This window comes from Jaculus jaculus, chromosome 12 (genome assembly GCF_020740685.1).
Source record: "Jaculus jaculus isolate mJacJac1 chromosome 12, mJacJac1.mat.Y.cur, whole genome shotgun sequence".
NCBI lineage: Eukaryota > Metazoa > Chordata > Mammalia > Rodentia > Dipodidae > Jaculus > Jaculus jaculus.
Genome location: NC_059113.1, coordinates 34,689,404 through 34,761,021, shown reverse-complemented (window position 1 = coordinate 34,761,021; position 71,618 = coordinate 34,689,404). Strand labels below are relative to the sequence as shown.

Sequence of the window (71,618 nt, the reverse complement as noted above, 5' to 3'; positions counted from 1 at the left end):
GTTTTGAATCCACAACTACAATATTGCATACAAAGGGGAAAGTCTTAAGTACAAGACCTGGAAAATTATGTACAGTGACTATCACACTCGGCATCCGATTTTCCTTTCTGATTTGTATTTGTTGGATCTGTAGCTGGGTTATTAAATGGATGTGTTCTTCATAAAGGGGTGTGTTGTGGCCACCTTCTCATGTGCTTGGATAAACAACCTGACCAAAAGCAGCTGATGGGAGCCAAGTGTTCATTTTTGCTTACAGTCTCGAGGGGAAGCTTCATGATGGTGGGGAAAGGATGGACGTCACCTCTGCCACAGCAGGTGAAAAACAGCAGCAGGAGAGTAAACCAAATTCTGGCAAGGGGGAGCTGGCTGTAACACCCCAAGGATCATCTCCAACAACACACCTCCTCCAGCCAAGCTCTGCCTCCCAAATTTCCATCAGCTAAGGACTAAGTATTCAAAACACATGAGTTAATTGGAGGTAGGCATACCTGACTCAAACCACCACAAGGTGCAACTGTGGATATTGGTAACATGCCAGAAATACCCAAAGTTTGGCAGAAGTCACCCACTTGCTCTGGTCTGTCTGTAGCTACAGAGCTGTTCTCACTTCCATAGGTGACTAAGGACAATCTTGCCTACTGCTGTGAGCAAGTTGATGGAACTGCATGGTGTCACCATGTCACCATGAACATGGCCAATATCAAGAGCACATCTAAGAGACGTTGCAAATCTGGGAGACATGTTGAACAAAATTTAGAGGTTGCTGTGGCTCTCTTCAATGGCAAAAGCGATGCCATAAAAACTGGTAGTTCCTGACCTGAAACGTATTTGATGCTTTTGAATGTAAAGACCCAAAGTATTAGCCCAGTTATTTTACTGTCATAGGATGGAAACCTCTGTCAGGAACATTCCCATAAAGTTAAACCAAGACAATAATATCTGTTACAACAGAATTATATAATGTGCTTTTGGTTTTCCTAAGCAATTAGATATTTAATAAAATAGGCAAAAGGTAATAAAAAGAGGAACAGACAGCAGTATTTGTTCAATTCATGGTGACCTTGAAGACATAAGCAATCAATAAAAAGTACAAGGAAATAGTATACACATAATTAATTGTCAATGATCTTTAAAATTAACAGTAATAACATTAAGGATTGTGGAGACTTAAGAAACAATGGATGTAATAAAGCCATACTGATTCCTTGAAGAAAAATCACAAATTTCTATAAAGATACAAAAAATTAAAAACAATATTGCTTAGATATCAATATTCTCCAAAAGGTACTACCAAAGTTTAAAAAAATTCAAAAGTTATGGGCTGGAGAGATGGCTTAGCGGTTAAGTGCTTGCCTGTGAAGCCTAAGGACCCCGGTTCGAGGCTCGGTTCCCCAGGTCCCACGTTAGCCAGATGCACAAGGGGGTGCACGCATCTGGAGTTCGTTTGCAGAGACTGGAAGCCCTGGCGCGCCCATTCTCTCTCTCTCCCTCTATCTGTCTTTCTCTCTGTGTCTGTCGCTCTCAAATAAATAAATAAAAAAAAATTAAAAAAAAAATTAAAAAGTTATGAAAAGAATTTATTTTAAACATAATGGCATAATTGATTTAGAGGTACTCTGGTCATTAATTAGAAAATTAGCGAAAATAACTCATAATGATTAGCAATAAATATCTTTCCAGAAAATACAATTTTAATTACTAACTATAGAATTTCAAAGAATTAGATTACAAGCTATAGGTAAATTAATAGGATAAAATAGATAGATCTGGGCTGGAGAGATGGCTTAGCAGTTAAGCGCTTGCCTGTGAAGCCTAAGAACCCCGGTTCGAGGCTCGGTTCCCCAGGTCCCACGTTAGCCAGATGCACAAGGGGGTGCACGCGTCTGGAGTTCGTTTGCAGAGACTGGAAGCCCTGGCGCGCCCATTCTCTCTCTCTCCCTCTATCTGTCTTTCTCTCTGTGTCTGTCGCTCTCAAATAAATAAATAAAAATTTAAAAAAATAGATAGATCTGTGTGATTATGTGTTACATGAATTACAAGGGTAATACTAAAACAGTAGAAAAATAATGGTGAAGATAAATGATTATGCAATATAAAGCTAAATTTATATTATGTTTTATGTAAAATAAATTCCAGAGGTTCTACATATATTCTGAATAACAAGAAAATACTAGAATCATCACATATAAAGTTACCAATTTACTGACTGAAAGGCAGAAAGACTCAAATGAAAAATGATAGTATTTTTCTCTGCCTAGAATTTTGTGCTATTTCCTAACTCAAGCATGTTTAAGACAAGCTACAACCTCATGAGAGATAGGGATAGGAATTATGTTTACTAAATTCTGCAAATGCTTTAAAAAATGAAAGACATAATAAAACAGATAAAAGATCAGAGAAAAAATCTCCATAGATTAAATGTATAAATATTGTCAATACAAGTATGTTTAATAATTTTTTCTTTGACATAAGCATACAAAGTAATGGGTTTCATTATAGTATTTTCTCATTTCCATGTCATCTTACTTTGTTCTTACTCATACCCTTCCTCCCTTGCCATCTTCTATGTCCCCTATTCTCCTGTTACTGGTGTCCTGCTCTTCTGTCTCCTACTTCTGCCCATTTACTCCTGATGCTTACATCAGTAGTACCTCCCTCCCCACCTTTCAGATCTCTTCTTTCTGGCACATAGGCCCCTTTCTACTTTCATGACTTACACAGGCACACACATCTGGACACATACATGTAAATTTAAATCTGAAAGTTCACATATGAGGGAAAATTAGTGGCTATATTTCAAAGTCTTTTCTTTAGTTAATATAACCATTCCCATCTGCATCCTGGGGTGATTTAAATATAAAATGTCCTCCACAGGCTCAAGTATCTGAGCACTGGGTCCCCAGAGGATGGGGTTGCTTGGGGATGTGTTGGACCCTTTGGGAGGTAGAACCTTGCTGCAGGAGGTGCATCACAGTGGGCAGACCTTGAGATTTTCTAGCCCAACCACACTTTCTGTTTTCTTTACCTTTCTTCCTGGCTGTGGATGCTATGTGAACAGCTGACTTACTGCTCCTGCTGCTATGTATTTAGGTATTTTGTCACAGCAACAAGTAAACTAACTAATGCACATCTATTTTCCAGAAAATATCATGATTTCCTTTCTTTACACCTGAGTTTTTCATTGTGTGTATTACCACATTCTCGTGTGCATCCATCTGTTGATGGACATATAGGCTGGTTTCAGATCTGAACGAATATGAATAGTGTGGCAATAAGCATGGAGGTGAAGTATCTCTGTGGTATACTGGCTTTGTGGCTTTGGGGTAAATACTCAGAAGTAGGATAGCTGAGCCATACAGTAGTTCTTTTTAGTTTTTAGTTTTCTGAAGTGACTACTTATAGAAGTTTGCAGGTAAGGTTCCTCTTCCCAAGACCCTTGCTCCCATTTTTTTCTTAAATTTCCTTTCTTGACTATGATGAGATGGAAACTTTGAGGCCCTTTTAAAATACTTTTTGTTAATATGTGAGAAACAGCATGCAGAAGACAAACTTGGGGTGTTTCTCCTCCCACCCTGTTTTTAAGACAAGGTCTCTCTTGTTATTATTGCCACTGAGAAGGCCAGTCTAGCTGCATCACAAGATTCAGGATGCTCCTGGCTTGGCATCACACTGTATAGGTATACTGGTATTACAGATGCATCCATCACTTTTGCATCCAGCTTTATGTGGGCACCCGGGGGCGGGGGTGTCAAACTCAGGTAGGTAAGTTTGCAGAGCAAGAACCTTCAACTGCTAAGCCAGAGTCTCCACAGGCCCCTTAAGATACTTTTATTCTGTATTTCACTGATAGCTCAGGATGTTAAACATTGTTTCAAATATTTATTGGTGATTTTTCTTTTTTCTTGAGATTTATCTATTCAATTCATTAGGCCATTTATGGATTTAGGGATTTGAGTGTTTAAGTTTGATAATTACTTATATAGTCTACATATCAATACTCTGTCTAGTATGTATCAAGAAAAGATCTTTTCACATTCAGTAGGCTTGCTCTTCACTCTATTGAGTTTCTTTTTCTGTGCAGAAGCTTTCTAATTTCATGTAATCCTACGTGTTAATTCCTACATGATTTCTTGTGTAACTTGGAATCTTTTCTTTTTTCTTGAAGTACTTTGCCTGAGGTTTCCCTAAGGAGTTTTAGATTTTAGATTAAGGAGTTTGTTCTACTAATTTTGAGGTTTTAGGTGTGTAAAGTAAGATATGTGAATCTAGTTTCATTTTTGTCTGTGGGTATCCAGTTTTCCTAGTAACATTTGTTGGTGAGGTGGTATTTTGCCCCCCTCCATGCATGTTTTTGACACTTTCATCAAAAATAAGATGGCTATTGTTGTATGGGTTTGTATTTAGGTCCTTTATTCTATTCCATTGGCCTACAGTTTCTGTTTTGTGACAGTATTGTGCTGTTTGTGCTACTACAGGTTGAGAGGCTCCTGCGGCCAGCACTTAAGTGCTTGCTAGGCAGAGACCCAGTGCAAAGGGTCTCTACCTAGCAAGCACTTGGCCCCACATAGTGTTCTTGGTCCTCACAGGTTGGTGTCTCACTTAGAGCTTAGAGCTTTCCAGGAGACCTGGTTCAGAGAAGCTCAGTTGTGGGACCAGTGGGAGCCATGGAAACATTGGATAAACAGATCAAAATAACACCACTGGCCTGTGCAAATTAAATTGTTATTGGTACCACTGCCCACAAAAAATAGGCCAGAAGCTATGTGTTAAGGCTAAATAGTGAACCTTCCAACTAACATTTAAAAAAATAGCCTTATAATTTAATACCCAACATGTCCAAGATGACAATAGTAAATTTTCTGTTGTATCAACAACAAGAAAATCAGAAGACAAATGAGGAAAGTCGTCTGGCATTAACAGGAAGGTAAGTCAGAGGCTAGAGTTATAAGAGGGATTTAAAGCAGCCACTATAAGGATGTTTCAACAAGCAGTCACAAATTCTTTTGAACAAACAAAAAAAGAACGTCTCATTACATAATTACAAATACAAATAAAGAAAAGTAGAAAGCATAGCACTGAGACATACAGCATCAGAAACTAAAAAGACATTGGTGGGCTCAATAGCAAAGTAGAGAACCACTGAACTTGAAAACAGGACAATATGCATTTCCCAGTCTGAACAACATGGAGAGAACAGACTGGAAGAAACATGTAAACAGAGCCTCAGAGATTTGTGAGACAATACAAAAGTTCCGCCGGGCGTGGTAGCACACGCCTTTAATCCCAGCACTCGGGAGGCAGAGGTAGGAGGATCACTGTGAGTTCAAGGCCACCCTGAGACTACATAGTGAATTCTAGGTCAGCCTGGGCTAGAGTGAGACACTATCTCAAAAAAAAAAAAAAAAGTTCCTATCTTGGTGTTACTGGATTCTGAAAAGGAAGAGAAAGAAGAAAACTCTTCAAAGTAGGCAAAAGAAATAGGTTCAAAAATCCAAACCATACATAGAATTACCTAAAGAAATCTCTACCCACAAACACAATGCTGAAATGCTTAAAGCTAAAGAAAAGAAATCGTGAAAGCATTTAGAGCAAACAAATGCATTAGCCATAGGAGAACATCAGTGAGAATTATGACTGGTTTCCCTTCCGGGGCCATGGAAAACATAAAGAAGTGGAAACATTTTTTTCAAATGCTGAAAGACCACTTTTAACCCCAAATTCCGTGTCTGGCAAAACTTTCAGTGATATAGGGAAAACAATAAGATTCTCAAATAAAGGCTAAAAGATCTCACTACAAGATCTACCCTTATCAAATAGCTGAAAATAATTCTGCAAATATAAATGATCAAAGAAAGCATCTTGGAAACCCAAGAAGGAAGCAAAAAAGGTAAGAAATATGACCCAGATGCAAAATGTGTCAAGAGACTTTAGTGCCCATATATGCACATTTCCCATTGCAGATAAATAATTTTTTTAAAAAAAGAAGAAATATGGAGATGCATATAATAGGTTCATGGACAAAATAAAACTTATGATACTGTGGTGGTTTGATTCAGGTGTCCCCCATAAACTTAGGTGTTCTGAATCCTAGGTTCCAAGCTGATGGAGATTTGGGAATTAATGCCTCCTAGAGGCAGTGTTATTGTTGGGGATGGGCTTATGGGTATTACAGCCTTTTTGCCAGTATTTGGCACACTCTCCTGTTGCTATGGTCCACCTAATATTTGCCTTGGGGTGATGTCCACCCTCTGCTCATGCCATCATTTCCATCATTTTCCCAGCCATCATGGAGCTTCCTACTCAACCCTGTAAGACAAAATAAACCTCTTTTTTTTCCCCACAAGCTGCTCTTAGTTGGGTGATTTCTACCAGCAATGCTAACCTGACTGCAACCAAAAGATGGCATTGGACATAGCAAAGAAATATTCAACCAAAACAATATTTAAACAGGGCAACCATCAAGGTCTGTAGCTCCAAGTCCATCAACTATATAGTCAGTGAAAAGTCCCAAGTCCTATATTTTTAACCAGCAACAAGTCTCTAGAGTTCCAATTCTGCCCCTCCAACTAGGCTACTCAAGTCCTAGAAAACTTCATCCAGGGCTTGCAGCTTTCCTTAACAGCTATCTCATGGTCCTGCCATCTCCACTGGGTCTCCACTTCAACCCATGGTCCATCCTCATGGCTCCATTGGGTCTCCATGCAAGCATCCAGCAAACATGCTTCACACTGCCCATGGCCATTTCCAAAACACAAGATCATGTTGCAAATTCAATGACCCTCTCTTTTCTGCATTTCTTATGCTCCATAATACCAGGTGAGGTGCCAATTTGATAATCTAGCGGGGAATAAAGCAGACTTTGAAGAGCAGGACACTTCTTGAGCATTCAAGCCCCCTCAAAAGAGTCTACATTCGGGCTGGAGAGATGGCTTAGCGGTTAAGCGCTTGCCTGTGAAGCCTAAGGACCCTGGTTCGAGGCTCGGTTCCCCAGATCCCACGTTAGCCAGATGCACAAGGGGGCGCACGCGTCTGGAGTTCGTTTGCAGAGGCTGGAAACCCTGGCGCGCCCATTCTCTCTCTCTCCCTCTATCTGTCTCTCTGTGTCTGTCGCTCTCAAATAAATAAATAAATTTTAAAAAATATTTAAAAAAAAAATATTTAAAAAAAAAAAAGAGTCTACATTCTTTCTGTTGTCCCATTGCAGGTCAGCTGTCCCAATCTCAGTGGTTGTAATCTCTCATACAATTGCAGCTGAACAAAGATTTCTTTCTGTGCCATATCTCTCTGCAAATACTAGTTCATTTCTACACACTGCAATCCTGCACAAGTTCTCAGGACAGGGGCATAACAGCAAGCCTCTTACACAAACTGCTTCTAGCCTAGTCCAGACAAAACTCCTTTTCACCCTCATAAGCCAAACATCACAGTCCATAGTTCTTACTGCATTCAGGTCTTATAACTCTGACCGGAATAATCCATCAAGCTATACTTACAGCACTGCAAGGTGTTCTTAGGCCAAGATTTCAAATCCTTCCACATTCCTCTTGAAAATCAACTCCAAAAGGCCACACAGCCAGGTGTCTAGCAGCAATCCCACTTCTCTGGTACCAACTTCACTGTTGCAGTCAGGTTTGCATTGCTGGCAGAAAACACCCAACCAAGAGTAGCTTGTGGGGAAAATTTTTTTGTTTTGTTTTGGCTTACTGACTCAAGGGGAAGCTCCATGATGGCTGGAGAAAATGATTGCATGAGCGGATGGTGAACATCATCTCCTGACAAACATCAGATGGATAACAGTGATAGGAAAGTGTGCCAAACACTAGCAAGGGAACACTGGCTATAACACCCATAAGCCCGCTCCCAATAATACACTGCCTCCAGGAGGCATTAATGCCCAAACCTCCACAGCTGGGAACCTAGCATTCAGAAGACCTAAGTTTATGGGGAACACCTGAATCAAACCACCACACCACCATACCACAAAAAAAGATTTTTTAATTACCAAGAGAGCCTTAAATGCCAGAAAAGTGATAACAAAACATTTACTAACATAATTACAAATATGTTGAAAATGATTATAAATGTTAAAACCTATTTCTAAACTGTATGTCTGTGCTGGGGTGCAGAAAATACCATCCCTAAATGTGCCACTGTTTAAAGGTGAAAAAAATATAGAAGATTGAAGTGGCAAAATCTCTCTGATCAGAATTTCTTGAACAACCTCTAGTGACAGGTGTCCTGTCCCCACAACCAGAGAGAAAGAATGTTCCTCCAATGGCTATGACAACCCTGCCCAAACAGGCCTTGTTAATGTTCCTCATCCCTATGCCTGCTGTTTGTCAAGTTACATACCTACACTTCTACTGGCTACTCATCAAATCTCAGCATGAAAATAGCTTGCCAGTGCTTTACAGCTCCTGTACCATGTAAAACTTTGGTTAAATAAATTTATCATGGTTTTCTCCTATTAATCTTTGTTGTAGGGGGGTAAGACATAAATCTCACAATAGCTTAGGAAGACATTAATTTTTCTCCATTATATATTATCAATGATAACTTTTAAAAGCATGATTTTTAAAAGCTAAAAAATGGTTCATAGGGTAGAAGGGGAAAAGAGTGAACAGAGCAACATTACCCATAATACTCTCTAAGTAATGTCCTTCCAAACATTGTAAAAGATCACTATGGTAGCTTGAATGTATGCATCTCATACACTCAAGATGTTTTATTAAGGCTTGTAACTTGGGTCTCTGGCCACCTGACTATAGGGGAAGTTATTCCAGGCAGATCCTGGGGTGCAGCCCTGAGGTGTGTTTAAGGGGGTAGTTCTGATTTCCAGCCCAAAGGTATATGAGGTACAGTCTGAGCTCTGGCAGAGTCCCTGCTGCTGGCTGCAAATTTGTTTGCTGTTTCTTGGTGTGTGTGCTGGTGTTTTACTTGCTGCAAGGTTTCCCTCTACTTGGATGTACGGAAGCAGCTTCTTCCACCACCGATGGAACCTCCCTGTGGGTCTATGAGCTTGAAATAAATCCGTTCCTCCCATACACTGCATCTGGTTTCAATGTTCATCCCAGCAACATGAAGCCAACTACGATAATCATATAGTAAAAATTATACAGCCCATGCCAAAGAGCTAATGAAAAAGTTACTTGATGTTAAAAATAAAGGCATGGACAAAGGAGTATTGAAAAAAATATGAATGTCTGCTGGGTGTGGTGTCACATACCTTTAATCCCAGCACTTGGGAGACAGAGGTAGGAGGATCGCCGTGAGTTTGAGGCCACCCTAAGACTACATAGTGAATTTCAAGTCAGCCTGAGCTAGAGTGACACCCTACATCGAAAAAACAAAAAGAAAAAATATGAACTTTTGTGGGACAATGTCATACAAATGTAAAAATCAGTGCAAAAAGTACTGATTGTGACAAATAGAGCCACATTGCATTCAAAAGGAGATGATTCAGGCAGGTAATCATAGAAATTCTTTATGTAATGAAATCATTGTGTCAATACTAATGAAATAAAAATATAGATATAGATCAGAGGATAAATTAGTAAGCAACAATCATAAATTGAATAAAAGCAGAAAGGAAAAAGTGAGAAATATAAAGAGTACTAATAAATTGGAAAAAATGTGGAAATGATTAAAAATAACATTTTCATAAAACACAAGAAATAAAGTACTGCTAATACTAATCCAGAGAAAAACTGAAGATGAGGGAAAACCAAATATACACAATTAGGAGCAAGAAAACTGACCCAGAATTTAGAATAAGTGTTCTGTGGTGGTTCAAGTGTAAAATGCCCTCTATAGCCTCAAGTGTTTGTAATTAAACTTCTACTGCAGCTGGTAGAGCCTTTGGAAGGTGGAGCCAGGCTGGAGGAGGTGCATCTGGGTGTGGCTCTAGCTCATGAGGTGCTCAGAGACAGCTCATTCTGTTCTCTCTGCTGCTGATGGAGATGTGACAACCTAGCTGCCTGCTCTGCCATGCTTGCTTCTACCATTATGAAACTTCCTCTAGAAACTATAAGCCTGCAGTAAAAACCTTCACCACCATATGCAGCTTTGAGTTGGATGCTGTGTTCCGGCAATAAGAAGGCAACTGTTACATGTCAGAAATGCTTCATGACTTCATGAAAGCAAGCTTGAAAATAAAGATCAGGTGTAGATTTTCCAATAAAACACATTAATCATCAAAATATGTTATGAATTTGCATGCTTTTTTTATTCAATATTTTTTTTGTTCATTTTTTATTTATTTATTTGAGAGCGACAGACACAGGGAGAAAGACAGATAGAGGGAGAGAGATAGAATGGGCACGCAGGGCTTCCAGCCACTGCAAACAAACTCCAGACGCGTGCGCCCCCTTGTGCATCTGGCTAACGTGGGACCTGGGGAACCGAGTCTTGAACCGGGGTCCTTAGGCTTCACAGGCAAGCACTTAACCGCTAAGCCATCTCTCCAGCCCATGAATTTGCATGCTTTAATGGACATCAGTGATGAGGCAGGTATGTGGGAAGGGTGCCAGAGCACAATCCTCTAGTTGATGTTGGACCAGCATCAAGAGTTCATCCTCAGGGTTGGAGAGATGGCTTAGCAGCTAAGGTGCTTTCCTGTGAAGCCTACGGACATATGTTCTACTCTCCAGATCCCATGTAAGCCAGATGCACAAGGAGATGCAAGCACACAAGGTCACACATGTGCACAAGGCAGCACATGCATTTGGAGTTAACTTGCAGTGGCTGGTGCACCAACTCTCTCCCCTTCCTCTCTCTCTGGCTCTCTCTCATAAAAAAAAAAACAAAACAGTGTTGAAAAAGAGTTCATCCTCAACCAGCAGTTCCAACAACTGAGTCCTATCAAATCTTTAAGAAAACCAATAATATTTAATTTCCCTATCCCACTTATAAATTTAATGTAACTCTTCCAAAATGAAAAACTGGATTTCCTTTTTCCAAGTGATAGAGATGCTCCTATGTGACCTGTATCTGGAAGATTCATCTGGCAGAGAACTACAAAAATAAAAATGGACTAAACACAGAAAAATGAACATGACAGAAGTCTCATTTGAAAGCACTTGGAGGTTAGGGGCCATCAGGACATGAGGCTCCAGCACATCCAACAAGGAAGCCTACTTGTTATAGGCATGGGTCTGAATGTGTGAGGAGCACACACTGAAGTTTTGAGGTTCTTGTGTCCCAGGATAAGTAATTATACCCAGAGATGCATAGTAAGATAATAGAAATGAAAACAGCTTATTAAGAGAGAGAAAGGTGGGCTGGAGAGATGGCTTAGCGGTTAAGTGCTTGCCTGTGAAGCCTAAGGACCCCGGTTCGAGGCTCGGTTCCCCAGGTCCCACGTTAGCCAGATGCACAAGGGGGCGCACGCGTCTGGAGTTCGTTGGCAGAGGCTGGAAGCCCTGGCGCGCCCATTCTCTCTCTCTCCCTCTATCTGTCTTTCTCTCTGTCTGTCGCTCTCAAATAAATAAATAAAAAATAGACAAAAAAAAATTTAAAAAAAAAAAAAGAGAGAGAAAGGCACTGCTGAGAATGGACGGGCTAGCGAGCTGGGACAAGCCCAGTACTCATCAGTGCTGGACCTTGTGAGCCTCTGAAGGTCATGTACATAGTACCCCGTCCCTCATGTTCGCACATCACCGGCTTGTGTTCGCACGTCATGCTGTGTTGTATGTAGCCAGCATTAGGAACTTTTCCAGTCTTCTGGTTGTCGTCACCAACTTTTACAGGTTGAGCTCGATGTAGCCCTCTCCAAGGTCCTGCCCTCCTGCCACAACCGCCTCCTGAAAGCTGTGGTCCAAAGATATTTTGGGAGAGCAGAGGGTAGATACTCAATCAGTCTTCTATAGCTTCTGTCACGCTGATGAGAGTGCAGTCCCTGTCTGAGTGGGAGGGGCCACAAGGCTCTCTGTCCACTCTAATGGGTTGGAGAGGAGAAACTTTGGATTTACTTGTCCTAGGAGGTAGCTGGACTTTTTCTATTCCAGGGAATTTAGTTTGAAGTTGTCATACATCCTCGAAGACACAAAATTTGCAAGATTAAAAATACAAGGTCTAAGTAAGAATTATATGATGAGGGCAGAGCCGAGAATGGGAGCCGAGCGCAGCGTCTGAACCGTACATCGATCTCCTCTCCGCGCTCTCTCTCCACCTCGCTCTCGCCGCCTGCCCTCCTTCCTTCCCGCCTGCCCGCGGCCGCCCAGAACGCCTTCCACTATGGCCACCTCAGCAAGTTCCAACTTGAACAAAGGCATCAAGCAGATGTACATGGCCCTGCCTCAAGGCGAGAAAGTCCAAGCCATGTATGTCTGGATCGATGGTACCGGAGAAGGGCTGTGCTGCAAGACCCGCACCCTGGACTGTGAGCCCAAGTGTGTAGAAGAGTTGCCGGAATGGAATTTTGATGGCTCTAGCACTTTCCAGTCTGAAGGCTCCAACAGTGACATGTACCTCCTCCCAGTTGCCATGTTCCGTGACCCTTTCCGCAAGGATCCCAACAAGCTGGTGTTCTGTGAAGTTTTCAAGTATAATCGGAAGCCTGCCGAAACCAATTTAAGGCACACCTGTAAGCGGATCATGGACATGGTCAGCAACCAGCACCCCTGGTTTGGAATGGAGCAGGAATACACTCTCATGGGGATGGATGGGCACCCCTTTGGTTGGCCTTCCAATGGCTTCCCTGGGCCCCAAGGCCCGTATTACTGTGGCGTGGGAGCTGACAAAGCCTATGGCAGAGACATCGTGGAGGCTCACTACCGGGCCTGCTTATATGCTGGAGTCAAGATCACGGGAACAAATGCCGAGGTCATGCCTGCCCAGTGGGAATTCCAAATTGGACCCTGTGAAGGAATCCGCATGGGAGATCACCTGTGGGTGGCCCGCTTTATCTTACATCGTGTATGTGAAGACTTTGGCGTGACAGCAACCTTTGACCCTAAGCCCATTCCTGGGAACTGGAACGGCGCAGGCTGCCATACCAACTTCAGCACGAAGGCCATGCGGGAGGAGAATGGCCTGAAGTACATTGAGGAGGCCATTGAGAAACTCAGCAAGCGGCACCAGTACCACATCCGTGCCTACGATCCCAAGGGAGGCCTGGACAATGCCCGGCGCCTGACTGGCTTCCACGAGACCTCCAACATCAACGACTTTTCCGCCGGTGTTGCCAACCGCAGTGCCAGCATCCGCATTCCCCGGTCTGTCGGCCAGGAGAAGAGGGGTTATTTTGAAGACCGGCGCCCTTCTGCCAACTGCGACCCCTTTGCAGTGACAGAGGCCATCATCCGTACGTGTCTTCTCAACAAGACTGGCAACGAGCCCTTCCAGTACAAAAACTAAGGGAAGATGCTTCCAGCGACTGAGCCCTTCCCAGCTCTTCATCCCACTGCAACTCTCCCTCTCCCTGGTGTCTTAATTATCCTCATTACTCAAAAGTGGGATTTCAAGGTCTTTTTATTCCTCATGCCCAGTGAACCTTGCTTTTCCTTGGTCAGGATAGAGGGGTCAAGTTCTTAATCTCCCATGTACCCAGCCCCCGTTTTCTTCCTTTCTGATGTGTGGGTGGGCGCAGGGAAAGGTGGTGACTGCTTCTCTCTGGAGGTGAGCTTGTCTGGCAGATGTCACCTCCGCACAAAGCAGCGTGTGAAGGAGGGGAGAACTTCCTCTAAAGGACAGCTGGAAGGGCAGGCCTGACTACTTAGGATGGCATGTCTCCTTCAATTCTTAAGATTAAACCAACTCTCACTAGTGGAGGTTAGGAGAAGGGCAAGAACTGGGGGTTAGTTTACCTCTTGTGTTTCTCTTGCTTGGAGCCACCCACACCCTTCACAAACAGCAGCTAGCGACAAGAGATGGCCGTCCTACCTTAAGAGAAGAAAAGTTCTTTACTGCTTGGTCCTCCATTTATAACACAAAGCAAAAGTAGTATTTTTATATTTAAATGTAAAAACAAAAAATATATATAAGGGTTGTGGATATGTGTGTTTTTCTAAAGAAAACAAACATCCTGGTCACTGGGTGCCAAATGTTAGGTAAATTATTTGGGTCCCCTTTGTAAGTAAAGGAAGTAGCAGTGGGGAACATAGTACTAGAAAAATTGGTTATTTGGGACTGTTCCTCATTTTACCAGGATTTCCCTGCCCATTTTTTGCAGGCGATAGGTACACATTACTTGCAGTCTCTGAGCCCCGTGTCTAACTCTAGAAGACACACACGCACTTGTCCACACGTGGGTTTAGAAGTATGAGTTGGCTGGTCAACTTTGTTACTGACAAGGGGGTGTTGGGGTTATTTTTTGGTGGGATTTTAGCATGTCACTAAAGCAGGCCTTTTGATATATTAAATTTTTTAAAGCAAAACAAGTTTTAGATTTTAATCAGATTTGTAGGGTTTCTAAGTCTAGTTTTACAGAATTGCCTGTTTGCTTCAACTGTCTTTCCATTTGCTTCTTGGTGGAGCTGGGGACAGACCTGGAGTTAAAACACTTGTAATTTTGTATCCTAGTGTCTTGTTCTCCCAGCAAAATGTTCTTGTTTGTTAAAATTCCTAGGGAGTAGTCTTTCCTATCATAATAAACACGCGCCGCCCTGTCAAAAAAAAAAAAAAAAAAAAGAATTATATGATGAGGTCAACTGATGACCCCCAAAAGGGTGAAAGAGCCAGAAAAGCCATGGCCATGTTTGTGCCAGGAGAGCCATCCTCATGTAGCTTGCACTCAAGGGTATTAGCCCTTGAGCTGTTTAAAGAAAACATACTGATGAGGTATTGAGAACATGGCAAAATACAAAATAACAATTTTAATAAGAATTTTTTTGTTTATTTTTATTTATTATTTGTTTGAGAGTGACAGACAGAGAGAGAAAGAGGCAGAGAGAGAGAGAGAGAGAATGGGCACACCAGGGCCTCCAGCCCCTGCAAACGAACTCTAGAGGCATGTGCCACCTTGTGCATCTGGCTAACATGGGTCCTGGCGAATCGAGCCTCAAACTGGGGTCCTTAGGCCTCACAGGCAAGCACTTAACCACTAAGCCATCTCTCCAGCCCCCAAAATAACGATTTTAAAAGGAATCAAAAGGTATAATGGATTAAAAAGGAGACAGTGTGAGGTTGTAACCATCAAGTACCAACAGTGCCCAAAGAAAACCATGAAGAGAACCAAACCATGCAGTAAGATCACAACCTCGAATGGGTTTATAAATAGAACTAACTTCGTATTGTAGCTGGGATGGCAGTGGTTGGCCTGCTGGCATATCAGGAGACCATGCTCGGGATCTCATGGGAAGCTCTGTAAGGGCTAAATCATTATCCCTTTTGAAAGTCTGGCCCATTCTGTCCTGAGTCATTACCAGTCATTTCGTTCTTTGACTGCACTTTCATTTGGCTTGCTCTTTGGATTCCAGGAAAAGCGAAGCCTGGTCAAATCAAACCTGCACAGCTGCGATAACTCCACGAGGGGGAGGCTCCTGGAGCAGGGGATCTTCATGTCCTGAGAGCCAGTGCACTTTCCAAGCAGCAGGGGCATCTCCGACCACGACGCGGAACTGAGACAATGAGCAACCAAATAACGTATTGGCTAAGACTGTTTAGCTACATATGCCTTTTTTCTTCTACTTTATATTTTAGTAACACAATGAAATAAAAGAAATTTGGGTTAACTTAACTGTTTTAACTTACATGACCACTTACTTATAAGCCAATTTGGTACCATGCCAATGATATAAAAACATAAGCACATATAGAAAAAAAAAAAATATATATATATATAATCATAGATTGTTTTAACCTAAGTTCTTACAGATTTTATTTAGATCACTGGTAAGATTTAAGGTCAAACCACTTATCTGATTATTTTATTGCATATTATTGTACTAGCAATCCTTAATCCAAAATCTGTACTTTTGAAGACTTGATTTTTAACATAAAGCAAAAGACCTTATATCTCAAAGGCACAGAGCCTAACATGGCCATTGACAAGGTTTTGGGCAGGCTGGGCAGGCACCAATATCTTGGTTTTAAAATGAGTTTTATTTTTTTCTAATTCAAATTAGACAAGATAATCTTGACCTTTGTTTGAAAGAACCATGCACAGGTAGATAGGAGGTAGTCTTCATGCCTTATGCTCACAACTCTTAAGTAAAATTTATTCTATAATGTAAAATGGTCGTTATTATTTTTTAAGTTTTTTTTTTTTTTTTGAGATAGGATCTCGCTCCAGCTCAGGCTGATCTGGTATTCACTATGTAGTCTCAGGCTAGCCTCAAACACACAGTGATCCTCTTACTTCTATCTCTTGAGTGCTGGGACTAAAGGTATCACCACACATCCACTTTATTACATATACCCATTTTATTACATATAGAATAAACTAATCCAGATTTTAAATGTTATTATTCATTGGGATTGCACCTCCTGTAATTTTTATTGTGAAAAAGAAATCTAACAAGATCTTTCACAAGCATATGTATCCATTATTTTACATGGATCACAGTTTTAATAAGTCTTATATTTAACATTTGTATATTGAGGACATTCCAGAAAAATAAATCCATAGCAATTAATCTAACAAATTGATTGATTTAAGAGAGAGAGAGAGAGAGAGAGAGAGAGAGAGAGAGAGAACATGTACATAGGTTCACCAGAGCATCCTGCCACTGCAAATGAACTCCAGACACATATGCTACTTTGTGCATCTGGCTTTACTTGGGCACTGGGGACTCGAGTCAAGGCCAGCAGACTCTACAAGCAAGCATATTTACCCAATGAGCCATCTCCCAACCCAATAGAAGGATTTTTAATGTACATTGCTTAAAGATATTCTGATTAACTTCACGCATTCTTGTGTCTTATTGGGTTTCTTTGTTACCTATGACTATTTAAAAATGAGATAGAATTCATGAATATTTTTCCAGAACCTGTTATGAAAGAAATCTACATATCCAGGGTTATAACTTTATGAACCTTTGATCAAGATGCCAATGAATGGTGGTTATTTTTTTTAATAATAAGTAGCATTTTAAAGTTTCCCAAAACATTGAGTAGATCCACAGACACCATTTAAATAGGTTTTAGGAAGTTTGGAGTGCTGAAGTCTAAGTCTACAGCAAACACATCTTTTAATATATGCCCAACACCCAAATTAAGTAGGCACGCTAAGAAATTTTTTAAAATAAAATAAAAATTATTATTTCAGTGCATAATTAAAAATAAATGAAAATATTTTAGTGAACATAGGCTTTATTAGTCAGTTATTTGAAAGACTTCTAGGTGCAAACTGAGTTTAGCTCCCCAATGCCTTAATGGAGAATGAAAAACAATCACATGAGAAAAATTATGACCACATATAAACAGTTACATTGACAAGGTAAAAAGCTTCTGATTTCTCTGTTTGAAAGAAACAAGGTTTTGGCGGGAATCAGAAAAGCTGCCTTTTGCTTTTCTATTTCTTTGGGCCCCTTCAAGTAAGGCGGTCAGGAGCTGGACACTTTCTTCAAATCTTGATTATTGGACACCAACAAGACAATGTCCAACAGCTGCATATGTGGGGTCTGAGGTTCTTATATTGTTGAAAGTTCTGGGATTGGGGAGATGGCTCCGTGGTTAAAGGCACTTGCTTGCAAGGCCTGATGGCCCACGTTTGATCTCCCAGCACCCATGAAAAGTCAGATATGCAAAGTAGTACATGGATCTGGAGTTTGTCTGAAGTGGCAAGAGGGTCTGGCGCTCCCATTCTCTCCTCTACCCCCCATTTTCCATCTCTCTGCTTGCAAATAAGTACAAATATTTTTAAAAAGAAAGTTACTGGGCTAATGCTATTTGGATTAGTGAGTTCTAGGAATGGCCTTTTGCACTAAAAAGTAAACGGAGTGGTAGTTTTGGCATAAGTAAAAACTCTCACCTGTTGCGACATGAAGGAAGACAATTTATGTTGTTGGAAGTCCCCATAAGACATGAGAAAATCAAGATAGGAGACAGATTTAGTCACAGTCGGTGTTTACTAGTTGCCCAATGCTGTTCTAGAAGATTTCTAGATTTTCCTTGCTGAAAGCCCATGGCTGAGAAATGAACACGGACTGTAACTGTCCCCCGAGTGTCTAAGCAACCCCCTCAGGGGGACTGTTGCACATACAGGAGTGGACGGGGTGATGGCGAGCTTTCCTCCTCGTGTGCCTCTGAGACTTAGTTTCCTCCTTTTATCATTTGCTTTCTATTTTCTCCTACCCTGGAAGAGAGTCATGAAGTGTACACACAGAGCACTTTAAATTTTTTTTTTTGTCTATTTATTTATTTATTTATTTGAGAGCGACAGACACAGAGAGAAAGACAGATAGAGGGAGAGAGAGAGAATGGGCGCGCCAGGGCTTCCAGCCTCTGCAAACGAACTCCAGACGCGTGCGCCCCCTTGTGCATCTGGCTAACGTGGGACCTGGGGAACCGAGCCTCGAACTGGGGTCCTTAGGCTTCACAGGCAAGCGCTTAACCGCTAAGCCATCTCTCCAGCCCAACACACAGAGCACTTTAGACCATCTCCCATGAGTCTTACAAAGTAGTTCTGCCGTAGGGGGCTGTCATAGCGTAAGCTCCCATCCTTTGGCTAAACTTTCCCATCGCTCAACTGGTGCCGAGGCCAGACAGTGTCACAGTAAAATATTAATCTCCTCTTCTTAGATTCTCAGAACCAACTTTTCCAAGTCTTGAGTTTGCATTCTGCTGTGTGGTTCAAGGGAAACTAAGTGGAGAAGCAAGTGTCAGGGGCTCTGGAGTGGAGTGAAATGTCCCTATTTTATCAGTAAAGTCTGTCTGTGAAATTGCTATGTTCAGAGAAGAGGCTTGTTTGTATGAACAGCTTTGGTTTTGTTTCTTTTTGTTTCTGTTTTTGTTTTTTTGTTTTTGTTTATTTATTTATTTAAGAGAGAAAGAGGCAGATAGAGACAGAGAATGGGCGTGCCAGGGCCTCCAGCCACTGCAAAAGAACTCCAGATGTGTGCGCCCCCTTGTGTATCGGCTAAGGTCCTTAGGCTTCACAGGCAAGCGCTTAACCACTAAGCCATCTCTCCAGCCCAGGTTTTGTTGTTTTGAATTAAGTCACCTCAGGTTAAAAGTAGGGATAGGAATGGGTGAGGTTTCTTCCTTTGGATCTAATGATCAAGGTTTTTTTGTTTATTTTGTTTTGTTTTGTTTTGTTTTGTTTTGTTTTGTTTTACCTTAAGAATTACCTCCACATCCTCAGAATGGTACAGACTACCCTAAAGGGACCCAGAGAGTATGCGAACAGTAAAGGTATAATGAAGAGGTTAATGAAGCATTGCAGTAAGAAAATGAGAAAGAAAGTTAATTGGGAATTGTCAGGTGGGTGTGCACATGAGCCCAGGGCATTAGGACCCTGGTGATAGAGTCAGCCCTCTCAGTGCTCATGGGAGTTGAGCCCACTGGCCTTCATCCCCCATCATCTATGGCGAGGGAACAATCCGATGCACAGGGGAAGTCTGGTGTTCCAGGACCTCAGGACACTGAGGACATGAGTAGTGTGGGTCTTAATGGGGATGGGGGTCCTGCCTGGCGTCCAGGCTGGGCTGACTCTGCAGACCTGAGGCAGATTTAAAGGCAAAGGCACCTGGCTTAGGTCTCAGCGGGGCAAGACAGCATTGCCCATTAGCACTAGGAGAAAAAGGAAAGAAAAGGACCAGGCTGGGGAGATGGCTTCATGGTTATGGCACTTGCCTGCAAAGCCAAAGGACCAAGGTTCGATTCGCCAGGACCCACAAAAGGAGTTCATTGACAGTGGCTAGAGACCCTGGTACACCCATTCATCCTCTTTCTCTCTCTCTCTCTCTCTCCCCCTTTCCCTTTCTCAAATAAATAAAAAATAAAATATTTTTTAAAAAAAAGAAATAAAGAAAAGGACCAACATGAGGTTTCCTGTGCCCAAAAACATTAGGGTGGAGGACAGAGGGGAAGCAGTACCAACTCCTGACTGGCAGTGGGGAGATGATGAGGGCAGGGTGGGGGCAACCACTGAGTGCCCAGGTTCTCCTGTCTCAGGACAGGATAAGGAACTGGACCAGAGAGGCATAGTAAACTCAAACTAATAGTTTATTAAGAAAGAGAAAGGCAGTCCTGAGAATGGGAGCAGCCTGCTGAGCTGGGGAAAGGCACGGACTCAATAGTGTTGAGCCTTCATAGGCCACTGACACAGCACCTGCCTCTGCACATTGATGTGCCATGGGCTTTTTCATGTGTCTTTTCTGTTGCAGTACGAGGGTCACATTGGGAAGGTTTCCAGTCTCTCTTTGCTATCCCCTTCTTTTCCTACACGCTTGCCACACACTGAGACGTTTACTGAGTGGCTGCCACAGGGATCTGTCAATTAATAAACAGCAGACAAAGAAGTGGATTAGCTGTCCAGAAGGGCAGAAAGGTTAAGCAGGGAGAACCCAAAAGAAAGAGAAACGTGGAGCTCAAAGTCACTAAGATTACATGGAGAGAGGAGGAATGAAGCTAGCGGACAGCATGGGCAGCTGTGGAGAATCCACACCCAGGAGCCCAAGCACAGTGAATGACACAGCACCAAGGGCAGTCCACCCACCCGTTTCTAATCAAAATGCCACTGCTGGAACTTCCAAAGATGGAAATATTTCTCGGAAGCACTCAAGGACAGACAGTAAATGTCATCAAACAATCCCCTGGGAAAACCCAAGATCCTGTTATTAAAGAAATATGCAGGGCTGGAGAGATGGCTTAGCAGTTGAAGACACTTGCCTGCAAAGCCTAAGGACCCATGTTTGACTCTCCAGATCCCACGTAAGCCAGACACAAAAAGGTGAGGCAAGCGCAAAGCCACACATGCCCACTAGGTGGCACAAGTGTCTGGCGTTCTATTGCAGTGGCTGAGGCCCTGGTGGGCCAATTCTCTCTCTTTCCTCTCTTTCTAAAAAAATTTTTTAAAAAAGGAAATACGCAGACTGGAGAAATGGCTTAATGGTTAAGACACTTGCTTGCAAAGCCTGACAGCCCAGGTTCAAATCTCCAAGGAAGCCATCTGCACAAAGTGGTGCATGCATCTGGGGTTCATTTGCAGTGGCAAGAGTCCCTAGTGCACACATTCATATTCTCTCTCTTTGTCCTTGCAAATAAATAATAAATTAATTTACAAAAAAGGACTTTTCTTTTAAAAAGAAAGAAAATATGCTTTTTTAGTAATAAAAAAGGAAAAATTCTTTCACTTTATACTTCTCAGGAGCCAGAATTTCATCCTTTTTAGAAAATAACATGGCCACAAAAACAGAAGCTATAATGTTAAATGGAGGTTCTGATCTTGGAGAAGAATCCAGTATGTCACAAGTAATTGTATTGTTAGATTCAAGCTTTCGTGTGTGCACAGTTACTCTTTATCAAGTCCAGGTAGTTCCTAGTTTACTGAGTACTTTTTCAGAGATTATTGAAATGTGACTTTTTTTTTTTTTACTTTTTAGTCTATGAATACGTTGCATTGAATTTATTGACTTCCAGATATTGAACAGCTTTGTGTTTCTAAGACAACTCTCACTTGTTCATGCTATATAATGGTTACTATATGGAATTTAAAATTGGTTTTGGATATTTTGTTAAGAATCTTTTAGTATATAATAATAAAAGATTATCAATCTGTAGTTTTTATTTTTATTTTATTATTTTATTTTTATAGTTTGTTTTTATTTGAGACAGAGAGAAAGGGAGAGAGAGAGATAATGGGCATACCAGGGCCTCTAGCCACTGCAAATGAACTCCAGATGTGTGCACCACCATGTGCATCTGGTTTTCATGGGACCTGGAGAATTGAAACCCGGGTCCTCAGGCTTCGCAGCCAAGTGTCTTAACTGGTAAGCCATCTCTCCAGCTCATCAGTCTGCAATTTTAATTTCTTATGAAATCTTTGGTTTTGGAATTGGGCTCATAGAAGGAGTTAGAAAGTTTTCTTTGCCATTGTTGAGACAACATAACTGACCAGAAGCAGTTTGGGGAGGTAAAGGACTTACTTTCCACTTACAGTGTCAAGAGGAAGGGTCCATCATGGTGGGAAAAGCATGGCAGGTCTGGGCAGGAAACCTACATCATCTTCACACTGGCAAGAAGAGAGTAGAGAGATGAATGCTGCCAGTGAGGCTGTACTGTACAGCTCAAGTCCTGCCCCCAGTGATGTGCTTCCTCCAGCAAGGCTCCACCCACCCCCAACCCCTCCACCAAAGGTTCCACAACCTTTTCAAATAGAACAACCAACTGGGGAAACAGTATTCAAACACATGAGTATATAGGGGACATTTTCCATCAAACCACCCCATTCTCTCCCTCGCCCCCATAGACACATGTTATGTTAAATGCATTCAACCCAACTTTAAAATTGTCGAGAGGTTTTTAATCAAACCCAACAAGGTTTAAAAGTCTAAAGTCTCAAAACAAACAAAAAAGAAGAAACAAAGAGCAGGGCGTGGTGGCGCACGTCTTTAATCCATCCCAGCACTCAAGAGGCAGAGGTAGGAGGATCCCTGTGAGTTCAAGGTCACCCTGAGGCTACATAGTTAATTCCAGGTCAGCCTGGGCCAGAATGAGACCCTACCTCGAAAAACAAACAAAAAATCGAAAGTCTCACCTGAGACTCAAAGGCAGTCTCTTCACTGTGAGCCCTATAAAATGAAGACACAATTTACACACTTCTGACATATAATGGCACATAACAAAGGTTCCCATTCCTAAATGGAGAAAAGAAAGACTGGACCAATTCAAGACAAAAACGCGGCAGGGCAACGTCCAAATCTGGCAGCTCCCTGCCTGGCATCTGGGATTCATGATGAGATCACCTGGGCTCCAAAAGGCTTGGGTCGTAGCTCCGCTGCTCCAGATCTGCTGCCTGTAGCCTCTCTCATGGGCCAGACCCGCCTTATGCCCACAGCTTTCTTTGGCAGCCGTCCCATAGTTCTGGCATCTCTATAATCCTGAGGTCTCCGCTGCTGCATGGGTTCACCTTCACAGTCTTACACTATGGCTTTGAAGGAGGATAGGAGAAATTTAGCTTTTCTTAGGCAGTTTCAGTTAAGAATTGAGGCCCAGAGAAAACCAGGCAATGTCACCCCTGCATGCCACCACACCCTGGCACAAGAACGGAACTCTTGGTAGAAATGGATCTAGTGTCGATCAAGACTGATCCACAGCACACCCTGCCGCCCATAGTTTAGGGCACTCCCTGGGTGGGCTGGCCCAGGTGGGCTGACCCGAGGCTCTATTCTCCAAAGTTACCAGCCAACTGGGTCTTCTTACATGCCTGAATCTGGTGCTATAAAGGCTGCAGCCTTCCAGCCTCTCCCTCTCTTGATGTGACCCTCAGTGGTTGTGTGTGTGTGTGTGTGTGTGTGTGTGTGTGTGTGTGTGTGTGTGCACATGTGTGTCATCTCTGCTCCAACACACATGAGTTTAGCCCCTACCTCCACCCAGCCTGACTGGTGAGGGTAGGAGAGCATAATACTGTTACTTAGTCTGGATGGTTTTCTGCTTGCTTCTGCTTTATAGTTTCCGGTAACTTCCCACTTTAAAAAAAATTTGACAGAGACAAAGAGGGAGAGAGAGAGAGAAAGAACAAGCACACCAGGGCCTCCAGCCAACTGCAAGTGAACTCCAGATGCATGTACAACCTTGTGCATCTGGCTCATATGGGTCCTGGGGAATCAAACCTGGTCCTTGGCTTTGCAGGCAAATGCCTTAACCGTTAAGCCATCCCTCCAGGGCCCCCACTTTGATTACATATATGAGTTTCCTCTGGTTTCTGATCTACCATGTGGATGCTCTCACTAACTCCAGACCTGCTACCTATGTAGTTTCCTTAAACTCAGCAAAATAATGAGTGTAACTCTCTTCATTACTCATTTCTCTTCTCAATTTCCTGGTCTCTGGTTTGATATTTTTCCTCTTCTGGAAAGCACATGGTAGAAGTCATGTGTATTCTTGCTAAGTCTCACCACCCATACATCTAAGTTCTGTTCTCCACATGCTTGTGGCTTTACTTCAGTTTTTCTCCTGAAACTACACAGTGTTTCCATATGGGATCATGTTTTCTACTTCCCACCTATTTGGCCTCTCTTCCTAGACCCCATTCTCTCTCAAATAAGTCCACCACTTATGATTTCCCCCTAAATAAACTTAATAATTCATAATTTGTCCTTCTTGAGTCTATCTTTATTAAAGGTAGGACAGAACCCAAAACTTGGGGTACATATATTCTGTAGGACTTCTCCTGAACCCCCAAAATACTGTTTCAGCTTCACAGGGCCTCCTGTCAAGGACATTGACCCTACCTCACACTTAGTCTCTTAAGCTGTCTAGGATGGAATAATCCATGACCTTCACCTTACATTTCTCATTCCTCTAAAACAAGTGCCATGTACACCACACTGCCAAGTCCTGATATCAGCTCCACACGAAGCCTGGCCTTGCACTGCGGCTGTAGCAGCCTCTGCATGCTGACCTTGGGAAACAGAGACCACCATCATTCTCACTTCAGGACTTTTCTTGTCCAAAGAATTCCATTCTTAGTAGCGTGTACCTTCAATGGGTTGGGTCTTGCCTTCAAGACATGCTTCTTATTATTTCAGTGCTAAGCTGTTGGCCTGTCTTTCTGTTTTAAACTTTTTATGGACTGCTTCCATAATTATAGACAATAAGCCATAATAATTCTCTCCCCTCCACCACTTTCTCCTTTACAAATACACTCTCCATCATATCCCCTCCTCCTCTCAATTAGTCTCTCTTTTATTTTGATGTCATCCTCCTGTTATGAGGGTCTTGTGAAGGTAGTGCTAGGCACTGCGAGCTCATGGATATCGAGACTGACCTGTGTCTGAGTGATTGCATTGTAAGCAGTCCTACCCTTATTTGGCTCTTAGATTCTTTCCATCACCTCTTAGAAGATATGATAAAGATGTTTCAATGCTGAATACTCTTCTCTGTCATTTCTCAGTACTATAGTGCTTTTTGGATCATCCCAGTGGTCACATCATCTGAAAAGAGAAGCTTCTCTAACCAAAAGTGAGAGTAGCATTAACATATGGGTATGAATGTTAATTATAGTGCATACAGGGAATCTGGTGAGCATATTATACGCATTAAGCCACACAAGAGCAGGTGTTACACTCCTAGGGCTCATGACCTCCCTAGCCATAGGAATACATGCCTGGTACCAAATTGGTTTATCTTATTTTTGGGGGGGAGTGGATTTCAAGGTAGGGTCTCACTCTAGGCCAGGCCTGACCTTGAATTTGCTATGTAGTGTCAGGGTGGCCTCGAACTCACTGCAATCCTCCTACCTCTACCTCCTGAGTGCTGGAACAAAAGGCATGTGCCACCATGCCCGGCACCTTTGGCTTATCTTTAATGGAGGTAATCTAACAATTGCAGCTGATGCAGAGGCAGCCTCTGGGCCTGGGAACTAAAGCTTGCTTACATTTTTGTTTCTGTGCCAAACTTTCATATTTTTCATACTCTCTTTTACACCCAGTCCACCCCCCACCCATAGTCACACTGTGCTTCTGTTTCTTCTCATCATTTACCTGTGGCAGTTCCACAGAAGAAATAAACTCCCCCACCCTAGCAACCTGTGTCTGTCGTTAGCTCATAAAGGTGGGGGGTGGCCTCCCAAGCCCCTCCCCTATTTATAACAGAATGCTAACTGGCCCCATCATGTACAGGTCATGCACAGGTAACCACAGCTGGTGTGAGCTCACAAGTACAATTGCCTTGTCACGTCTGGATGCCAGAGTTCCACAGTGCTCCTCCGGATCCTCTGGCTTTTATATTCCTTCAATATCATCTTCCATGATGTTTCCTGATCCCAGGAGGGAACAATATATAGTATATGTCTCATTTAGGGTCAAGCACACATCACTTATTTTCAGCACTTGACTGCCTTGAAAAAAATAATGGAGAGAAAGAAAAAAATAAAGAAGGAAGGAAGGAAGGAAAGAAGGAAAGAAAGAGGGCTGAAGATACGGATTAGCAGTTAAGGCACTCACCTGTGAAGCCTAAGGACCCAGGTTCGATTCTCCAGGTCCCATATAAGCCAGGTGCACATGGTGGTGCATGTGTCTGGAGTTCATCTGCTAGAGGCCCTGGCATTCCCATTCTCTCTCTCTCTTTCTCTCCTGTGTCGAATAAATAAATCAAAAAAGAAAGAAAGAAGGAAGGAAGAAAGGAGGGGAAAGAAAGAAAGAAAGAGAGAGAGAGAGAGAAAGGAAGGAAGGAAGGAAGGAAGGAGGGAGGGAAGGAAGGAGGGAAGGAAAGAAGAAATGGAAGAAAGATAGATTGATGTTCCGACCAGGGGTGAAAGCAGAACTAATCTTTGGATATAAAGATAAATATTTAGGAATCCATTTCACAGCACACCTTGTTAGCGATCCAGCAATAGTGGTTTCTTCCCTAGGACCTATATGCTCTCTAGCTATGGGCTTTAGATGTGGTTTTCATTACCAAACATAAATTCCTTCCTGTGGAGCAGGCTTCCAATCATAGAGCTGCTGGTTACTTTCATTCCACGATTGCATCACAGGACACATCCTGCCTGGTGGAGTCAGTACTGTAGACTGTAGGATATACTGCAGATGAGCTCTCTCTTCCAGTGGCCTGCTTATAACCTTCCAGAACTATGAAAACTAGCCGGTAAAGGAAGATCCCACCTCAACTCCATCTTCATTTTTCTATGTCCTGCACCCAACAAGTGTGATATATTCAGTAATAAGGGCTTAACTTTCAGCTCTGGTGGCTAGTTACTTTCACGTTGTTGGGACAAACATCTGACCTATGGACAAAAGGGCTTATTTCAGGTCTACTACATCCAGGAGAAGCTTCATTATGGTGGAAGAAGCTGCTTCACTTCAACATCCACAGCAAAGAAGGAGAGAAAGAGAGAGAGGAAACAAGAGACAGAGAGAGAGAGAAAACAAAAACACCAGCAAGCATGAACAGCCAGAACTCAAACTGGCCTTCTGCACACCTTAGATCTGGAGTCAAGATGCGCCCCTAGTGACCTACCTCCTCCAGCAGGGCTCTGCCTACTGATGACCAAGTAGGAAGCTGAATCTTAATAGAAAATGCCTGAGTCTATGTGGGGTCATTTACATTCAAAACACCACAGCAGCCAAGAGCCATGACAATAGCCCGTATTATCTTAGTACCTGACCAACAACTCACTGGGAGAAATCCATGGCTATTAGGAGCATCATTTTCCATCTCATATTACACTTCGATTCATCCCGTTTTTTATTTATATGTTTTATTAACTTTACTAAGTAGTAAGTCTTTTATGGCTTTTTCATATCTCCTAAGTTTAGTTAACCGTACCACCTTCTCCACCCATCTCCCCACCATCACCCCTGAGGTAAGCCTTTCCAACGCTAGTATGTCCCCACCTGTTTTCATATCACCTGTGTTCCACTATCTCTTCCATCTTATAACTTCCTGGCTTCTACAGACACTGCACATTGTACTCACAGGTCTGGAGATTCGAGGCTAAGATCTAAAGAACTGAACAATTCATATATTTTAAATTAGATGGTGTAAAGTGAGAAAAATGCTATATTTATATTTATATATTTATTATATTGTTTGTTTGGGGTTTTTGTTTTTGTTTTTTGCCCAGCTCCAACATTCTTTTATTAAATTGTATCTCAACTTACATTGGCCTGGCTCTGCTCTGGCTGGCTGATACGTATTCATGATTCTTTCCTTTTTTTTTTTTTTTTTGCCATGTTGTAGCACTGGAATTGATAGAGTATATGTCATGCCCTTCAGCATCAGACCATGTGCATGTTTTCAGTTTGGAAAAATTTTAATCTTTTTATTTTTATTTATTTGAGACAGGGAGATAGGGGGAGAGAGTGAGAGAGAGAGAGAGAGAAAGGGAATGGGTGCACCAGGGCCTGTAGCCACTGCAAATGAACTCCAGATGCGTGTGCCACCCTGTGCATCTGGCTTACATGGATACTGGTGAATTGAACCTGGGTCCTTAGGCTTCTCACACAAGTGCCTTAACCACTAAGCCATCTCTCCAGCCACAAATCTTTATCTTTTTTTATTGCAGTGAGAGTCATAATCATTATTTGAATCCCTCTTCTCACCTTGGGGACCAGGGTTAGCATCTCAATACATGGTGCTGATGCCCTTCCTCTTGCTGTTTGTCATGACTGGACTTCTTGCATGACAAGTACCTGGCAACAGCCTGACAATGCTAAGTCCAGTGGACGGCAGGAGAACCACCGGCAAAAATGGAAGAAGAGCCTCGGAGGAAGCTGGGGTCCAGTTCTCTATGAGCTGAGGAGTCCACAGCCTGGGAAGGGAAGGGACAATGAGTTGAGCAGGTGACTTGCTCTCATGGCTTGGGTTAAAAGTGGGTGACATGTGTTGGAGCAGGTGACTTGCTCTGCCAGCTTATGTAGGAAGCAGAACCAGATCCAGATCTGCTGTCTCTCTAGTGCTGGGCCTTCCATTACACCAGGTATATGCTGCAGGATGGTGTCACACAGGGCTTTTAGCAGGGCAGAAGAATACAGGATATTCAGGTATGAGGTGTGTAATGTTGACACAGTCTGTTTATTGTCTAAAGATTAAGAGTTATTCATTTGTTCTGTGAATATTACTCAGGGACCAATATGGTGTCTGCTACATACAAAAGAACATAGTTAATCTGTGTTGTTGATTCTAAAAAAACTAATATTATAGACTACAACACAGAAAGGTGAGATGCATTAGTAGTAGGTAGCATCATTCATCTCTACATTTCTTTATACCTAGCTTAGAGAAAAATAGAAGTTGCTTCCTTCTAGGAGCTCATAAAAGAATGGAATGAAACACTTGCTTAAGCAGATGGGGATGGTAGATAAACAGAAGGCTCTGCTGGTCTGAAGAGCATTACCCCAGGCCTGCACTGTTGAGCAAAATCCTTAAGGGCAGATAAGCGAGACATTGGGAAACTCCCGCCCACAGGCCTACCTCATACCCCTAGGAGCTTCCTGTAACTGATTTATGGTTTAACTCCCATCCTGGTTTTGTTTTTCCCTATAAACATCATGTGATTATTTCCAATAAAAGCTGACACTCCGAACAGTTCGGGGCTGCATCCTGAGATCCTGAACTCTGGGACGCAGACCTGATATACCAGCTTTCTTCTTTTTCTTTCTTTTTACCCAACAAAACTTTGCCTCTCATTCTGTGAGTCGATGGTCTTACTTGTGTGACACTGGACCCCATGACATCTTGGGGGCTTGCCCTGAATCCACATTTCAAGACCTCCCTCTCTGACTCTGGGACTACTGAACTGGGGAAGACCCCCTAATCTTGGCCTAAGAACCATATCTCCATCTGTCTGCATGTTCCTGGTTTGGGAGTTGGTAGCAAGCCATAGACAGGGAACTTTTGCCTAGGACTGCTGCCCCCCACCTTTACTGGGTAAGAATCCTCCAGCGGTGCTTTTTCCCACTGTTCTTTATGTATTTGATTTTTTTTTTTTCTGGTTTTCTGGTTTTGCACACTTTTCTAGGTCCAAGAGCAAAGCTGTACACAGCATTAATTCCCCTGGATGAGAGACCAAGCGGCCACCCTGGACCCACTCTCTCCAGAGATTTCTAACAGAGGTCTGTTTCTCTTTCAGTTTTGGTTTGCCAGCCACGTGGCAGTGTCAGGAGAGCCATTAAGGCTAGCATGTTTGTGTTTGGTGCTGTGTTGGTTTGTTTTGTCCTCATCTTTGAAGATATAGCTCAAAATCATTCTGTTGAAAAAAGTTTCCCTTAAAACTGGTTTAAAAGCACTTTAAAGATCTTCAGGGGGAAAAAAGATAAAAGTAAAATGAGCAAGGCCTATTGTCCTAGCTACTTGGGAACCTGAGACAGGGGGATCTCCAACTCAAAGTTCCAATGTGATAGCTTGACTCCATATTTAAACCATGTGACTTTCAAATTGCTTGATAAAAATAAGTACATAATTTTAATTTGAACTGTGCCTGATATTTCCTCTTTTATTTGAGCTTTAAACAAATAAGATATTGTTTGTAGACACCTTTTGGTTTCTTTGTTAATCCACATAGTCCAACAGGTCTCTCCTACAGTTTTTGTTGATATTTGATTTATTTCAAGGTGTTTTGGTTTTTGCCGTTAAGAGTCAGATTTAATAAAGTCTATGCTGAGCTAAAATTTTTTTGTAAACAATGCCATATTTTGTTATGTGATCTTATAAATATAATTACTGAGTTTATGTTCTAGGTCAACTGCCACTTACATAGAGGATTATTAAAAACAACAAAGTTCTCTCTGAGGTGGTGACTCATAATTAGCCAGTATTTTAAAAAAATTGTAATGTCCTGTTACTTAAAAGGAGGAGGTAACTGGCCTGACTTCTAGGCCAGTCTACCTCAAGATAGAAACAAAAATTTGCTTTAGTTACTCCTAATAAAATCATTTCCAAATGTGTTAGAGGTATTGATAAAGATTGTCCCCAAAATGGTTGTCATGTTACGCCTATATTTATAGAAAGTGTATTTCATGGTGTTTGTTAGTAGGATCTATCTCAAATAAATGGTTTATATAAAATCTGAAGGTATATATGTTGGTATCATATGGCAAATCTGATTGTCAGATAGTGATTTTTTGGTGACCTAAATACTAAGGGAGGCTTTTTCTCTACAAATTTCCAATCGTAAAATGCTTAACTTTTTTTTTCAAACTTTTATTAACAACTTCCATGATTATAAAAAATATCCCATGGTAATGCCCTCCTTCCCCCCACTTTCCCCTTTGAAACTCCATGCTCCATCATATCCCCTCCCCATCTCAATCAGTCTCTCTTTGATTTTGATGTCATGATCTTTTCCTCCTCTTATGATGGTCTTGTGTAGGTAGAGTCAGGCACTGTGAGGTCATGGATATCCAGGCCATTTTGTGTCTGGAGGTGTTATGCCCAGTTCTCGGCGCCCATAGTGACCACCAAGGAGAACCAAACATGTGTGCAAAGGCAAGGAGCTTTATTTCGGGCTTAAGCTCAGACTCTTGACTTCACCAACACAGTGGATCCATACAAGAGCCCTGAGCAGCAGGAGGGCAGGTTTTTTATAGTGATTTGAATAAAGAAGTAGGGGAGTGGTTACATGATTGGTAGATTTAAGTAGTAACTGTACTTGTATTTTTATGATAGGCTTAGGATGCTGGGGGGCAGAGCTGGTGGGCAGGGGGTAGGGGAATTTCAAGCAGATTAGGTAATCTTTATTGTGATTGGCTATGTGGTTTGAGGAGCTTAAGCAACTTGTCTTATGACTATAGAAATCATTGCATAAGCAATTTGTGATCTTTTTTCAGTAACTTAAATTCTTATTTAAACCTTGCTGGGAAACAGAAACTTAGGCCTACTGGTGACTCTAAAGGCCTATGATAGCATTCCTCTGGTTCCTGAGTCCTTCAAAGGGAGCACATTGTAAGGAGTCCTACCCTTCCTTTGGCTCTTAGATTCCTTCTGCCACCTCTTCTGCATTAGGCCCTGAGCCTTGGAAGGTATGATAGAGGTATTACAGTACTGAGCACTCCAATCACTTCTTTCCAGCACCATGATACCTTCTGAGTCCTCCCAAGGTCACTGGCATCTGAAAAGAGAAGATTCTCTACCAAAAGTGAGAGTAGCATTAAAAAAGGGTATGAACATCAAGAGAAGTGCTTACTGGGCAGTTTGATAAGCATAGTATATACATTTAGCCAGACATCAGCAGACATTACACCCCTAGGGCTCATGACTAACCCTGTTTTAAGTTTTCAGTATCAGGGATGTATTCCCTCCCATGGAGTGGGCCTCCAGTCCAATTAGAGGGCAGTTGGTTTCCACTATGATAGACATGCCACTATTGCACTCACTGGCTCATTTGACCTGGCTGGCCAAATATAAGGCTTGCAGTGCCCACTGCTGAGTATCTTCAGTGGTGATTTCTCTTTCTTCCATTGAACTGCATGCAGAATGGCTTCTTCCAGCTTTCTGTCAGCTGGTCTGCATGGAGGATGTTATCAGTTCAGTTCCAGCAGGATTTCTCAGTGGCCTTGCAGCCCAAGTATGTGGAGTCTTGACAATAGTCTTGTAAAATGGTTAACTTTTTGAAGCCAGACTACTTGCTTCTTTGTCAGTGAGTAATAAAATTAATCAATTTGGTGTCATTTTTCTCAATAGTCTTATAAGGAAGATGGTTAATTATGGGTTTAGATGAGATGATCAAAGGAACTGGAATGGTATTTTTCAATGTTGGACATAGAATGCTTGTTAAAAATGCTTTGTGATTGGAACTTAGATCATAATATTAAAGTATGTAGATGAAGATGTGTATATGTAGAAAGGATGCAAACAATCTAAATAGACCAAATTTTGCCTAAAATTAATTTCTTTTAGAAGGAACAGAAAGCTAATTTGCAGGCTAACCCTAAACATCATGCCTAAAGTTAAAGATTTTTCAACTGTTTACAGACCTTCAAGGTTGCTCTAAAAGTTTTATATAGGGATATAGATTTAATGCAAATTCAGCTTATATTAGACACAGGTGATGTCCTATGCTAGGTGGGTCAGAAAGCCTTCTAAAGTAGCCATCATCCAAGAGGGAACAGACTGGCAGATCTAGCAGCAAAGAATGACCTTGAAGGAGACTTTAACTAAATTAACCCTAGAGACCAGCAAAGGATGGGTGGGACTCCTTCCCTTTGCCCGGTTAAAGGCCAGGTTTACTCCTCATGTAAAAGGAATTACTCCATTTAAAATTATGTATGGAACCTCCTCCCCCTCCTGCCCTGGATGGGTCTTGAACAGATAACTGACTTTACTAATGAAAGGCTTCTTCTGTTCTATCCAAGTCTTACAAAGAGTCCAGGAGTCCATTGTTCCAGCAATCAAGACTGATTTTCAGACACACCCTGTTTGCCCCCATCCCTTTCAGCCTGGTGACAGAGCATGGATCAAGAGATACCATATTGGGTGTATTGGGATGTTGGAAGGTCCCCTACCAGGTCATCCTAACCACTTCAACGGTTGTGAAAGTGTAGGGGACAAAATAAAAAGAGGATTAGACTTCCTTTTTATGAAACAAGGGGGCCTATGTATTGCTTTATGTAAAATTTACTGCTTTTATGCCAATCAGTAGGGGATAATCCAAAACACACTGGCTTTAGTTAGAAAAAAAAAATCTCAGAGGAAGAGAATGTCAGCGACAAGCCACTAATAATTGGTTTCAGTCTATGTATAATTGGTCTCCATGGTTAACTACTCTTATTTCTGAGGTCACCGGCATACGTTTGTTAGTATTGCTAGGCCTCAACATAGGACCCTGTATTATTAATACTTTGGTCAGATGTGTTAAAAATAAAATTAGTTCTGTTAAGCTTATGGTATTATGGACACAATATACCCCCCTATCTGAAACTGAAGAAAGACCCTAGACATTATCCCTCCCGTGTCAAATATGTAACTCAGTGCCATGTCAGAGGGGGGAATGTAAAGTGAGAAAAATGTTATATTTCTCTACATTCCTTTATACCTAGCTTAGAGAAAAATAGAAGTCACTTCCTTGTAGGAGCTCATAACACACTTGTTTAAGGGGATGGGGATGGTAGATAAACAGGAGGCTCGGCTGGTCTGAAGAGCATTACCCCAGGCCCGCATTGTGGAGCAAACTCCTTAGGGCAGGTAAGTGGGATATTGGGAAACTCCTGGTTACAGGCCTACCTCGCACCCCTCCCCCCAGGCACCTCCTGTAACTTATGTATGGTTTAACTCCCATCCTGATTTTTATTTTTTTTTTCCTGTCTATAAACATTATGTGGGTATTTCCAATAAAAGCTGACACTTCCAACAGTTCAGGGCTTCATCCTGAGATTCCCAAACTCTGGGATGCAGACCTGATGCACCAGCTTTCTTCTTTTTCTTTCTTTTTACCCAATAAAACTTTGCCTCTCATTCCATGAGTCGAAGGTCTTACTTGTGGAACATTAGACCCCATAACAACAGCATGCTGAGCAGTGTAATATAACTGAAGTGCTCTGCTCTCTCTCCTTTGCCCAGCATATCCACACTGTATATGCTACTCACTGGTTCATTCCTTACCCCTTCAGTTGCCAGTACCCCAACATCTGTGTTCAAGTAACCTTATGTGGTAGTTTAACTCTGTATCACATTCACCTTAAACTTCGCATGCCTCATGTCATCGCCTGTCATTACAGGAAACACGAGTTTGTGTACTAAGGTATATTGAGAAACTAAGTTCATATAACTTTTATAGCATATGATTGTAATTGTGTATAGCTTTAATACCATGATGTGTTATTTTATAAATTAAGTTTACCATTGGTATATATGTGTACAGAGAAGCATAGTATATGCAGTTTGATGTCTGCAGCTTCAGGTGTTGGCTAGGGGTCTTGGGACATGTTCCCTGTGGACAGCAGGGCTTACTGTGTATGTTGTCAGCTCTACTTCCCCAGCGCATGGGCCACGCTTTTCTGTTTCCCTCCATACCTCATAATTTTTGTGTGAGAAACTGGAAATTTTACAACGTGCATCATAGCAGCTATGTATAAGGAAGTCTTCAGTCTTCCTAATGAGGGCTCTCATCCTTATTTTCTTGTTTGTTTAGTGACTGGCTGGATTGTTTTAGTGAATCTATTTCTCCCTTGTTGTTTGGATATGGAGCCCCCCACCCCTTATATCCTCCTGGTTAAACAAAAGGGGGGGCTCATGTATTTAAATCTTGGTCCTCAACTAATGGTGTTATTGGGGATAGTTGGATCATACCAAGGCTGACTTCATCAACAGATAGCTGAGTCAACCGTTAGGTCCTGGTTGCAGCATGTGGAATGTAGCTTTGAAGGATATCTCTGGGCCTTGCCTCTTCCTTATTTCTTCCTCTTTGCTTCCTGGCAGCCATGAGGTGAGCAGCCTCGTTCCACATCCGCCCGCCTGCTGTAGCAACAGTGGGTCCAGACCACTACGGACTGCAACCTCTGAAACAGAACCACTGTTGCAGAAATTCTCTGGAAAGATCTCTCCGATACCCAGCATGTGTGAAAGTAGAGGAGTTTACTTACCTGAGAATCCAAGAGCTTGAGACAGCCCTCAAAAGAAGATTTGAGCCTGAGCTGAGCTTTTTATTTCCATTTTACAGTTCTCATAGCCAAGGACAGGAGTAAGTGAAGAGACCAGAAGGGGCAATTTGCATATCGATCATTTCTGTAGTCAGGTCGCCCTACAGTGAACTCCGTTTCACTTTGTTTTAGCCTAAACTGTCTTTCTTTCTTATCGTCCCTCTGGGCCCTTTCTGGATAGTTCTCTCTCTGGGATTTTTCCATCTGTTGAGAAAAAGATAACTTTAGCAACTCAGCAATTAACTCTTTAGAGTTAACTCAGTGGATCAATTCAACTTTCAGCTTTTTTTTTCTACCACACCACAATAATTCTGTCCTCTTTAAAGAGGTTTTTTGTAGATATATTCTCACGGTGACAGAAACTGGCTAACACACTCCCTACAACGTTTGGCCTGGAACACTGTTTTGCAAAAAGCCCATGGTCACGGTCACCCATGACAGTGACTTAACTGGGGCTCGCTTTCTCTCCTCCACCACATGCGACTCTTAAGCACCACAAATTGCAAAATGAATTCTCTATTGTTTCCCAACCGTATCCTGGGTTCTACATTGTTTTACAAACTAATCCAACTTAATTTTCTCTCATTTGAAGAATGGTTTGTGTTTGGTTCAGCCCCTAGAGACCTCCTCCTGGCTCCGTCCAGCAAACCAGCATGCCTGTGCTTTCACATCGTGGATCCCTCCCAGCAGTCTTTCACCATAACCTTCATTCTCCTCAGGAATGCCTTTGGCCTTGAGTTTCTTCACTCTATTGCAAAGGAGGACAGTCGCTTGGGGAAGGTTAGGAGCCTGTTTGTTGCGTGACCCGTTTCTTCTTTGCTAAGGCAAAAATCTCTGAGTCGAGGCTCTGGATCTTGGCATAGAAACAAGCTTCCTTCTGACACCTTGTTAGCTGTGTTAAGGGGTGAAGGTGCTTTTCACCGGCCAAATCCTATACTAAAGGCACCTTCAAGGTATCTTTTTTTTAACTTTCAGCTAAAGTGTTAGGATGCAAGTTGAACATAACCAACAACCAGAGGTATTCCTGCCCATGCTGTGAGTCTTTTAAACATGTGTCCCATGACCTTGAGCTAAGCATGCCCCCCCCCAAAAAATTTGTGTCTATAATTTTTCCTTCTTAACCATAGCCCTAAGATGGGCATGCTCAGATGTGTGCTTCTTAACTGAGCATGCTCAAAATGTGCCTGCCCCCAATTGTCTATGAATGTGTCTAGGCTTCCTGAGTAAAACCTCCACACGTTCTCTGTTCCAGGAAGACAGTGCTTTGGAGATGCCACCATGCTTCCCTTACCTGCCCCAGACAGCACATCTTGCCCCTCTCTTTTAGGTCTGGGTAATGTTTGCTTTGGCTTTGCTCCTTGTAAGAGGGAGTCAGGTAGCTTTGTTAGGGAACTGGCCACCTAAAGTAAATGTGGAAATGTCTTGGGCCTGCCCAAGTCTGTACTTTGCTAGAAATCAGAGAAGAATCTGGCTTCTCCTGATGTCTTGCCTAAATGTGTTCCCTAGACCTGTTTTACTACACCTGAGCCCTTCCTAGGAGGGAGGTCTCCTTTCATAAAATTCAGACTAATCCTGATATTGTGGTTGGTCAGAACTTGGCTTCATGACCGGCCTCTTCCTGAGCCAGCCCCTAGCCCGGACCAATCAGCCCTCACTCTGGCTCACATGAGCCAGAAGGTGAACCCCACCACCACAAGAGTATAAATAGCTGCCCATAGGGTATAAACAAGTCTCTCTCCTGGATAGCTCCTGCACTTCAAGGTCCTGGTAAGCTTCCCTTGTCTCCACCCAGCTGGGCCCTCCTTGCTCCCGTATGAGCTCTCAGCCCCTCCTGTCCTCCACATAGTGGGAGCTCTCTGTACTTTCTTCTCTTTCCTTCTCTTAATCTAATAAAGTCTCTCTCAACCTTACCCTCTGGATTTTAATTTTTTAAGTTCACAAGGCAAGAATCTGGGATACTCTAAATTTATTGGTACATTGGTGTGTTGGTGTATTGGCAAGGAACCCCAACATTCCCATTGCACAGCTGGAGATATGGTTCAATGGTTAAGGTGCTTGACTGAAGAACCTAACAACCCAGGTTCCGTTCCCCAGTAAGGCCAGAGGCACAAAGTGGCGCATGCATCTGAAGTCCATTTGAGGCAGCTAGAAGCCCTGGCATGCCCATTCTGAATCAGTCTCTCTTCCTCTCTCTCTTCTTGCAACAAATACTTTTTAAATTCCCATTTCAATTACATTTGATTACACCCTAATGCTAGGAGCAACCATGGCAATGCTTACATCTCAAAAATGGGCCTTAGATGAGAAAAAGAAGCTCCCCCACCCCCAACATCTTTCCACTACACTAATTTGGGGCTTGGTGGCAACAGGAGGTAGGTGGGCAGAATGAGAAACACCAATGTCTAGCTCCACCTAGGAAGGAAAGACCTTTGGAAAGAAGCTGGAGAGAGGGAACCCTGTATTTGGCCCCAGAATTTCAGTGGTGTCTCAGCCCCAGTGAACTGGGCAGGAGGGAGGAAAGAGGAGAACGTGCTATTAGTTAAACAGCACAGACTCACCATTATTACCAAAATGTCACGGGTGTCTTACAGATCTCTTCCACTTGCCATTTGCCTTTGATGCCATTTGCAGGGACTTAGTTCTCTTCTTTAACACCCACCAGTTTCACTTACGAAAGGGAGGGTGGGTCTTTTTGGGCTTTCATGCTGAAAACTCATCTCTTCCCGTCCCAAACTTAATACCACGGGTGAAGAGGAGGAGTCCTGTGCGGCTATGCTACAGCCGGACTCTGCTCAAGGAGTACTGGGCCTGTGGTGTATGGCTAGGAAAGCCGGTCAGCCTGCCAGGACTTGCCAATGGCTTGAGTGTCACCAAGGAGGTTCATGTGCTGGAGTCCCAGTGTGGCCACGCTAAGAGGTGACAGACCTTCAAGTGGTAGGACCTAGAGTGAGGTGATTATGCCACTGGGAAGTCACTCTCCCAAGTGACTGATGCCGGCCATTGACTTCATACTAAAGATGACAGCACGTACAATGCAAGGCCATCTTGTGTATTGTCCCCTTTTCTATGTAGCCATTTCCTTTTCTGCCTTTCCACCAGCACATGATACATACGGGAGGCCTGACTAGGCATCAAACCAATATGGTCACCTTATCTTAGGCTTTCAGGTCTAAAACGGATTTTTTTTTAAAAAAATTTGTGAGACAGTGAGAGAGACAGAGTGAGAGAGAATGGGTGCGTCCGGGCCTTTCAGCCACTGTGAAGGAGCTCCAGACACCTGCACCCCCTTGTGGCACGTGCGCGACATTGTGTGTTTGCATCACTTTGTGTCTGGCTTACTGGAGATTGGAACATATGTTCCTAGGCTTCGCAGGCAAGCGCCTTAACTGCTAAGCCATCTCTCCAGCCCCTAAAACCGTGAATTAAATAAACCTTTTGTTTTCTTTATAAAGTGCATGGGATGTTTTTTTATAGCAAAAGAAAACTGACTAAGACAAAGCCACATATGATGACATTTATGCTCAACATAGAATCTGAAGCATTTCTGTATCCAGTCCCTTTGTGAAATTCCCTGAAGGTCCACTGCCTATCAGGTACACTTAGAACATATGACAGGAGACAGATTCCCAAGGGCTTGAAACTGCCCTAGGACAGGAGATCAGTAACAAACACTCCCAAGGGAGCTGGTAGGAGATAAGCTGTTTATATTCAAATGTTTTTAGTATCCTTCTGCTCTTGAAGAACCCATGAGTCACAGGTGGAAATCCAGTTGCTGTAACTTTTCTGGAGACTAAGCAGGTGATATACCCTAAATTTAAATATATATATAAATACTCTTTGTTTTGGCAACATTCTTACCAAGATTTAATACTTGGGACATACTTCAAAAACTATCCATGCCAAGTACCTGTGAGTGGAGAATGGGAAGTAAAGGTTTGTGCAGCCATGTGACAAGACTATGTGGAGATTTTAAAGAATGAAGCAGAGCTCAGCAAGAGGAAGGAAGTGTATGCTGACATGAAATCATCTCACATTTCTATCAGAAAACAAAATACAAGATGGCATGAGCTATTATCACTTCATGTCAATTTCCAAAATATATCAATGGATCTATATTTATCGGACATTTTATTCTGGGAAAAAAAAACATCATAGGAAATTAATTTATTTATTTTGTTCTAGTGTGCCTCTGTTCTTGGTTTTATGGTTATTTGTGTCAGATTTTATGAGGTAGGAAAGAGGTTTTCAAGTTTTATTATTCCCTCTACACAAGCCCAGGATACTATAATCTTATATTTATTACTTGTTAAAAAATGCCAACAAAGTCACTTGGGTGGGGAGATTTGAAGTCCATTAACTTTCTTCTGTGCTTTTCTCTATATTAATTTAAATGGAATTTTCTAAGATAAATTTTATGGAATGAGAGTAGGCCCACGCTTATGAAGTAAAATCCCTCCCTCACTTCTTCTTGCGTGCGTCTTGCAGTCACTCACCTGTGTTGACCCAACCAGCATCTGAGTGAGAAGCACAAGTTACCAAAATGGAGGATTAATTCCATCACAGGTATTCAGGTGAAATAGGATCAGATGGCTTCCCTCTCAAGAGCGTGGTCTGAGAATCCACATTACTGGAAATGCACACTCTCAGGCCCCACTGAGAGCTGAATTGTTCTGCATGATCGGGGCTTCCAGGTGGCTCTGGATGGCGCTGAGGTCTGTCAAGCCCTGTCTCTAGGTTCCATCCCTGGTTACAAGCTAGATCCCCATCATGGGCACACAGAATCCAAGTATCTGGAGTGGATCCATGTGCGAGAGAATCCAACATGGAGCCTGGGACTGAGGTGAACTCAGAACCTCTTTCTTCAAAGACTCCTCTCTCATAGCTTTCATGATAACCCTTCTCATAGGGTACTTTGTAGACTCCATCCACTGTGCTGGGCACTTCACCCAGATCACCTCCTTTAAATCTCCACAACCCCAGAGCCTTGCCCCTGGAGTCCACATCTTATAGAAAGGAAACCTCTTCCCTCTGCAAAGTCACAGGCAGGCTCAATCCCAGGCCACCTGACCTCCAGGCTCTTACTGCTCTTATAATGTAGTCCCTCTTGTTTTGACTCTCTCCCTTAAAGGTAACTTTGCATCTTCATCATTCTTTCTTGGTCGCTGGCACCCAGTTCAAAACAGCAGCTCACTAAGTGTGGAAGACTACAGAGTCCACCCTCAGCCCAACACCTGTGTCGCACAAGGCTGGGTGCAGCAAGCCTGGAGCTGGGCGATACAGACGGGGCCTCTGCCCTCTCCTGGATGGTATTAGGAGCTCAGCTGGTAACTCATGTTTCATCTGAACATCTGGCCCTTGTCACTACCCTTCAGACCTTGCGCTGTCACATACCTCCGGGCTCGGGGTCTGCGCTGCTTCTGCCAGCTTTGCCGTGTGTCGGAACAGCTCATGTCATGCCTGTGTTCCACATGCATGCCACAGGACAGCGGGGCACAGGAGACAGGCAGCCAAGTTTCTTCCAATCCCTTTACGGTCTCCACCCCAGCTCAGTTCTTATCTCTGCCCAACTGGCAGACACTGCACAGACCCTTGAAGGCACCAGGCGCTTCGGGTACCTGTGAGACCTTGCTCCTTTAGCACCATACTGCAATCCAAGTCACTGACTCAGTTTTGCCTTCCACCGAAGCTCTTCACCCCACCTTTGCGCGTGCCCCGGCCCACACCCTGGCCCCACAAAAACCCAAGAGAGATCAGTGAGTTACTCTGATGTTTATTTTAATGCATCTTAGTCCACACAGTTGATATAAAATCAGGAAAAAGCAAAGCAAAAAATAAAATAAAGGCCTGGAGTCTTGGCATCCGAAGGGCACCGTATATACATCTACAGTTGGTGGCCAATACGAGTCATTGCCAGACAGTCCTTGGAAGCACAGAAACTTCTAGACCCAGTAAGTCTGGGAACTCACAGTCCCAAGGGTCTAGATCTCATCCTGATGCTCCGACCATAAAGAAAATGTGGGAGTGATGGAGGCTTTCAGATGTATTCATTATAGTAATAGCAGCAGCCTAGCTAGGTACAAAAGCAGTTATAAACCATTTATATTACACAGAATTATTCAGGTCTCCATTGTACTTTATGTCAAAAAAAAAAAAAAACTGTTAATTGTATTTCCAGTGAGTTGTTTAGATGATTAGTGATAGTAAGGAATGGTAAATCCATAGCACCATGTCACAGATTCGTCGTCACTGATTTCTCATTTAAATGTGTGACTAAGATACTCCCCCTGAAAGGGCAAGTATTCCAAAGCCATTAGCCGTGTTTCAGCAGAGGGCTCCAGTCTGCTTATTGTGCCTGTGGGTGCTTAAGGCTCCGCACAGATCAGATCCGATGGTGGATGCTCCTGCTCAATGCACCAGGTCACCCACAGAGTGAGGGTTTTCGGGCATTCCAGGTTTTTACCCCCACACTTTGGTTTTCTATGAAGCGGAGTGGGAGGGAGGTACGCATCTTCTTTCAGATGAAAGGGAAGGGGCCAGGTGGAGTTATTTTACTTCTGGGTGAAACAAATGATGGAAAAACAAGACAGACACTGAGCTTGGTTACGCTGTTAGGACGTCAAGGTCTTCAGCTGTTTCTTTAAGGTTCAACAGGAGGCTGAAGGTCAACATAAAAAGCAAACAATACTATGTACATATATGTAAAAAGTGTTATAAATAGGTTTTATAAACCATAGATATTATATACATCTTCAATCAACAGCAATTCCCCCCTCAACTGCTTGCATTTGGTTTGGCTTGAGTTTGGGCTTTTGGCTAGCTCTTTTTGGCTTGTTGGTTTGTTTCTGGTTTCCTCCCTCCCTCCCTCCCTGCGTATACTCAGAGCCTAGGCGAGTAGCCGGGCGCCTCATTCGCGTTTCCGCAGGATCACGTAGATGACACCGCTGAGAAGGGCCAGGGGGAACGCCACCCAGGCCAGGATGTAGGCGAAGCCATAGGAGTAGTCAGTGTTGACATGCCACTCAGAGTGCCTCACCGTGTAGATGGCCGCTGCACTCATCACGCACAGACCTGGAGAGGACAGGCAGAGCAGGTGAGGGGGGGAGTTCCTGGTGGGGCGGCACTGCCCAGTCACTGGCAACACTGGCCACAGAGGGCACGTCTAACCCTGGGCACAATGTGCTGCCCAGCTCAGACCTGAGAGGAGCCAAGCAAACGAGCCACTCTTCCCCTCAAGTCTTGGCCGTGCAGGCCATGACACTGAAGGTCCTATGCACATTTTCTGCCCCATGTCTCTTTTCTCTCTGCTTTGCTGGCACCCAGACCACACAGGGTAGCCAGGAAGTACTCCGACTACAAGATCAGTCAGGCTGTCTCTTTCCAGAAGTGGGTGTGGACATGCCCAGCAACCTGTGTGGTGATCAGAAACCAACGGCAGTGAAATGATACTGCATCACTATTGGTACCGTAACACAGCAAAGCCATGAGGCTCCCTGCTGACCGTACAGGACCAGGTTCCCTTGGCAGTATTGCCTCATGATCAGGAGCAGGCAGTGTCTATGAGAAACTTCCTGGGAGCCAGAGGCTTTCAATAAGGGAGGAAGGGAGACAAAGAAGCAATGAGGAGGAGGAGGAGGGAATAGCCATAGAGGAAGGAGACTACCAAGCACCAGCTCCATCCCACTTGGTGCCCCATGGTTGTGCCTGAAGCTCAAGGCAGATAAAAGGGCATCAGACACCCAAGTAGGTCAGCCCACCCCTCCCTGGCCCACCACGCAACTCTCCGGTGTGGAAAGAAGAAAAGTCTCTACCACAGGGCTGTGCAGCCACCACGCTGAAGCCTGCCAGCCCATGCCATGCGACAGTTGGTGTCCCTCCACAGGGAGGAGTCCAGGGACATCAGCAGCCCAGCCTGAGGCTATACAAAGCTCTGTCTGTTCCCTCCTGAAAACAGGCTCTTTGAGAAGCTCCCGGAGACTCTAGTTTTTAAAGCCAGCAGGTTGCGTGGGGTTCATATGGCTCCCAAGCTCCAATGCTTGGACCACCTATGGCTAACCTTGTTGCTATTTGGACTGCGGACGTGGTGGTCACTGCAACTTTGTCTGAACAAACTGCAGAAATGGGAGACTATGTCACACGAGCCAGCTGACCAGACTGTCCTTCAGCAACTCAGAAGAGAAATCTCCCATTCAGCTGGTCCTAGTGAGGCCTGTAATTCCAGCACTAGGGAAGTGGAAATAGGAGGACTCCTGTCACTTATTGGCCAGTGAGTCTAGCCCAACTGTGAGGTTCTGGCCAATGAGAGGCCCCTGTCTCAAAGGAGGTGGGTGGTGTTTCTGAGGCTGAGCAAGGCCATTCTTCAGCCACTAAACACATGCACACAAACTCTCACACACATAAACACACATACACACAAGCACATATACATATATCCACATGATTTTTAAAAAGCAAACAAAAGAAAGAAAGGAGGAAAAGAGAAAGAAAGATAGAGACAGAGTGACAGATAAAGAGAGAAAAAAGAAAAGGAAGGAAGAAGGAAAGGAGGGAGAGAGGGGAAGAGGGAGGGAGGGAAGGAAAGAAAGAAAGAAAGAAAGAAAGAAAGAAAGAAAGAAAGAAAGAAAGAAAGAAAGAAAGAAGAAAGAAAGAGGGAGGGAGGGAGGGAAGGGAGTCATTTTGAGCTAGCTATGATCTATCTAATGGGGGCAGGGCTGTAAGAAAGCATGTCCACAGAAAAAGGTGAGGGGTTAACAGACATGAAATAGGGTGTAAGGATGCTTAGGATACGAGAAGCCTCTCTATGGGTTGTCTATGAGCCACAGGCACGAGGGACAGCCTTAGTAGCCATGTAGCTCAGCTATGCCTCGGATTAACTGGCAAAAAGAAAATGTTAGATTCCTACATTTTTGGACATTGGCACACTCAGGAGCCATAGATTGTTACTAGAAAATTTTTAGCGCCAGGGATGAGTACCTTCCAGTGAGTTGTTGACCGGCGGGGTCCCTAATGTACCCCAAACTATTGCAGGCCATTGCTGAAGCCCTTGGTTTCCCACCAGGAATAGATAGTAAGACCCTATTGCTGAAGACTCCACATACTTGGGCTGCAAGGTCACTGAGAAATCCTGCTGGAACTGAGCTGAAAACCTCCTCCATATAGACCAGCTGACAGAAAGCTGGAAAAAGCTTTGCTGCATGCAGTTCCATGGGAGAGACAGAAATCACCAGTGGAGATAAACAGCAGTGGATACTGCAAGCCTTAAATTTGGTCAGCCAGGCCAAATGAGTCAATGGGTACAATAGTGGCATGTCTGTTATGGGGGAAAACAGCCACTCTCTAGTTGGACTGGGGGCCCACTCCACAGGACAGAATACATGCCTGATACTGAAAACCTATGACAGGGCAAGTCATGAGCCCTAGGGGTATAATGTCTGCTGGTGTCTGGCTAAATATATATACTGTGCTCACCAAACTGCCCAGTAAACACTTCTCTTAATGTGCATACCCATTATTAACACTACTTTCATTTTTGGTTAGAGAAGCTTCTCTTTTCAGACGGCAGTAAAGTTGGGGTAACTCAAAAGGCACCATACTGCTGAGAAGTGACAAAGGAGTGCTCAGAACTGAAACATCTCTATCACCTTCCAAGGCTCAGGGTCCAATGTGGAAGAGGTTTCGGAAGGAATGTAAGAGGCAAAGGAAGAGTAGGACTCCTTACAGACAAAAAATGGCCTGGATATCCATGACCTCACAGTGCCTGACACTACCTACACAAGACCGTCATAACAGGTGGGAAAAATGATGACATCAAAACAAAAGAGAGACTGTGTGGTGGCGCACGCCTTTAATCCCAGCACTTGGGAGGCAGAGGTAGGAGGATCACCATGAGTTTGAGGCCACCCTGAGAATACAGAGTGAATTCTAGGTCAGCCTGGGCTACAGTGAGACCCTACAGGGAAAAGAGAGACAGAGAGAGACTGATTGAGAGGGGTAAGGGGCATGATGGAGTGGAGCTGCAAAGGGGAAAGTGGAGGGGGCAGGGTTACCATGGTTTATTGTGGAAAGGTGCCAATAAAAAAAAAAAGTTAAAAGAAGAAAATACTATGTTCCACTTCTGACCAAGAAGGACAGAGACAGGCAGGACACAATGTGCAGCGAGTAACCTGACTGGTTAGCTTGAGGTTCGCCTTAAAGGAACAAACTTCAGAAGGGAGTGAGGCTAATGAGAGCAGCTAATGTCAGACAAGAGTTGTCCCCAAAGCCAAATATGTCTCCTTGCTGTGAGTCCCTTTCACGTCACCCAGCAGGTAAGAGGCCTCAAGGTCTCCCCACTGGTTAATGTGGCCTCTGAGAGGGTCCTGAGTATAAAAGCATGGGTCGGATGTAAGCGGAAGGACAATGACCTGGTCCACATAACAAAGATGCTGAGTGTTCAGGTCACGAGAGTTGGCATACGCCTCAGGATGGCCGGGCCTGCGACCCGCTGGATGTTCCCTTCAGAAGTCCTTTGGAAGAGAGAGTCTCAAGGCCCTTCAACGGCAACAGTGATCTCAGGGGAGTGATGACAGCCCAGCCTTTGAGAGGGGACACCACAGGGCCAAGGGCAGGGTAAGCAACCTAGGGAATTCTCAGTGCTTCCTTGACACCTCCATTCCTTTGAGTTCAGTAAGCATGTAACGAGGACCTACAGTATTCAGGCACTGTCGTAGACGTTAGGGGCCGAGGTAAGAGATAAGGCTCCTACCTTCACAGGATGTCTGTCCAGAAGACAGACATGTCTGCAGATGCTTTGGATATAGTACAAAGGAGAGAAAGGTCCCTGGCGCCCTGAGAGCTCAGATTGGCTGAGATCCACACGGAGGGACCTGAGAAGGCTTGGGAGGCAATGGTGCTCGAACTAGACCTTGAGGCTGTATAAGAGGCAGGCAGGTCAAGAAGGGTGGGATGGGAATTCCAGGAAGAAGAAAGAGCAGAGACAAAGTTAAAAAGATGGGGAGTGGAGCTGGAGAAATGGCTTAGCCATTAAGGCGCTTGCCAGCAAAGTCTAAAGACCCACATTTGACTCTCCAGATCCCATGTAAGCCAGACACAAAGGTGAGGCAAGTGCAAGGTTGCAAATGCCCACTAGGTGGCGCAAGCATCTGGAGTTTGATTTCAGTGGCTGAGGCCCTGGTGTGCCAGTTCTCTCTCCCTCTCTCTCTCTCTCTCCCCCTCTCTAAAGTAAAAATAAAAAGACAGGTTGTGGTTGGCAGAGACTACAGGATCACAGAGAGGAGGCTGCAGAGCTCACAGAGGGCCAGATGGCAATCTACATAGCCTGTGGCAGAAAGCTTGCAGGGACCTTCAGCACAGAAGAAACAGGACCAGACTCGTGCCTTAGAAAGGCCACTCCAGGCTAGATGGGGTAACACAGGCTTCTACTGCCACTACTCAGGCTGCTGAGGCACAAGGACCATAAATCCGAGGACAGCCTAGCCTACATAGTGAGACTGTCTCAAAAACAGAAGCAAAAACAAAAAAAGAAAAATCACTCCAGTAGCCAAACAGAAAATGAGTTTAGGGGCGGGCTCAGAGCAAAGCAAGGGGAAGGAGCAGCCGGGGTATGGGCGTGGTAGCTTTAGCTGAGCCCCACATCATCCTTAGGGCCAATAGTGAGTGGCAGGAAAGAGCTCGGAGAACAGCTACAGTGACCGATTGATCTCGTTCTCAACTACGTGGAGCCTTCTCGATGCTTTTGGCCCAGTTTCCATTGCCAGCTTTCAAATGCCCAGTGCTGCCTAGACAGCCACCCACAGCATTACTGGCTCCCATGTGGGCATGGTCAGTAAAACATCCGGAATGATTCACTCCAGGCAGGGTTTCTAAATGTGGTGGCTGACTTATGCCATGGAGGGCCAGGGTGCTTTCATTAACCTTCCAACCAGATCTTCAGTTCTCTCTCAGTGTATTATCAGTCTGTCTAAAGCAGAAGAGACAAAATATGTGGGAAAGATGAGATTCACCCGGAGTGCTCTTCTACTATCTCTTCTGTTGCCTTTAATCACAGTGACTATGCATTTGACCTGAGCTGGATTCTACCACAGGAGCACAATTATCTAAGCATGGTGAATGAGGGCTTTCCATGTGCCTGAACGGAGTAGCTAGCAGGTGGGTGTAAGTGGGAAACACATCAAAACATGCATCTTTTTCTTTCTACATCTGGTTCTGTGTGGGTTTCTTGATGTTTTCTCATCTAGCAAACCCAACCCGCCAGAGTAAAGAATAACCACCCTGTAGGAGCAATGAATCTACGTCCTGAAAAAGAGGAATGACTCCAACCCCCAGAAGTAGGATCAGGTTGCTCCTCCTCTAAGAAGAACCCACCATTCACGACTGGGATTTGCTGCCGGTGGGTACATGGGGAGTGGACTGGGGAGTGGACTGGGCGGCCGCACCACAAGATCAGAGCAGCTTAAGCAACAAGTCAGCAGGGAGAGGCCCCGCCCACATCTCTTGCATGAAACTCTCCAGGGATAAAGAGCAGGACAAGCATGTTTCTAAAAAGCACCTCAAGGTGCTAAGCTGATAAGCACTTAAGTCTGAAAAACATAGATCTAGAAGGAGGGGCTTTGGGGTTTTCTTCAGGAAGCCACAAACCCAACAAGTATATAATCAAGGAAGACAGTTCAGAAATATAAGACTTGGAGCAAAGCAGAGACACAGAGCTGTGATTGTGAGGAAGGGCCCAGCCACCTGTCACCTGCCTTTCCTTCAAACTCATAGATCTGGGCCATAAAGACCACAGCATGCCCTCAAAGGGAAGCTGTGCTGACAACCAGCATGTGACTACTCAGGAGATTCCAGCAGTACCCATTTAAAATGCTCAGTCTTGGGCTGGAGAGGTGGCTTAGCGGTTAAGCACTTGCCTGGGAAGCCTAAGGACCCTGGTTCGAGGCTCTATTCCTCAGGACCCACGTTAGCCAGATGCACAAGGGGGCGCACGCGTCTGGAGCTCGTTTGCAGTGGCTGGAAGCCCTGGCGCACCCATTCTCTCTCTTTCTCTCTATCTGCCTCTTTGTCTCTCTGTCACTTTCAAATAAATGAAAATAAACAAAAATAAAATAAAATGCTCAGTCTTCAACTATTTTTATTTATCCATGTTCAAGAGAGAGAGCATGGACATGCCAGGGTTTCTTGCCACTGCAAACAAACTCCAGATGCATATATCACATCATATATCTGGATTGAAGTGAGTACTGAGGAACTGAACCCAGACTGACAGCCTTTACAAGAAAATGCTTTTAACAGCTGACAATGTCCCCAAAATGCTCCACTTTAGCGATCTGCCTTTCATGGAACTGAGCCACCATGGGGGACATACTCAGGCTTTGCAGTTATGACCATGAGGCTACTTTCTCCACTGTCTTCCCCCTCTGTCAGCTCTCCTCTCCTCCTCACTCCCTCCTTGTTTCCCCAGGTTGTTTTGGCATTTCTGACTTCTTCCTTCAAGTCAAGCTGTTGGTTCTCAGGTGTTCACTAGTTCACCCCTAACCACCCTGCAATAATATCCCCCTTCTTGGCCGTGAGGAACAACACGGCAACAAGGCTGAATCAGGACTGCCATACACTGAGGGGTTCAGGAGTCTACATAAAGTCCCTGACTTCAGTTTTCAGCTTTAGTGAAAAGACCTGATAGCAATTCCAAAAGAACATTTCAGAGACCAGAGGTTCCTAGGAGACCAACCTTCGTATAATTTTGACTGGCAAATAAACAGAGAACATTCTGAGGACTAGGAAATTCCATCTGTAAGTTTGCTTCAACGTTTCTAACTTTAGATAGCTTCCTCTTTAATTGGAGGTCATTCAAGTGACAGATATAACTGAAAATGAGTCTTATGAGAGATAAGCTGCTAAGATTCAAAAGGGACAAAGGAAAAGAAAATCATGTGCTTTGAAATTCAGGACATTTGTCACAGAGTTCTAGAATGTCTGCACTACTTCAGAGAAGAGGCAGAGTGTTAACATGTCTGGATAGTAAACAGATCAAACAATTAGAAACTTCTCACACCTAAGAACGCCTGTGTGAACTAAAATGCCTTACCACAGAGGTGACATAGGTCAGGGAATGGTTATCTCTGGGCTTCAGGAATTTTAACCTGAAGTGGTGTTGGTTAAAAACTTTTTATAGGCTAATTTAAAGCAGAACTGTCTCGGAGGGAAGAATGAAAATGAAGGTGCTGCCTTCCACAGAGCTCAGCTCTCCTCAGCCTGACATTCTTAACTTGGCCAGCTCTGACACGTCGCAGACGTCTGAGAACAAGAGATAACAAGAACGGGGCAAATGTGAATTGATTGCCCACTAGATATCAGTTGTAATGGAAGAGAACACAAAGGTGGAGCTTGTGCCCTGGATTTTGTGTGCGCTGTGTGTTGCGGGGGGATTCCACGTGTCTAAATAGGAGACATTCTTAACCACCACACTCAGTCCCACAGGGTAAGGGAGGCATATAAGCATTCATTGGTCCCTGCCATGGGCTGGTGGCCTTCCTTTACCTTTTAGGGTTCAGTCCATTCATTAGTAAACTAAACGAATACGCTTATATGGATTAAATATAATTAAATATAAATACAATTAAATTTCTGGTTCCCAAGTCTGTTTTATCTTGATGATACACCCACCAATGTGATAGATATGATCCCCATTTCACTCAATATTGGACTATGAAAGAGTCACAAAAGAAGCCCTAGGACACATTAAATAGATCCAGTCTGCAAACTGAATGAGAAATCACTCTTTGCTTTTCATACACCTGGAAATTATACTGCATCACATAATCCGTCACTGGCAGAGCTGGCAGCAATCTAGGCACCTGAATTGGTATAAAAAACGTCCAGTGTAAGTAACCAAAAACCTTATAGATTTAAACTCCCACAGCCCCGAGGACTGAAATGTTGTATTTAAGAGTTTGGTTTGAGGGGACTCCAGTTCCGGGAAAGGAGAACTCTCTGGCTTCTCAACAAGGTCATCAACACGCAGCCTCAGGCTGTGTCTCTCCTACAACCCCTGGAGAGCATCCCATCTGTCCTGCCACCCACCAAGGACCTATGAGCTGTTTCCAGCCCTCTGACAGCTGTTCCTGAACATGGGGCGTTGACACAGCATTCCGGGCCTCCTCACAAACAAGTAAACACGAGACACCACACCCTTTGCCTATGCAGGGCACCCAAACCGGGGATTCCCAGAAATGCTCTGTATATACGGAGCTTACGATTTATGAACTTGGACCACAAATTCCACTCTCCAGGGCCTTGCAAGCTCAGGCAGCTGGCAGTCACTAACAGAAAGATAAGAACTGATGAAGAAATATGCTGGCCCTAGCCGAAGCTTCCAGACCCCTGAACACCATGCCTAGGAATGGCTTCCTGAAGAGACCACAGGAAGGACGTAGAGGAGGCTTCCCTGGTGTGCTGTGCACGCATTCTTACAGTTCTGAACTTGGAACGATGGCATGTCACACAGAGGTGCTGCTGACGACAACAGGAAGTCAAAAGCCAATAGAGTCTGCAGACTGGAGAGCTGGCCGTACCCACACGCAGCAGACTCACTCATTCCTGAGAACGTCCTCGTCAACATCCAGAATGTCAGGGTCATTTTCTACACTAAAGCCAAGATGTTTCCTCAAGCATAAAGTCATATAGAGAAAACAGTCCTCAAGGCTGTCCTTGGCTCTAGGACAGCCTCAGTATTTATCTCTAAAAATGTGTCCGGAGGGCAGCTTCATCCTGGTGGGAGGTCTGCCTTGTTGGAGACTTTCCTCCCAGGGCTCCCAAGGCCCATGCCATATGCACCTCATTCCACAGAGAAGTGGGGAGCTCCCAAGGGTAAAAACGCACACACATATAGAAACACACACATTCATGAAAAGCACCCAATGGTCAGATTAAAATTTTTTTTTAAAAAAGTATAATTGTGGGACCACATCCTTGTTACCATCCACCACTTACCAGCAAGGATCTGGAAGAATCCAGTGATGTAAAAGCGTCCTCCCTTGGTGAGCGTGAAGAGCTGGCAGAAGAACAGGAACAGGGCGAGGACGCTGAAGATGATGGACAGGATCATGGTGGCTTGGACAGACTGCAGCCATTCTGGGGGCAGAAGCACTTGGTTAGGAACACTGGTCATGGTAATGGGGGGCCTGCTGTGGGGGCACATGGTATGACAGGATCCTGACTGCTGAAAGCCACTACCCGTGTGAGGAGAGGGACCCCCGTGTCCTCAGAGAACCCATGTGGTTTACTTTCATACTCTGAAAGGACGTTCTCTGTGCATGTGTGTGCACAGATACATGTGTGTACGAATGTGCAATCAAATGTGTGCACATGCATGTGGAGGCCAGAGATCAGCCCCTTGAGTACTGCCTTTCACTGGCCCAGAGCTTGTCAAGTAGGCTCGACTAGCTTGCCAGAGAGCTCCAGGGGTCCACCTGTTTCTGCCTCCCCAGTACTAGGATTATAAGCATATGCTACCATGCCTGTCTTTATGTGGGTTCTGGGGTTGAAATTCAAGTCCTCACACCTGCATAGCAAGCACGTGACCAACTGAACCATCTCTTCAGCCTCTGAAAGGCCTTCAAATCATAATTTCTTTCCCTGTTTTACCATGGACATTGTCAGAAAGAGCAAGAACTCCCTAACCTCCCTCCACCAAACATAAAACCAATCCTGCTATGAATAATTAAGCTCTATTTAAAATATACTGAGGGCTGGAGAGATGGCTTAGCAGTTAAGCGCTTGCCTGTGAAGCCTAAGGACCCTGGTTCAAGGCTCGGTTCCCCAGGTCCCACGTTAGCCAGATGCACAAGGGGGCGCATGCGTCTGGAGTTCGTTTGCAGAGGCTGGAAGCCCTGGAGCGCCCATTCTCTCTCTCTCCCTCTACCTGTCTTTCTCTCTGTGTCTGTCGCTCTCAAATAAATAAATAAAAAATTTAAAAAAATTTTAAAACATACTGACTTTTCGGGCTGGAGAGATAGCTTAGTGGTTAAGACATTTGTCTGCAAAGCCAAAGGACCCCAGTTTGATTCTCCAAGACCCACGTTAGCCAGATGCACAAGGTGGCACATGTGTCTGAAATTCGTTTGCAGTGGCTAGAGACCATGGTGCACCCATTCTTTCTCTCTCTCTCTCTCTCGCAAATAAATAAATAAAATATATTATAATATATATACACATATATGCTGACTTTTCTTCCAGTGTCTTTCAAATATGTTATTTAGGTATACAGATGATCCGTTAATTATTACAGTTTAATATATGTATACGTGTGTTTACCTTACAATGGCTCAAAAGTGACACACATTCAATACAGCTTGTACTACAAAATTTAAAATTGCAGCTTTGTCTGGGTGAGCTGTACATAGTATGGTCTGCCCTTGCAGTACTGGGCAATGGCAGTGACCACCAGAAACACTGACGTGCACATCATGGCTCAGCTATAATGCTCAGTAGCTTAGTGTGCTGAAATCCGTATTTATTTACAATACTTTTAACTTAGATGAGTCTGCTGATCCAAGTTAAAGCTGAGGAGCATTTGTGTGCATGCATGCTAGAGAATCTGAGCCTTGCCCCCCTGTCTCCCCACACTTGCCTTCAGGGTCTTTGAGAGCTTATGGTTACCCTCTGCTATATTCCAAACAGACGTGTGCGCCATCCTGAGGGACAAGGCGGGTGCACATGCTGTCCTGGACTTCTCTCTTCAAGCCTAAGATCTTCCCGTTCATCACTGTCTTGACCATCACTATCAAGAGGAAGAAACCTAAAGCCTTTATGTATTGCATTTAGGAAAAGTACGCTAACCCCTTTATTCATCAGTTGAACTCCATTACAATTGAGAAATCTTTCCCTTATGTTGTTTCTTAAATCAAACCAGAATTGGGAAGCAAGGGAGTGTCTTCAGTGAGCATTTGTTGAACATTTACTGTCTTGAGCCAAATCCTCTGGTTGGAGGTGGAGACAAAAGGATGACAAAGGTGGTTTTCACAAGGTGAAAGGTGGTAAGCACAAGAAGTAAAACGCAGAGATTAAAGGCAGTGAGAACACCTACCCCCTCAGTTGCAGCAAGTAGCTGCGGCATATCACCTTGGGTGAGTTCATTCTTGCTATTCTTGACACAAGGAATACACTTAAACAAATAGCTTTTTGAAAAAAACTTCAAAAAGAAACCCCAAGCAAACATTAAAAAAAATAGAGCAGATAAGGCCAGATGTGGTGGCGCACACCTTTAATCCCAGCACTCTGGAGGCAGAGGTAGGAGGATTTCTGTGAGTTCGAGGCCACCTTGAGACTACATAGTGAATTCCAGATCAGTCTGGGCTAAAGCGAGAAACCAAAAAACAACAATAATAACAAAAAAAAATGCAGATAAGGGCTGGAGAGATGGCTTAGCAGTTAAGCATTGCCTGTGAAGCCTAAGGACTCCCATTCAAGGCTCAATTCCCTAGAACCCACGTTAGCCAGATGCACAAGGGGCACACGCATTTGGAGTTCGGTTGCAGTGGTTGGAGGCCCTGGCACACCCATTCTCTCTCTCTCTCTCTCTCTCTCTCTCTCTCTCTCTATCTGCCTCTTTCTCTTTCTGTCGCTCTTAAATAAATAAATAAAACTGAACAAAAAAATTTTAAATAGCAGATAAATGAATAATAACATGAAAGTAAACAGAAGTTAGGTTGAAAAGAATAGAAAGAACCAAATAAAAATGTTTCATAGTGGATTCAGCTTACTTGAAGACTGAAGAAATAGTTGTTATAGACCTCTTTACATATATAACAAGTCCTAGAAAAATTATTTAGCAGAAATAATATCAATATGATAAGAAACTGATAAAGCCACAGTCATAATAAAAGAGTCAGCTTCCTACTTAAAATAGATATGTCATAAAACCAGAACCAAGGATCTAGATTATTCTTACAACAGGCTTAGTTACTTCAAAGCAATCTATATTTTTCTATATATAGAAAAATTGTGTCCAAATGACAAAGGCTATTCTTTATTTTCAAGCCCACATGGAACAGTCTTACAAACTGAGACAAAAGTCTCAGATCTCAAAGAAAGCATAAGTGATATCGGCACAAAATACAACTAGAAACAATCAGAAATTATAAACAGACTAGCCACTACTGGGGCTGTGGCTCTGTGGTACACCTTGTACGACTTACTTAAGTCTTAGGTTCAATCACAGAATAGAAAAGCAAAACAGAACAAAAAACTCCAAATACACGAGGAAGTCCCAACCCAGTGCCTTAGAGAATCCCTTGACTGACAGAATTAAAATGAAAAGTAAAAATTCTCAGCAAAGAATGACATCAAGAGCATGCATGCCAGTCTTACAGGCTACAGCCAGATAGGTTCTCAGAGGAAACATAACATGTGCGTCCTCTTGTGTAAACTTTCTTTAGATCGCTTGACACACTAACACTGTGTAAAGACGATGTAAGTTGTTATCCTGCACTATTTTGGGAATAATGTTATGGAAAAGTTTGTACATGCACAGTACAGGCACAATTTCTTTAAAATGTCACGAACAGGAATGAGAGACAAGCGTCATTCATATAATATGGGGAGTGGAGTAGGAACCAGTCCTTGCCCCCTAACAACTGTATGTTACTATTTGAATAATTAAGACCAATTTAAGAGATGACAGTTTAAAGAAGTCATGGAAGTCAATAAAAGTTGGGTTTCCAAAACTGTTAGAAGGTCAGGACTCCTAGGCAGGTCTGGGCTTTGACATACAAAAGATAGGGGACCTCTTTTAATGACATGCCACCTGTCTGAAACTACTTAAGGCGGGGGCAGGGGAAAACAGCCAGGGGCTGAGGAAGCTGCTTACACGATAACCCCAAATAGCCAGCTAATGATTCAGTCGTTGTTCAAAGGGACCAGTGCAACACTACAACCCTGCAAGGATGGCCGTGAGTGCCTATGGCACTGCTCCCCCGCCAGAACCATTCATCAGAGCTGGAACAGCCAGCCAGCCAGGACAAGACAGCAGACATCACTCCAGAAGGGGCAGGTGCTTGATCCCATGTCAGAACAGGTTCGCAGGCAACGTGGTGCAAAGCCAGACTGTACCAACCAGTCGTGTGTGTGTTTGAGTGTGTGTGTGTGTGTGTGTGTGTGTGTGTGTGTGTGTGTGTGTGTGCATCTGTCTAGATAGCAAACCAACTACAGAGTCAGCCTGCAGATATTTTGGGCTTCGGGGGCCACCGGACTGCTGTAGCAATTACTCAACTGCCCTTCTAGGATAAAATCAGGCATGACCACTGTATGAATCAATGAGTGTGGTCCACGTATCCAAGAGCCCCCTATTTACTAAATCAAGAGGAACTTTCAGTTTGGCCTGCAGACTACAAGTTTGCCAACTATTGCTAGAGCAAACCAAGAAGCCAGTTGTAAGAGTGGAGAGAAACTGGATGCAAGTAAGAAGGCTGTCGACCTGTTCCACACAGATTCAGCACACTGCCAGGCCAACGGTCCAAGCAGCAAGCGCATCAGACTTCTACAAGAGCCCCGGAACAGCAATGGCCTGCCCCACAATTAGCAAGTCTGCGTTCATTTAGCACAGCCCATGTCCCAGGCCCTCTCGTCATTCCCCAGGCCTCATTTAGAGCTGGGTGCAGAGTGGATATCTAGGAAATACTTGCAGCAGTCCCAGCAGCGGTGTGCTTAGACAACCCTCAACTGTAGTGCTGAACACCAGGACGCAAAGCCCTGAAGCTCTCTGCAGGCCTGTGGCTCCAGTGAGACTGTCAGGTCCAGGGCCCGCAGCCGACATTCTGACGCAGGCCGTAGCTGTGCCAGGCCCAGCTTCCTCGGCGTGTAGGGGACGCCTGACCTGCACCAGCACGAAAGCTCCCTTCAAGGTCAGATTCCTGCCCTGGGCCAGCTGAGCAGTGAAGGAAATACATCTGCCCCCTCAGCTGTATTCTTAGCCCAGGGCCTACAATCTAGTCAGTCAAGGGCTCAGAAAGCACAAACAGTTCGTCTGCATCTTTCCTAAGCAGCATGGAGCCAGCCAGCCCTCCCCAGCCTGACCGCTGCTCCCTGGGCAACTCATGAAAGGTTTTCTGACTCAAGAAAGGCAGCACGTCGTGGGGCTTGAGAGATATCTCAGTGGTTAGATCACCCGCCTAGCATGCTCAGTAGTGTCCTGGGGTTGATCTCTGGAACCGCTTAAAAAAAAACCACTGTGTTGACAAATGAAAGGGAGGGCTGGAGAGATGGCTTAGCGGTTAAGCGCTTGCCTGTGAAGCCTAAGGACCCCGGTTCGAGGCTCGGTTCCCCAGGACCCACGTTAGCCAGATGCACAAGAGGGCACACGCATCTGGAGTTCGTTTGCAGTGGCTGGAAGCCCTGGCGCACCCATTCCCTTTCTATCTGTCTCTTTCTCTCCCTCTCTCTCTGTCACTTTCAAATAAATAAATAAAAAATGAACAAAAAATATTTAAAAAAAAAAAGAAAAATGAAAGGGAGAATGTACATTGAGGGTGACATTGAAGAAAGCCATCAGGAGAGTAAATTACAGAACCCAGAGTTAAATACCTCCAAGGACACAGGGCCACACTATTTTAGAAACACATAATAATCTTAAGAATAGGACCCTGATCCCTAAACCTCCCAACCCACTACTATTACACAATATTTCCATTTTTCCTAACTTCTCCATACGAATGTCATTCCAGAAATAGCTGAATTTCCAAACAGCCTCCGTCCTGAACAATATCGCCTTTGCTCCCACTTCGCCCACCAGCTGGGCTTGCCCAGAGCCCAGCGTGGGTTCTGCCCAAAGACTTCAGCCTCTTCCCCATGCAGATCAGATGGTAATTTGAAATGGGGCTCAGATCTTATGCTAACTTTGCCAGTGGGCTAAATTTCCCCATGCAGAAGGCAAATCAAATTAAAAAAATGACCTGTGGTCCTTGAGCTCACAAAGACCATGGAGGCCACATGGGAGGCCTTTCCAACTGGCAATTATGGGGAGTGTTTTAGCTACAGCAAACCAGTGGCTAGAGACTAGTGAACACAAACTGCTCAAGGGTAGAAAGCACTTTTACCTCAAGGTATTCTGGCTAAATATGATGAACAGGATGAATATCACTAAGACAAAAATACAAAATGCTCCTAAACCTGAAACTTTTTGAGCATCAACATGATGCCACATGTAGAAAATGTCACACCTAACCTAATGTGATAGGTTGCAGTGAAAATGTAGGCACACCAAAAATGCATGAAATTATCATCAAGCTATCTATGTAAGGTATACAAATACATTTCTTGCTTAGATTTGGGGGCCATCCCAATATATTTTATTATCTATGAAATGAAGTTCCCAATTCTAAAATCATCCTAAGTGTGGAACACTTCCAGTCATAAGCATTTTGGTTAAGCGATACTCAACCCATACATCATTCAGTTAATTGCACTTTCAAGAGGACTTGTAGCAGACACACAAAACTAGCTTTTAGTCCAGTTTTGTGATCTGCCATCCACATTCTTTTTCTGGTAAGTAATTCTTTGATCCGCAGAGGGAGTTCCAAGAGGCCACCTAGGCCAAGGCTTACCTGACAGGAGGAAGCCTTTGAAGCTCCGTAGAAACAGGAAGATCAGGGGAGGATTCTCAGAGAACGGTTCTTGGAAGACTGACTCCCTCCGCCAGTTGATAGATACACAAAGCCCCCACAGTAGGATGGAGGTTGCTTGGTCAGTGGTGTGCGCTGCATGGTCAAGTACATTAGCCTCTTCCCATGGACACTGACTATATTCATGAATTATTAAAAGCCATGAGACAGGCTGGAGAGATGGCTTAGTGGTTAAGTGCTTGCCTGTGAAGCCTAAGGACCCCAGTTCAAGGCTCAGTTCCCCAGGTCCCACGTTAGCCAGATGCACAAGGGGGCGCACGCGTCTGGAGTTCGTTGGCAGAGGCTGGAAGCCCTGGCGCGGCCATTCTCTCTCTCTCCCTCTATCTGTCTTTCTCTCTGTGTCTGTCGCTCTCAAATAAATAAATAAAAAATTTTTTTAAAAAAGCCATGAGACGTTATGCTTAAAGAACAAACCCTACTTGGGCTGGACAGATGGATAAGCAGTTGAGGTACTTGCCTGCAATGCCTAATGACCCTGGTTCAATTCTCCAGTACCCACATCAAGCCAGATGAACAAAGTGGTGTATGCATCTAGGGTTTGTTTGCAGTGGCTAGAGGCCCTGGTGCACCTATATTCAGTCATTCTCATAACCCCTCTCTCTCTTTTCCTCTCTCCTTGTAAATAAACAAATAAAATACTTTTTACAAAAACAACAACTTTTAAAGTGTAGTGTTTTGCAACATTATTTACCAGGCAGCCTTCTTCTTAATAGTTGCCTACTGAAAACACTGAATCTGGCCGCAGAATTGACCTCAGAGGGAGGGACAGTTTCTGTTGAGTACCATGAGCTGCACAAGTGGAGAGTAGATGAGGCGTAATGGGGTTACCTCACAATCTTTGGGTTTCAAAGGAATTCTCCAAACAAGAAAAAAATCAAAGTCTTCCTCCTTTCCTCCCCAGTGGACACAAACAGTCAAACACGCAGAAATAAATGCTGGACACAGTCCCCGTCCCAGCAGCCAGCCTGCCCTTCTCACCACCCTTTTCCAAGCACAAAGCCTTTCTCTGTTCCAAGGGCCCACAATAAAATTCTGCCCAAATCCCAAGCCCAGCTCAAGGACCACTTCCCTGGGTCCACTTACATCACAAATATATCCTCAACATGCACAGATGCTCTGAGACCATGCAATAAAAGTGTTCTGACTCCAGGTCCTACCTCAGCACCCATTCTTCGGAAAGATGTCAGGGTACCTGCCTCAGTTTACCCAGCTACACTAGACCAGTGCAGAAGGACAAACACTCTTGACATCCAGCCTACTCCTCTCTCCACTACAACTCACGGGCAGTGCTGGCAGCAATATGCTGAAAGCTAATGAGTTGAGGATTCTGTCACTAGGTTTTTGGATTTAGAATCCACAAAAGGCAAAACTGGAGGAGGAAAGATGACATCGCAAGGGGAGACGCTTCCCTTACCTTTTATCTGCCAGTCTGCTGAACCAAACAACTGATCCACCTTCAGAGCAGTAAGACCAGGTCACGCTTGTGTGTACACACCATAGTCACACAGCCACACATCCAGGGGAATCTCACCAGCTCCAAAGAAGCCGCAGAAAGAAGAAAGGAGGCAAGACCAAAGAAGAAGACACTGTAGACTTCAACTATTTGAAGATCTGTCACTCGGAGCAAACATCTCCACCTCTCTGTGCTGGTCCGAGGGCCACTAGGGGGCTTCAATTCCTTGGGGATGAACTTGGCAAGGCCCCCATTAGTACATCAGTATAAAGGGTGGCAACTGACGTAGCAGCACGCAGGAAGGGGGTGTGGGTTGAGCAAAGGAATGTATTAAATAGCTTCATCTCATGGCCTCACAGCTTGGGTTGTCACTTCCCAGTCTCCATCCTTCCCAGCCCCAGTGACCACTATCCATGAATCAGCTCTGGACGCTGTGTCTCCCTCCTCCTGAAATCTCCTCAACTGTTCCCCAGAACTGACATTCATACTATGACAAGGAACACCCTTCCACACACACTCAGGACTCCCAAATGTGGATGTCTGGCCAGACCTTTCCCATTGAAACTTGGCCGTGACCAAAGCAAACCCTAATTTCTATCCCCCAATCCCATTTTTTTTTGTTTGTTTGTTTTTATTTATTTATTGTAGACAGACAGAGAGAGAGAGAGGCAGAGGAAGAGAGAATGGGCACACCAGGGCCTCCAGCCACTGCAAACAAACTCCAAATGCATGCACCACCTTGTGCATCTGGCTTTCATGGGTCCTGGAAAATGGAGCCTCGAACCAGGGTCCTTAGGCTTCACAGGCAAGTGTTTAACCACTAAGCAATCCCTCCAGCACCCCCCCCAATACCATTTTTTACCAGTCTGTGCTATCTCAATCCATAGACCCCATCATACTTCTAGTGGCTAACCCACACTCATAGACGCTCATCCTAATAATCATTTCACAGTTCTACACCTTATCCAGCCACAAAACCTGCCATCAGCATCCCCTTCTCCACTCGCCTTCCTAGCCAAGCTCCACTGACTCCCTGCAGTCCCAGTGCGAATTGCATGACCCTTAGACCAAAGCTTGGCACAGCTGCTTCATATCATCTTCATTAGCACTGCCTTCATCATCATTGTGGTCACCAACATTCTCAGCCTGGATCATTACCACTGGATCCCCCCGTTTCTGAAATTCTTGCTTCTCCCCAAAATTCACTTTCAAAAAATCTTTCCAGAATTGGCTTTCAAAATGCAAATCAAATCATGTCACTCTTTGACGATGTCCTTCCCAGTGCCATGACCTCCAAGGCCCCAGTGATTCAACTCCATCACCTCTCACCTCACTTCATCACCCCCCCACCACCCCCTCAACTGATGCCCTCAGCCACACCAAACTTCCCTCTTCAGCACTCAGGCTCATCCCTTTGCCTCCTGGAATTTTCTTCCTATGAGCCTTCATACAACCAGTCTTTCCCTGTCTTCTAAGTCCTTATCTACAGGACGATGTGACTCACTTCTTTCTCTCCAGGGACAACTTTCAATCTCATTCTACAGGGTACATTTCACTCATGGAATTATCTGTTACTTGTTGCCTGTATCCTTCAACTAACTATGGGTTCCATACCTGGCATTTTCTGTTTCTCCCTGTGTGCCAGTTTCTGGAATGGAAGCACAGGATGGGCTCCATGTGTATAAAGAAGAATGAATAAATCCCAGTGGCATTTCCTCAGAAATTTATTAAAATAAATAAATATATAAAGATAGTCCATACTAACTCCTAGATGTGACCTCTAATGAGGAATGTCAGGGGTTATAATATCCCACAGCCTTGTTTGCCAGGACCTCAGTATCCCACAAGATCCTGTAAAATCAAGAGCAACTGCAGGAGTAGAAATTATAGTTTGGTCATGAGAGCCACAAAGATTTTAACTTGCAAAACATGAACACATAAATGCACAGGGTTTCTGTGCCTTCTAAAATCTGACCCGAAGCTAAGCCACCATGAGGAAAGAGTCTGTGGTCTTGCCCAAACGACATTGTCACCAAATGGAAGAGTAAAATAAAGTCTGGGTCCATGAGACTACCAAGGCTTATACTGTGGGCTGCTGACACCAGTGAGATTTATGTTTCTGACTTTCAGGGCAAAGCAATGCCACCCACATCCCATAGAATGCCATGAATGTATTTCTGCCCCTTAGAATGGAAAGGGCAAGGTATAGTTGTCTTCCTGGCTTCGATCTGCCCCTTTCTGTGGCGGGAGTCCAGCCTCGCCAGCAAAAAGTGGGGAGCTATGGGGTGTTAGCCACCACTAGATGGGCAGAGTATGCTGTAAGGAGATGAAAGGTGGGAATATTCCCTTCATGCTTTGGGGTGAGCACAGTCCTCTTTCAAAGTGAAGGTCCAGGACTGGAGAGGTGGCTTAGCGGTTAAGCGCTTGCCTGTGAAGCCTAAGGACCCCAGTTTGAGGCTCGGTTCCCCAGGTCCCACGTTAGCCAGAGACACAAGGCGGCGCACGCGTCTGGAGTTCGTTTGCAGTGGCTGGAAGCCCTGGCGCGCCCATTCTCTCTCTCTCTCTATCTGCCTCTTTCTCTCTGTGTCTGTCGCTCTCAAATAAATAAATAAATAAAATACTTCTTCAAAATGAAGGTGCAGCACAGACACACTTTAGTGCCTAACCCTTCAGGATGAAAATTTGCCAGGGCTCTTGCGTTCTGACACAGGGGAGTACTGTGTAAGCAGGCATGTGCACCAAGCCAGGCTTCACCAACACCAAGTCTGCTGGGGTCTTCTGAAGTCAATGATGACTACTTGAAGGCCAGGCAAAGCCAGACAGTGCCCTAGTACCTTACAGACATCCGGAAGCCTGGGGTCTGCTTCTGCTATAGGTCAGGTCTACACAAGAAACTGAGAGTGGGGGAATGCTCATGTATATTTGGAAAAAAATTAGAGACTTCAGGACAAGAAGCACTGGTTCCCTTAATAACAAGACAAATGCTTTGCCTAGACCCTCTGCAGAGGTAGATTCTCAACTCACCCACAGGGACTTGCGGAGAAGGCTTGGCACACTGCCACCTGAACCAGAGCTTCTTGCTCATCTGAAAACCAAGGCCCCAGGAACTGACCTCAGTAACCTCTGCCCCGGAAAGCTGGCGTGGAAGCAAACCCCACATGCCACGCATGCAGCATAAGATGAATTTCCTTAACATAAAATCCTGTTTGTTGCTAGCTTGTGCTTCTGAAAATAAAAGGCTCCACGGAATCTACAAGGCAGCAAAAGTAGAGAAAATAACAGAGTGAGAATACTGTGGACTTGAGCATCCCTGAAAATGGACTGGGCATTTCTACCTTGTAAGAGGCTGACGTTCGCTGCCTGACACATGAATGCTTCTGAAGGAAACAGACCTGAGAACCTCGCCCGTGTCTACACGGAACCAGCACTGATGCCCTACTAGGATTTGAAAGGACCTGGGACAAACGATAAGGGACAACTTTCCCTGTGCCCACTGAGCTATCTCACTCCTTGTCGCTCACTCACACCAAGGATCTTGAACTTGGTGGTCTCCTTCCAGAAGCCTCCCTCAGATGTTCACAAGGCTGATTGTAGGTCATTCTCAAGGGGTCATTTTCTAAACACACACACACACACACACACACACACACACACACACACACACACTGCAACCTCTCCAGATCCCGTTACCCTATCCTGTCCTATCCTGCTCTCTTCATGTCTCCTGGCACTGCCCCCAACTACCCATGTCCACTGGCCAGGCTTCCCAGCACACTGTAAGCTCTGTCCATTCTTGTTTTGTCTTCTGTCCTACAACAGCTTGTGGCACACTTTAGGGGTAGCAACGAGCCATGAATGAAAGAAGGAAGGCAGAAAGACAAGGAAGGAGGGTGGGAAGGAGAAAGAGGGGTGAATCTTAAAGTGAGCAGTTCATGTTCAAGGAAGAAAAGGGGTGCTAAAATTCCAAGCTGAGTGGAAGAGACTTGGCACAAGGAAGAGGTCCTTCTGGTACAGTCCCATCCCTCTAGGAAGATGTGTGGGGGGGGGCCTCAGAAAGCTTCCAAACTCAAGTGATGGGATCAAGTTTTAGTCTCATGAAAACCACCCTGGATTCAGTTTTTAAAAACAAAGGAGCAGGAAAGGGCACAGGCCAGCTAGTCAGAAGCCACCTTCAGTGGCTATGACACATGAGGAGACGGTGTGACCAGGGACACCAGAGTAATGGGATGTATGTGGGGACCCCCAGTAATTCTGGGAAGGGAGAAGGGAACACTCCCAGACGGACCCTAGCTGTTTCGCTGGCTGGTGGAGCACAGTTCACTGCCACACCCGAAAGTGGCAAGGGAAAGTTGGGGGAGGAAGAGGCAGAGTGACTTTGGAGCTAGTTTCCTGGGGAGAGGTCTCTGATACAGCTCAGATACCTCACAACACAGGTCTGTAATCCAGAAAAGAGGCCTGGCCCGAAGAAAACAAAGATTTATGAGACTCAAAGGACCTTAAGACTTCCCTAGGGCTGGAGAGATGGCTTAGTGGTTAAACGCTTGCCTGTGAAGCCTAAGGACCCCGGTTCAGGGCTCGATTCCCCAGGACCCACATTAGCCAGATGTACAAGGGGGCGCACGCGTCTGGAGTTCATTTGCAGTGGCTGGAGGCCCTGGCATGCCCATTCTGTCTCTCTCTCTCTGCCTCTCTCTCTCTCTCTCTCTCTCTCTCTCTCTCTCTCTCTCTCTCTGTCTGTCACTCTCAAATAAATAAATAAAAAACAAAAACAAAAACAAAAAAAATTTTAAAAAGGCTTCCCTAATGCCTGGGAAGCAAGAAGAAAGACAGAAGACACAATGATTCTACAGGTTCTGACAAAGGCCAGTGGTGCCCAGCGGCATGGCTGGCATCCCAGGACACAGTAGAGGTGGACGACCGGGAGAATGCTGCCAGAACTCAGTGCTGCCCTCAAACTGTGGAAGACTTGGAGACGCACTGCAGGACAGACTGACAGGAAGGTGTCTGCTTTTAAATTGCTATAAATCAAGAAGTGAGGCCTCCCACAACGCTGAATACTACATTTCTCAGCCACATAGGCATGGCCTGATGACTAAGCGCCAGTCAAAGACAGAAAGAAATATGTCTGGTCTAACTGAGCACTTCACAGTGGGAAAAGTATACTCGTTCTCTCCCCCTTTCTCTACCCTGCTGCCTAGAGCGCGGATGAGAAAGCAAGAGTTCTAGCAGCAGCCTTCTGGAAGGAAAGAGTCAAACCCAAAAGATGAAAAAGAAACGAGGTAGGAAAACCTGGGTCTCTAAAACTTTCATGAAAGCACCATACCTCTCAGGATGCCTACTTCAGACTTCTTTAAATGAGAGAGAGAAAGAGAGATAAACTCACTTTAAGCCACTGCTATATGGAGATGCTCTGTCCTATGAAATCAATCCTAATACTCACAGAGCCTTAGACAATAGGTCTACCATGTTCCACCACTGTTTTCCTCTTGCTGTGGGTCCCACCACTGCCCAGACAGGCAACATCCTGCCTCCTGCCTGTATTTACTTCAATCCTGCCCATCCTTTGGAGGATGGATCATATTCCAACTCCCACTGGAGATTTCCCTTCCATTTCCTCCCTGAACCCTAGTGTTGACTGCCTGCCCCCACTCCTGGGGCACCTCACCCACTGCCTTCACAGTGAGTGACTCATCCATTCGACCTATCCCCCGACTCCTCAGTAAGTAAGGCTTGGTATCAGCAAGAACAAGGCCCACGATTGCCAAGTCCAAGTACCCCTGCGGCCTGAGGCTTGAAGTGCTCATAATGAGCATGCTCTGAGGAACTTTTTCACCGCTGCCTACAGTAGCCAGGATCAAGCAGGGGCCAGACATGAGGCAAATGGGTTTAGAAAAAAAAAAAAAAAAGAGAAAGCGGGAAGAAGTGAAGGCCGCTAGTGAGACATCTAAAATTAAATCCAGGGCCGGGGAGATGGCTCAGCAGTTAAGGCACTTGCCTGAAAACCGCAGGACCCAGGTCCAATTTCCCAGAACCCACATAAGCCAGATGCACAAGGTGGCACATGTGTCTGGAATTCGTTTGCAGCGGCTGAAGGCCCTGGCGTGCCGATTCCTCTTTCTCATTGCTTCTTTCTCTCTCAAATAAATAAAAATTTAAAATTAAATCCAATGTCAAGGGATAGTTTGGGGGAGAAAGAGCTAAGATAGCCCCTTAAAATCTATAGCATGGCCTGAGAGCACACACCAGCATGCAGCCTAACAGCACCAGCAAGTGGAAGTGGCCTGAATTAAAACAAGGCCAGGACAACACCCTGGAGAGAAGGCTAGCATACCAGAGTGCTTCCAGCACAAACAACAGGTCATAGCTGACGTGGTGGCATAATACCTGGAGTGTCCCAGCTACCTGGGAGGTAAGGGAAGTCCACAGGTTCAAGGCCAGCCTAAGCAACAGCAAGATCCCATCGCATAAAAGAAGAAAAACAAAGTCACGCAAACCAAGGTACTTTCTCCCATGACACACTTGCTAGAGATTCTTTACAAATGAACCTCAGTAATTATTTTTAGATTATTTAAAAAGAATGCATTTCCAACATCCTAAAAGCAAACATAGACGAGGGAAGTGATTCACGACGAAATGCAGTTTGCTCATGAAGGCAGTCAAGAGCTTCACAGCTCTGTGCTTGGACCTCTATTGTCTGGCAAGTGGTTAAACTGGGATGCAGGACTCAGCACCCGGGGCTGAGCTGTAACACGCTGACACACGGGGAAGGTGTCAGCGGAGATAATCACTACTGGGGAGGTTTTAAGTGGAAACTTCTAATTTAGACTAAGGCCAGATGGAAAGCAGCCCAGCCTGTTCAGAGGCCTGCCCTCGGGTCATGAGGAGGTTTGCAGGAAAGCAGCCAGGGAAATGTGCAATGGCCACGAAGACTTGATCAAAGTCACCGTGAGTGAGCCCCCGGGGAGGGGCTTCGCATAACTGGCACAAGTTAAAGATGAGACGTTTCCCCTTTAAAATAGCACACGTGTAGAGGCACGGAGGGACAGCTGTTTGCAAACGTGGCAAGGTGCAGAGGGCAGGTCAGTCACTGGCTACCGGGCTGGATGGCCCTTCCTCCTGCAGACGGTTTGCCCACAGTTAAGCAGTTTCTCCACAGCCTCGTTTCTGCTGAAACTTGGGCGGTTTTAACAACCTGCCAAAACTTCCCCTTCTGGGTTTTTCTGTGCCAACTCCACCGAGGCCACATACCGCTTGGGGGCTGCCCAGGAGTCCAGAGCCTCAGAGAAAAGTGTCCCTTGCAGACTGTGCCATCACTTATGACCACCAGATGTCAGTAGGGAGCCAGGAGACGCCCTTCTTGCATCAGACCCCTGAACTGGGAGAAACTGGATGCTGTGCTTTCGGGGTCTAGCAGCACTAGCTTCACATTCTCAGGCATTCATGAGCATTGCATTTACTTGGTTGCCAACTTGTCAAGCAACCCCTCGGATGGTTTTAATGCAACCGTGCCTCTCACACTCAGATGAAGCATTCCCTGGTCCCAAGATGGTGGCACTCACTATAAAACAAAGGTCTCTGCTCCTGATCTGTCCTCAGTATGTGAATATGACGGTGGTTTCTATTTCTACTGAGGTTCAAGGTATTTGGTTTTCCATGTTTCAGTGACACACTCAGGTGCCACTGGGCGCAGAGCCCATGAGAAGGCAAGTACAATCACGAAGCGGGATTGCGCCAAGGGCGCCAAGGGTCACTTCACCGCCTGCTTTGTTGAACCAGCTCCTCTCACCGAGTGTGGCATCATCAACACCATATACATGAGCTGTTCTCCTGTCATGCCCTGGCCTTTTAAGGATGTCCAGAGCTCTATGCGATCTACAGCTGGTTCCTGCCCCAGGCTCGGGACACCCTTGTCTCAGTACCAGTCACTATCACCCACACAGCCACCAAAACAGAACGCCCTATTCATCTCTGTCAAGACTCAGGCACCCTGCTGAGTCCCCCTTGCCTCTGTGTGCTTGAGGGGATCCAATGGGCGGTTCCACTGCCAAATGACCCCTCAACTTGACCCTCAGGAAGCCTGGTCTCCAGTATCTCTCAGACAAAGAGGCTGAGGGCAGCACAGAAATGCAGTCTTGTGAGTGAAGGACCTACAGGCTCAGTTTAGAGTTTGCTAATCTTCATCTTGCAACCAGAAAACACTCACAGCCTGTGATGCTAAGTGGTACCGCCAAATCCCAAGGCCTGGGAAGGAAGTCTGGAAAGCAGAGGAGTCAAAACTGCCCAGACCATCTTCAGGAAGGCCCTACAGCCACCGCGTCAGGAAGCGGCAGGGCATTTCTGATAGATAGCCACCAAACTAAAACCTCTCATTAGATCACCTGACCCATAGGATCCACTTAAGGTGACCTGGCATACTGCTTACCTGCATCCACATTTCTCTTTCCATAAAGAACATTACACAAAGAGATCAGGAGAGGGCCAAGAGCATTGTTGAGACAGACCCCCAATGATACCTAGAATCTTAGCTTCGCTCGTGAGAAAACTGGGCCCCTTCATCTTGGAGTCATGGCTTTGTGACACATCGACCCCACCCATAAGTGGCTTCCTAGCTGATGGCCTCCACGAATTGGTGTTTCTAAGTATTGGGACAGCTGCGGACGGGTGTGTAGAGCACAAGGGCAGCCTCACCACTCGCTGACGAGGAGTAGCAGTGCTGGATGGCTCCCGAGGAAGACGTGCTGCAGTTCTGCCAGAGGTCAGTGGTGCGTCCGTTGCCCACGAGCCATTGCTGGAAAGAATCAATCATCCCACAATCAGCGCAGGCAGTAAAGACAGACAGGGTGGGGGCAGGGCAAGAAACGTTAAAGAGAAGCAAGTGTCATCCACCCACTGCCTGGCCATCCCTCTCTTGCCCACGGTCACTCAGCGTAGCTACTCCCTGACAAAGTTCACAGCCACAACCCAGAAACGAGAAGAGTGACAGTCTGGTACAGACATTATGTGGAGGTGGGAGCAATGCTTTTTTAAGTGGAAAAAACTTCTGGAAATGGAAAAGTACCACACACATGCTCAGATTCATGTTCTCTCTCTCCTTCCCCTGGCCCCCTGCCCTCACACATACACACACACACACACACACACACACACACACACGTAATCTGCTGAGTACAGAGGTGTGCAGTACAGCAGGAACCAGGGACTCGCCCCAGGACAACAGCATCCAAGTCCTCCTCCCCTCTCTCCTGGGTGCGATTCCCTCGCTAAGACTTCATTACTTACAATCCCTATCATGCCGATAAGATGAGCACCAGTTACAATTAAGATTTTGTAAAGATGCTTTTAAAACCCAAACACAATTACTTCTCAAACAAAAAGAAAACGGAAATATCACACTTACAACTTGCGTTACATTGAGACTTTAAAGTCACAGACAGACACACAACTGCCCCAGACCAAGCCCATCGTCAGAGCCAAGAAAATAAATTTAAAATGGGTTAAAATGTGTCTCATAGTTCCATAACATGTCAGTCTGCTGACCAGCTCGCATTAGTGAAGGATTGCCTAACAAGGTGCTTCAGTTATACAGTAATGCAGACCTGGAAAAGTCAGTTTCAACTTTGGTCATTTCAAGTCCTAAAGCAGTGGTTAAAAAAAAAAAAAAAACGAAACCACCCAAATGGCCAGCGGTTTGGAGAAAAACAAATGTTCACAAATCCCAAGGAGGCTGCGTGCGTCAAGCAAAAGAACGCAGGCCTGTCAAGTGGAGGCTGGATCTATGGATCCACCCTGCAATTGTTTGCTTTCAAAAGAAGCCTTAAGCAGCTAACTTAACTTCTCCCCTGAAGCTGCAGGGACTTTCTCCAAACGCTGAAAAGCAGCAGCTGGCCAGAAAGTGCAAAACCAAAACAAACAAACAAACAAACAAACAACCAGCCCGCCCAGGGACGTGTGACATTGGAGTTTGGGTGCTGGTGCTGGGGACGGGACACCCCCAGCAAGCGAGCTGTCCTCCCTGGGCCCCGCCCGCCGGGCACTCACGCTGACGATGGTGGAGACGAACAGCAACACGAGCACCGCGACGTGCAGGACGATGATTCCCAGCAACAGGAGGAGCATGGTGGCGGTGGCGACGCAGGCTCAGCGGAGCTCGGGGCTGCGGAGAGAGCGAGGCCCCTGGTGAGGCCGCGCGGGGAGGGGCGGGACGCGCAGGGTGGGAGGGGGGGGGTCCCACCGAGGGTCGCCGCGCCCGCCACCGCCGGGAGAGGGCGCAGCACGCCCGAGACGAGACACGCCGAGCCCGCCGGCCACCCAGCGTCTTGTGCGTTAGGAACAAAACAAGCGGAGCGCACGTCTCCATCACCCGGGGAGGCGGGCGCGGGGAGAGGAGCTTCCCCGGGTGCGAGAGCGCGGAGGCCACCTCCCGAGGCCCTCGGGGGGCAGTTGGGACTCTGACCCCCGGCTCAATTCCCAGGACGATGCCCCCTGAGAGCGGGGTGGAGGATGGTAGTGGGAGAGGGCACGCGGGACGACAGAGAGGTCAGCGCCAGGACCTCTGCCCGGGCCTTGGGGTCGCCAGAGGCCCGAGGCTGGTTCCCCGCCTGCCCGCCCTCCCTGCGCCCCGCCTCAGTGCGCTCTGCATTCCGTTACTTGCCTCCAAGTTTCCACCCAGACGCCAGCAGCTCGGAAGAGCCGGCCTGGAGCCCGGGGTGGGGTGGGAGGAGTGTGGCCAGGACAGAAGAGCCGGGAGGGTGGCCGGGGGGGGGGGGGTGTCCCTGCGCTCCCCGCCCACCTGGGCACCGGGGACACTGCGCTCCCTGCAGCCCCACGTGCGCTCACCGGGCTGCGCTCCCTTCTGAACGCACAGCCCTCCCCCGGACGCCCGCGCCCACCCCGTCCAGCCTCGCATCCAGAACAGACCAGAGCCCAAGAGCCGGGTGGAGGGTGTTGCTGTACGGCGGGAAGGAGAGGCAGAGCGAAAACCGGTTGGCTGGAGTGCGAGAATTGCCCGCGGTCAGAGCTCCGCGCCCTCACGCAGACCCTCACTTTACAGCTGGGGGGGGGGGGGCGAGTGGTAGCTAAAGCTTGCGATGCCCGGGTGGAGGACGCGTGCCGCTGCGAAAGGCTGGCTGCCTCTAGGAGGACTAGTTAAGGACAGAGCCCCTGGCCAGGGAAACTTTTCTATTAGTTTTTTAAAGTATTCTGTTGCAGATGCCTTCATTTTTCCTCCCAAGCAACACGTTCAAACAATAAAATAAAAACACCCAGGAATGCACTGAAGAGCTAAACAGGATGGCCTGATGTCGTGTATAAAATTGAAGCTAAATATGATGGCTCTAAGTAGCCAGAGCAAGAGGCGGGCGATTGGACATGTGGCTAGGGCCTGGGGTGGGTGGGTGGGGGCGCACAGATATCCCGGGCCTCCATGAAAGTAACCTGAGGAATTTTAACGATGTGTTCCGTCTCCCGCCGACCCCCCCCCCCCCCCCCAGTCAACGCCGGTGGCGCAAGACCTTCTGCGCGGTCCCTGCCCATCCTTTAATCCAGACACCACCACCGCAAGCCTCGTCCTCGCCCTGTGAAGTCTGCACACGGCAAAGGCACTCAGCGAGTCCCTCCTGGTGAGGATAGTAAGGAAGCAGGCAGAGATCCCCCGCGCTCACGCCAGAAGGCTGGGGACCCGGCCAGTGACCCCCTCCGCCTGCTCTCGGCTTTCTGGCGCACCATCCAGGGGAAGATGCCCACGTTTCTGGTCCAACTCCGTCACCTTCCCCACCAAGTTACTTACAGCCCAAAGAAATAGTCGTCCCAGATCGGGCACCAACTCCGTGTGTTCGCTGGATGGCTAGTGTCCCCAAAGACAGCTGTGCTGCCGGGCTGCGGGCGCGCGAAGCAAGGGGGCAGTGGGAGGCTCCCTGCGTTCGCCTTTAACCGGAACAACGCCCTGTTTGCGTTGCTGCAGCAGGGTGTGTCCCTGGGTCAGCGTGTGCGGGAGGGCGGGACTCCGCCAGGCCCCGGGGCTGGAGGGCGGGCTGGCCCGCCGGAGACAGTTACTTGGCCTTTAAAGCACCTGGGGGCGGGGCGGGGTGGGGAGGTGGGGAGGGGGCGGGGAGTCGATCTCTGCAAAACCCGCGGCGACTTCTGCTACAAACTAGCCTGTGGCCCAGCGGCTCACCTCCCACATCCCCTGGCTCGGTGTACCCTTTGAAAGCCAAGTGTTGACCAATAAACTGATCCCTTGGACAGTTCAGCCCACATGAGAGAAAAGCCTACCCCAAAGATGTCGCTCGTCTGGTGGCACTCAGTGCTGGACTTTGGGGC

General features: G+C 45.3%; 2 protein-coding genes across 3 annotated transcripts; one reads left to right on the top strand and one right to left on the bottom strand.

Moving 5' to 3' along the window:
• The first annotated feature begins 12,213 nt into the window (after positions 1 to 12,213).
• On the top strand, positions 12,214 to 13,356 carry LOC123453674 (glutamine synthetase-like). The gene has a single exon (XM_045131287.1). The coding sequence runs from the start codon at positions 12,235 to 12,237 to the stop codon at positions 13,354 to 13,356; it is 1,122 nt and encodes a 373-aa protein (XP_044987222.1). The 5' UTR covers positions 12,214 to 12,234.
• Positions 13,357 to 40,934: 27,578 nt separating this feature from the next.
• On the bottom strand, positions 40,935 to 71,262 carry Pmp22 (peripheral myelin protein 22). Of its 2 annotated transcripts, XM_004663109.2 has the most exons (6): positions 71,086 to 71,262; positions 69,339 to 69,453; positions 67,989 to 68,088; positions 51,162 to 51,302; positions 42,057 to 42,248; positions 40,935 to 41,835 (listed from the first exon to the last, which is right to left on the bottom strand). In XM_004663109.2, the coding sequence occupies exons 2-5, from the start codon at positions 69,414 to 69,416 to the stop codon at positions 42,085 to 42,087; spliced, it is 483 nt and encodes a 160-aa protein (XP_004663166.1). In that variant the 5' UTR covers positions 69,417 to 69,453; positions 71,086 to 71,262; the 3' UTR covers positions 40,935 to 41,835; positions 42,057 to 42,084. The 2 variants fall into 2 exon arrangements, with proteins under 2 accessions (XP_004663166.1, XP_044987572.1); XM_045131637.1 differs by having other exon boundaries at positions 40,935 to 42,248.
• Between the last annotated feature and the right edge of the window lie 356 nt (positions 71,263 to 71,618).

What these genes read in the sequence shown, in the direction of transcription:
- LOC123453674 (XM_045131287.1), top strand. Translation starts at nt 12,235, where the DNA reads ATGGCCACCTCAGCAAGTTCCAACTTGAACAAAGGCATCAAGCAGATG.
- Pmp22 (XM_045131637.1), bottom strand. Translation starts at nt 69,416, where the DNA reads ATGCTCCTCCTGTTGCTGGGAATCATCGTCCTGCACGTCGCGGTGCTC. An exon ending in TCGTCTCCACCATCGTCAGC is followed by an intron (nt 68,089 to 69,338) that starts GTGAGTGCCCGG and finishes GATTCTTTCCAG; the next exon opens with CAATGGCTCGTGGGCAACGG. An exon ending in ATTCTTCCAGATCCTTGCTG is followed by an intron (nt 42,249 to 51,161) that starts GTAAGTGGTGGA and finishes TGTCCTCTCCAG; the next exon opens with GTCTGTGCGTGATGAGTGCA.